This window comes from Pinus tabuliformis, chromosome 2_2, assembly GCF_031772625.1.
Source record: "Pinus tabuliformis cultivar Carrire ecotype Pingquan chromosome 2_2, CPIR1, whole genome shotgun sequence".
Taxonomy (NCBI): domain Eukaryota; kingdom Viridiplantae; phylum Streptophyta; class Pinopsida; order Pinales; family Pinaceae; genus Pinus; species Pinus tabuliformis.
The window spans coordinates 1,285,205,550-1,285,277,638 of NC_142300.1; the positions used below are offsets into that span (position 1 = coordinate 1,285,205,550).

At 38.2% G+C, this 72,089-nt stretch overlaps 1 protein-coding gene across 2 annotated transcripts; it reads right to left on the reverse strand.

Annotated features, from left to right (window-relative positions):
• Positions 1-13,597: 13,597 nt before the first annotated feature.
• On the reverse strand, positions 13,598-59,072 carry LOC149198166 (uncharacterized). 2 transcript variants are annotated; one of them, XM_089406144.1, is made up of 7 exons: positions 58,527-59,072; positions 20,208-20,390; positions 19,964-20,077; positions 19,576-19,638; positions 18,902-19,069; positions 18,605-18,769; positions 13,598-14,264 (listed from the first exon to the last, which is right to left on the reverse strand). In XM_089406144.1, the coding sequence occupies exons 1-7, from the start codon at positions 58,749-58,751 to the stop codon at positions 14,025-14,027; spliced, it is 1,158 nt and encodes a 385-aa protein (XP_089262270.1). In that variant the 5' UTR covers positions 58,752-59,072; the 3' UTR covers positions 13,598-14,024. The 2 variants fall into 2 exon arrangements, with proteins under 2 accessions (XP_089262270.1, XP_089262271.1); XM_089406145.1 differs by lacking the exon at positions 19,576-19,638 and having other exon boundaries at positions 58,527-59,070.
• Positions 59,073-72,089: the final 13,017 nt, after the last annotated feature.

The following is a 72,089-nucleotide window of genomic DNA, read 5'->3' on the forward strand; positions in this document are numbered from 1 at the left end:
CCACCTAGGAATAGTGACTGCCCTCCTTCGTACAAATGACATGAATATACTAAAAAATGATGCATAAGTTATGAAAAATGAAGGGTTGAGCAAGGGTAGTTAGGCCAAATGAGCCCAAAATGTTACCAAATTTGGGGCTCATCAGTTGTCATAGTTCAAATGTCCAAATGTAGCATACCATAAAAGACTTGATGGAAATGTACCTTCATCATAGTGAGAATTGTATGAAAAGTTGTGCGTGAGCAGTGGTTCCTTGTAGCTTCGGAATTCTTTCTTCCTCTCTCCCAGTCACGACAAGTGAGTGATTTGATGTTTTTTTGACCTCGACCTTGCCATCAAATATATGAATAGAGTGTCCTTGTTGGCGAATGTGGACCAAATATAGCAAGTTTCTCCTCAACTTCGGGAGGTATAGAACATCATGTAGAAGAAAGTCTAGAAGACTAGGCAATTTGAGCCTGATGGTGCCAAGTCCTGATGGCTTGAGTTTTGACTTGTCTGCAAAGTATACTACTCCATCAACATTATCAGTGAATTCTTCAAAGAAATCTCTTTTGAAAGTCATGTGGAAAGTTTCTCCTGAATCAAGCAACCAAGCATCTTTCCATGAAGCAAGTGAAGCATTGAATAAGTCTTCAGTTACTCCAATGTTGCAATGTGTCACAAAATAATGAGCGGATTCAGGTGCTTTACCTTTCCCTTTGTCAGGTGTTTTACCTTCATTTATTTCCTACTCGATTTTTTCCCCACGCAATTTACAAGTGGGAGCATCATAACCTTCTCTATTGCATCGTATGCAATGAAGATCAAACCTTTCATGGAAATGTTTGCCCCCCTGCCTCTAAAATTATTCCTTCCTCTTCCTCTTCGACCACCTCTTCCTCTAGAAGAATCTTGTGTATGATTATTCTCCTTCTGTGCAAGCCACACAGCGTCTTCAGTAGACTGAGGAGTTGTCTTCTTCCTAAAATCCTTCTCTCTCTCAGCAAACTTCTTCTCAATGGAGTCAAAGGTAATCTCCTTAAGGTTGTTGCTTGTAATGACTCAAGATAATATGAATAGGTGGGATATAGTTCCTTGACATAAGTTATGAGAGGAATATCTATTTCAACACTAGTGGATTTTATGTCATGCATAATGGATCCTACTTTTGATGTTAAGGCAAGAGGGTCGTCATTTTTTAACTCAAGGTTGAACAACTTCAAGTTCAACCTTGAACATCAATTGAACAACTTCAAGTTCGGAGTGTGAGTCATACAATTCCTTCAATTTCTTTAAGGCTTCAAAAGCATTTGAAAATAGAGAAATATGACAACTTACCTCTTCATTCATATATTTTGCAATCAAGGCATAAGTCGTGTTGTTCTTGTTTTCCCAAATGGCAAGCTCCTTTTCTGAAGTGGGCTTTTCCGGTGCATTGTCTTCTTCTTCTTCAAAAATTCCTTTCCAAAGTTCATTGAAAATGAGGGTGTGTTTTATTTTCATGGACCACTCATGGTAGTTCTCTTTGCCAGAAAGAACTACCCCCACAATAGAGATGTGTGAATGCATCATATAGTCTAATTTGGCCTTAAAATAATTCCAATTGTTGCAACAAAAGGTTCATGAATTGAGTGGTTATGCCTTCAAAAAATCATTAATATATCTCCATCATATATATAATTTTTATGGCATACCAACCATATATAATAATATACCACAACCTCCTTTTAAAAACTCATATATATATACCACAACCTCCAATCTAAATCAATGCATATATGACCTTTTCATAACTATTCATCATACAGTATATATCGGCCCAAAACAAAGGAACACAACCTTTTCAAAGTCTTCAAAAAACTATTCATCGACCTCCCAAAAAAACTTTCAATGCAGCTCATCACCCAAATAAAGAAATAGTGGTACGTACTAAGATTCATTATTGGCTTCAGCACTCACTAGGTTAGGGAATTTCTAAAAGTCCCCTTTCAAAGACACACTGCCAGAACCGAGAGATTTGTACCCTACGGGGGTGTACGGACAAAACAATGGATGGTTACTACCTGCTCCACACTGAACGTTACGGAACCTTAGGTTGTTACTAGCTCGATCGGATTACATCACAATGCATTACTTACGATTTACCTGTGAAGGAAGGGTCATACTCAATAGAAAGCATACCACACAGTCTTCAAAAAATGTTCAATTCAATCTTCAAAAAAAATGTTTAATGCACAGGCATCATATATTGTATACGGGTCCCACCTCTCAACACCATGACGCCAACTCTGAGGACCAACTTATTCAACAACAATACGCCATTGCATTCAACTATGATACCATACACGATCTTCAAAACCAACGAACTATTATGCACCAAATATAATATACATATGACACGACTCTCAATGTACAACGTTCAATTTAACAACTCTCATACTAGGTTTGCATTAAGACCAGGTTTTGAATAGCACACCAACGCACAGCACACAGCAACAATGCAACAATGACCTGTTCCACGCATATATCATGGCTTCAATATATCAAATAGAATGAAGCAAACATACCAACACATTGCAAACACACCAACGCATTCCAACGCACCATATGCAACATATTTCAACTCCCACACAGTGATAAACCAATGAACCATTCCAATGCATAGTCATTTCGGCCTATCCACACATCGCATAGGACTTTAATCGATCAACGATTACACGAGATTTAAGACCGAGAAGTATCACAATGTGATAAAGCATCAAATAATGTCAACTAGCATTCAACCAAACACATCACCAGGAGTGTAATTCAACTTATAAGAAGGATACAATGTGCACATAGATTTGAGATTCAAAATCTGAAACTAAATTTGAGCGAACAGAGAACAGAATACGGAGCAAGGAATATAGCAAGTGTCTCATAGTGGAAAACACTAAATGGGACTTGTAGCTCAGATACCATGTCAGGCTAAGAGGGTAACTCTGAATGAATTTGTTGCATTTGCACTAAGATAGAACATAGATATATACATGGAGAGGGAAACTATTGGGTTTCATCTCCCAATGTCTCTTTGACTTGCAACTCCCTTTATTTTTCTATTTACAATATTTACATGGATTTACCTAATCCCAAAGATTAAGTGTCAACAAGGTATCTTGAAGACACTTTGTGACTTGGCATTGAATGTTTCAGCTCTAATACTTAAAAGTTCAGAGAGCCACAGCAAGAATTTTCTATCATGTGTTATAAATTGTTGCAAGGTTGTTCTTTATGATGTTCGTTACCATATGATTGTTGTACATTTGTGGCAGGTTAATGAACTATTTTATAAACTAAAAACTCTCATCATTCTAAGAATTTTTTGATGATTTTTACATGTGTTTATGTTGGTTGTTGATTATAAACTATTTCATGATTCAATATAACTAATATGTTTTAGCCATCGTGTATCTTAATTAGAAATTGTATCACTCTTTCTATAAAATCCATGCTCATTATAAATCTATTGTAGTATTCTTTGTACAAATTCATTTAAAGTATTCTCATTAAAGCTGATTTTACTTGAATTCCATCAAGGACATTAGTTTGTGTTTCCTTTTCATATATCATCGTCCAAAATCTAACTTTCACAAAACATAAGATCGCAATCCAAGCAACAATCCAAATGGGACTCTCATCTCAAACAATGTGAAGCCTAATTAGGGCCTCATACCGGAGAGATCCCCTTAAGACTATAAGCACTGCTTCAGCCTCGTCAACAGGGCAGTAGCAAACTTTCTTTACAAGCAATTTATACTTCCTCAAATTTCATTTACCATTTGAGACGAGCAATGGTGAATGTTGTTCTAGCTCTTAGGCAGTGGAAGTCAAGCATCACTGGCAACATTTCAATGGAAGGCGCGCTCCCCTCTTGAGTGTTGGTGGACGTTTTAATGCATCATTGTTCTCGGCAATGGTGGTTGATTGATCCCCTTTCCCACTCATATACTTCAATTTTTCATTCATTGAGCCTGACCATAAGTTTGCAGTCTTCTCTTTGTAAATTGACCTGATCCACCATTGAAGCATCATTGACTTCACTTGTACTTCTTTTAAAGTGAATTGAATTTGCGTTGTAAATGGATGCATTTTTTGGGTGAACTTGACAAACTTCATTTACTTTGGTTGTTGAGAAAATGGCCAAAATAAATAAAGTGACAGAGTTACTAAATACTCCTTACAACATGCACATAACAAAATCGGGTTTCTTCGGCTCGAATCACAGCTTCAATGAGATGAAGTAAAACAAAGAAATCAACATTTCAAACTATTTTTTGTTTAGAACAATTCATTGTGTGAGATTGATTCCCATCATAAGTCAGCGCATGTTAGGTCCCTATAATACTAGTGATTCCCCCATTACTATTGTCATTGTAGCCCTTATTGTTATTATTGTGCCCCTATTGTCCCCATATTGTTATTAGTGTGCCCTATAGAAGCCCACTATTGTTATTGTTTTGCCCTTATGTTATTATTGTTATGTCAGCTTTGATTATATTGTCACCCCTTAGACTCCTATATATAGAAAGAAGGTTTGGTCATTTGTATCATCCAAGAATTGTTCATTTGTGTAATGTAAAGGAGGTTCCCCCTTGAAGAGGTTGATTTCTAAGGCATTGATCTATCTTTCCTATCTTTTTGTGAGTTGGTTTCATAATATTTGGTATCAGAGCTTTGGATTCTAGGGTTTCACTGCTCCAAACAGGTCATTGTGGAATTTTCCTATAACTTTTTTTCTGCGACGTTTCAGAAGCTAGAAAAACCCATTTGAGAAAAATCTCAATGATCCTCGGGTCTGAATTTCAGATCTTGTCTCGCTATACTTTTGGAGATATGATCTAAGGAAAGGCTCCCGAATTACATCCCAAATAGGTGACCTTGGGAAAATCATCATAACTTTCTCTCTGAGTATCAGATTGAAATTTCGTAAGACGTTACAGAAAGAGGACGGACTGTAGTTTTTTGTGCATCATTTTCAAATCTGAAGGTTGAAACAGTGACACGTGGCACTTCGTACAAGTTCGCTCTATGGAAAAAGTGTATAATCAAGTCATCTTGGGAGATTGGGCATAACTCTTTCTTGGAGAAGCCAATTTCGATCACACTGGTGGCGTTGGAAAGAAGACTCAGAGAGCTATCCCAATTCGCAATTTCAGACCTTGGAGATCTGAAATTTCATAGATACATTAGATTTAATATCGAGCTCCTACAAAGTGAAAAAAGGTGTGTAGTTTTTTTAAAATTTTGCATAAGTTTGGTTTGAAAAATTAGTTTGAAGGAATTCAAAAGGCATAGTGAAGCATAATTGTCATTAATTCATGCCCCGAAGAAAAGAAAATCGAAACACCTAATAAACAACGTGAAATCTATAGCATGACTCATGAAGAAGAGAAATGCAACATGATATATCAGAATTACGAGACCAAGTACAACAAAATTCACTCTCACAAAAAGTAACAGAAGCTAAGATGGATGGTTTAAAAAAAGACGTGGAAGCTAAGATGGATGACATGGAAGCTAAGATTGATGGTTTAAAGAAAAGTGTAGAAGCTAAGATGGAAGACAAAATGGAATATTTGAAGACAGATTTGACAAAGTTGCTACAAGAAATGTTTATTAATGGTGAAAGGTTAGTATAAGGAAACTCATGATGAGAATAAAATAAATGTTAATCATGATTTCATAGACTCTAACGTTGGATTGAAGACCCACAATGTTCCAAAGATCGATATGAGGAATTTTGATAGCAAAGATCTCGTAACATGGATACTACAGATGGAGCAATATTTCGATCTCCATAATGTGCAAAACACACAAAAGGTACACATTGCAACTTTATATTTGGAACCAAATCAGTTTGTATGGTATCAATGGCTTTGCTCTCATAAACAAATTGTCACTTGGGCACTTTTTACGGAAACAATGATAGCACATTATGAGGATACAAAAAGCAATATTTTTTTTAGTCAATTGATAAATCTCAAACAAAAGGGTTCAATGATCGAGCATATTGAGGACTTCCAAAAATTGAATATAAGAGTAAAAGATATTCCAGAGGATCATAGGATTGATGTGTTCATAGGGACTTTAAAAGATAACATCCAACATTAGGTTCACCTTTGGGAAATTGATTCATTGGAGAAGGCATTCAGGTTGGAAAGCAAAATTATGGCAACCAAAAATCCTACCACTCACAACTATAAAAATGGAAGTGTTGTCGCCCCTAGCCTTCCACAACCTACAAGGTTGACACCACAACAATTGGAAGAGAAAAGAGCAAAAGGGCTTTGTTACAGTTTTGATAGCAAATACACTAAAGGTCATAAGTGTGTTGAGAAGAAATTATTTTACATAGATTGTGAAGAGGAGGAAGAAAATGAACAAGAAACGTCAAAAAACGAGAATATACACCAAGAACAAACCCTAGAGAAAGAAGAAATGAATCCGGCCATATCTTGTAATGCATTGGTTGGAATTACCACTCCTCAAACTATCAAAGATAGAAGGACACAACAAGAAGAAAAAGGTAATAGTGTTGATTGATTCGGGCAGTACCCATAATTTTATTCATTGTAAGATAGACAAGGAATTGAATTGCTTCATATATCCAGCCCCAGAGTGTCAAGTGATGATTGTAAGTGGAGGAACCATAAATTGCTCTGGAAAGTGCCATAATATCAAGCTATCCATGGGAAAATATGTATTGAATAACCCAATGCTTTCCATTCCAATGGGTGGTGTTGATGTTGTACTAAGAGTCCAATGGCTACAATCCTTGGGTACAATAGCTTTTAATTTTCATGAAATTTTGTTCGGAAGAAAAAGGAAGTTGAATTAAGGGGTATCAAAGGGAAACCGGGAAATATAATCAGAGCTAACGAAATGAAAAAGCTTCTAAATAAAGAACAACGAGGCATAATTGCACAAAATGTTCGCTAGAGGTTCCCACATCGAAATCATCTATTTCTCCATATCTCCAAAAATTCTTGGACAATCATTCCAAGGTATTTGAGACTCCCAAAGGCCTACCACCTATTCGTGATCATGATCATGCTATTCATTTGATTCTAGGAAGTGTTCCTCCAAACATCAGGCCTTACGGATATCCCTATGCCCAAAAGAGTGAAATTGAACATATGGTTGCAGAAATGCTAGAGGCTGGTATAATTCAACCTAGTCAAAGTTCTTTCTCTACTCCAGTAGTATTGGTGCACAAGAAGGATGGATCATGGCACGTGTCCGGATTATAGGGAGCTCAACAAGCTCACTATTAAAGATAAATTTCCCATTCATGTCATTAATGAATTATTGGATGAATTGCATGGAACAATTTACTTTACCAAGTTGGATCTTCGTTCAGGATATCATCAAATCAGAATGGAGACTGAAGACATTTCAAAAACAGCGTTTAAAACTCATGAGGGTCATGAATTTTTTGTCATTCCTTTTGGCCTTACCAATGCACCTTCTACATTTCAAGGTTTGATGAATCCCATTTTCAAACCCTTCCCTAGAAAATTTGTGTTAGTATTTTTTGATGATATACTAATCTACAGCAAGTATTGGAATGATCATGTTCAACAGGTTGACAAGGTGCTCAAATTATTGGAGGAGAAACAATTATATGCAAAAAGCTCCAAATGTTTCTTTGCAGTACAAGAGGTGGAATATCTGGGTCATATTGTACCTCATAAAGGTGTTAAAGTAGATCCTAGTAAAATTAAAGTCATTAAGGAATGGAAAATCCCCACATCCATAAAACATCTGCGAGGATTTCTCGGGTTGAGGGTATTATCGCAAGTTTGTTAAGAATTATGGGAGAATAGCAGCACCTCTAACAACATTATTAAAGAAAGATGCATTTTCATGGACTCTAGAAGCAACAAAGGCCTTTGAACATCTTAAAGAGGCAATGTGCCAAGCACTGGTCTTAGCTACGCCGGACTTCACAAAAACCTTTATTGTGGAATGTGATGCCTCAGGAAATGGAATTGGTGTTGTTTTAATGCAAGAATAAAGACCCATTGCTTTTGAAAGTTGTCCAATCAAAGGGAAGTATTTACACAAAGCTATTTATGAGAAGAAAATGTTGGCAATACTACATGCACTTAAGAAATGGCAACCTTACCTAATGGGAAGACACTTCAAGATAAAAACGGATCATGATAGTCTTAAATGCTTTTTAGAGCAAAGATTATCTTCAAAAGAGCAGCAAAAATGGGTCACAAAGATGTTGGGTTATGACTTTGAAATCATCTACAAAAAAAGGAAGTAAAATGTTGTGGCAAATGCACTCTTAAGGATGAGGATGTGGAAGCATTGCTTTGCGCCATTTCCATTATCCAACGAGATTGGATAAACGAAGCAAGAGATGAATGGAAGAATGACGAAGAAGTGTGGACACTCATTCAAAAGATACAACAAGATCCCAGTACATCTGATACATTTAGCTGAAAAAATGATTCATTATGGTACAAAGTGTTGGGTGTGGAGCCTGATTATCTTCTATATTCAAAGGTATCGCCACATTGGACCCCAGTGCGAAATGGGGGCGGCAACGCCGCCCGTAAAATATTCGCTGCAGGGGGGGTCCAGGAGGGGGCGGCTGCGACCTTTGGGAGCCCCCCCCCTGACGGGGGGTTTCGGGGGCAGCTCCCCCGAAGCTAAAAACAACTGTAAAATTGCCTTGTAAAAGTATAGTAATTTCTAGTCAATCTGGGTCGTTCATTAGGCGGATGATCTGACGGTAGAACTTATGTTTAGTTTAGGGTTTTTTGCGCTAGAAGGTAACCCTCTCTTTGTATGAAGGCATTGTATTTGAGGTCGTGTAATAGATGTGTATTCTGTGAGCGGGAAACAGAGAGGTGAGACTGTGAGAGAAAACAGAGGATATTACAGCGGATCTGCTGTAGGTTGTGTCTCTTCATTTTGTTGGATAATAGAAAGGAAGGACTGGCTGTTTGGGGTGGACGTAGCCCAAACTGGGTGAACCACGTATATCTGTGTCTCTCTTGTTTTATGTGCTTTCTGTGTTTATATTTCTGCAATATTTTATGTGTTCCATTGCTCCATAATATATAATTTTCTAACACAAAGATCACTTATACCTATGTAAGAATTCCCAACTCAAACAAAAGATTCTTGTGGAATTCCACACTTCTCCCTTAAGAGGGCACTCAGGGTTTTTAAAAACTTACCACGAAGTTAAGAAGGAATTTTTTTGATATGGCCTTAAATCGGATATTCAAAAGTTTGTGGCGGAATGTTTGGTTTGCCAACAAAATAAAGTTGAAACAATTAAGACCCCAGGTCTATTACGACCTTTCTCCATTCCAAGCCAACTTTGGGAGGAGGCTTTAATGGATTTTATCACAGGTTTACCCAAGTCCGAAGGAAAGAGTGTCATCATGGTGGTAGTTGACAGACTTATCAAGTATGCACATTTTTGTGCATTATCTCATCCATTTAAATCCAGCACAGTTTCTACTGCATTTATGGAAACAATTCAAAAGCTACATGGAAACCCAAATATTATTGTAAGTGAGGAAGATCCCATTTTCACTGGAAATTTTTGGACAGAATTATTTTCTTGTCTCGGTACTCAGTTAGCTCATAGCTCATCTTATCATCCTCAATCTGATGGGCAAACTGAGATAGTAAAAAAATGTTTGGAAAGATATCTTTGTTGCTTTGTCTCTGATAAATAGAGACAATGGATCAAATGGTTGCCTCTCGCTGAATGGTGGTATAACACTTCCTTCCATATTGCAGAAAAAATGACTCCAGTTATGGCACTTTATGCATATCATCCACCATCCATCACATCATATTTAAGAGAAAATTCTAAGGTTCAAGCAATGGAAGATCACATCGAGTATCAACAAGAAGTTCTCCAACTCTTAAAGAATAACCTCACTTTGGCGCAAAATAGAAGGAAACAACAAGCATATCAACTTCGCAGCAAAAGAAGTTTTGATGTAGGTCACTAGATATTCATACGGCTATAACCATATAAACAAATGTCCCTCAAGCAAGCTAAGAAGGATAATAAATTATCACCAAAGTATTATGGTCCATGCAAGGTGTTGCAAAAGATTGGTACTATGACATACAAATTGGAGCTTCCTGCAGCTTTCCGAGTGCACCCAGTTTTCCATGTTTCATGTTTAAAGAAGGTTATAGGTGACAAGCTCACAGTTCAAACAATATTGCCAGAACTTGAAGAGGAAGGAAAAATCATATTGGAACCTGAAGCGGTCACAGAATAAGAACTCGATAGCTACGAAATCGATCAATTTCAGAGTATCTCATCAAGTGGAAAAACTTACCAGCTGAAGATTCCACATGGGAGGATGAGAATTTATACAGAAGCATCCATAACTACTCAAGCGTCGAGGACAACACTTTTTTGAAGGAGAGGGGCATGTTAGGTCCCTATAATATTAGTGATTCTCCCATTACTATTGTCATTGTAACCCTTATTGTTATTATTGTGCCCCTATTGTCTCCATATTGTTATTAGTGTGCCCCATAGAAGCCCACTATTGTTATTGTTGTGCCCTTATGTTATTATTGTTATGTCAGCTTTGATTATATTGTGACCCCTTAGGCTCCTATATATAGAAAGGAAGTTTAGTCATTTATATCGTCCAAAAATTGTTCATTTGTGTAATGTAAAGGAGGTTGCCTCCTCGAAGAGGTTGATTTCTAAGGCGTTGATCTATCTTTTTGTACGATGGTTTGATAACAGCACATGATTAAAATAATTATACCATTTCAAGAGCATTTGCACATGAAAATGTGGAGGTTTTGATTGCACTTCCCAAGTTCATCATCAAATCTTGGGAAGAAGAATTAATAACAAGTATGGAACCAATTTTGGATATGAAAAGGATGTGACCTTTCACCTCCCAAACTACTCCAAACCAATCCAGTTTCGAAGTGTTAGATTTCTTTAAGATGGTCCTTCTCTTGCTCCTCTTTCTCATTCGCTTCGAAGTGTCAAATGCCAACATTGTGATCATGGTTACATGAAAAAACAGTGTTTTGATATTCACCCTTGTGAGCATTATGGAAAAGATACTCATCATTCAGACAAATGTTTTAGACACAGACTTTTACAAAAGGAAAGATTCACCTTGGATGGATTGCTTCTTGGCAACGGTCTTCAATACCCAAAAAAATATATCAGTCATCCCATAGAATTCATTCTCAAATATTGACACATCTTGCAATGGAGAAATTTTCATCTTCTCACCTTGTATTTGACAAGCGGGAATTGATAGTCAATTACTAGTTTCAGAATCATATTGAGCTTGAGCCTAAACCCAAGCCAAAGTCAAAGTTGTAGCCATAGATAGGTTCATGTTCTATGAGCATGATTTGGTTGGTAGTCAACCTTAAACCACCACCGATAGAAGACTTTGGCTTCTACTACCCATTTTGTCAATTTGTATTCATCTTTAAACCATCATCAAGGAACACTTCCATTTCATAAGAGACTTCAACTTCTAGCCATATTCAAAATTGTTCCAGGAACTTCTTCAAACCAAGTTCCAAAGTTAGTTGACAACCATAAACCACCACCAATGAAGAAAATGTCGGTTTCTACTACCTCCTTTGTGGTTTGTGGTCTTCCTTAAACCAGTAGTTCAAATAGCACATTCAACCATAGTCCTCACCCCTCTGCGTGGACTCACATACACTCCTTTGGATTAATAAGGGGAATGTTGACACCTCATTTCTTAGGGTTAGAATATAAAATATGAACCCTAACAAAGAATCTAAAAAACCTTAGAAATTAAATCCATCGATCATATATGTTGTCTTTATATGTTTATAAACTTGATAAAAGTTGAATTCAACATTTATCTCTCTCGTTTTCATTCAGTAAATCACAATCCAAAAAATGGATATTTATCTCTAACTTTATTTTCATTATAAATTTTAATTTTTTATTCACTTAACTTTTGATTTAATTTTCCTTAAATTTCATTATTTTTCCTATTAACCATGATACTAAATCAAAACCTACTATTCATCTCTGTTATTATAACTATGATAACTTTATTCTACGATTCATTTCTGTTATTTTAACCATGGATATTTATCTTTTTACCTTTTAACTTTATTCGACGATTCATTTCTGTTATTTTGGATATTTATCTTTTTACGTTATTCTTATAAATATTTACAAGAGATTTTCATTTTGTTATCAACTAATTTAACGTTTAATTTAATTTTCTTTAAATTTATTTTATTAATTTTGTTGCTTTATTAATTTATATTGTTATTTTAAATATAATTTATCCCTTCTCAAGCCAGTCGGCAAAAAGTCAGTAATAATCAGATCGTTCGCAGTAGCAATTGATTTACGAAGGTTCTTAATCAAAATTCACATAGGAAGCGTAAACATATATCAAATGTGATAGCACAAAGGATAATATTCGTACTCCCAATCACCAATGTTAGACCCAAGTAACTATTTTTGTCAATTTCCCTTTTTTACTTATTTAGATAGTGCTCTACTCCTTTCAAGACTATATCTTAATCCTCTTCCCCTAATGATATCAACTGGAAATGTTAAATGTTGAGAAAGCTATAAACACTGAACAGAATTAAAATTCCAAAAAAATTACACTAATGATGATGAATTTTATTAAAATCTACATCCTCAAACACGCATTAGATACCTCCAACCCATCCTCACCCACCATCAACAAGGTGCACGGGAAAAAACACACCCCCAAAGACACAAGGAAGACTAGTACCACCGAGATGATACACAGCAGAATATAAGGGACTCTGGAACAAGCCTTCATCGCTGCTCAGTGTTTCCTCCATCTAATGGTTGTCTGGAGGCAATGGGAGAACCTCCACAACCTCACCCTTCACGTTATTGAGGCAACTGCTACGAAGTAACAGTTCAAACACAACCGAAGGGCACCGAACCACAATGCATCCACTGACACAGTGGGGGAAAACACATCCGGCCACCAACCACATGGGGAGTGACACAAAAACCCCGCCACATAATAGGCAAGCAGCAGCAGGCAAGAAAGCAGACCTCCACAGACATAATCCAGCACAATACAATCTCTGTGCCTTATCTCAACAAACAAGGGGCACCTCCCGACATGCAGGCTATAAAGGCTATATGCCAGAGGCACTTAGGATCCTTTCTCAACTCTTCAGCAGCCATAACTCACTACGCAGGGGAAACCTTAATAGGGCTCGAGGCAGGGGGTGCCAGGATGAGAGGGAGGCCAGCACCACTCCTCTTCTCATACAGTCAATTCTCAAATACCTAATGTAGTTCAATTTTCAACATCTGTTATTTTGTGATTTTCTAAGCTATCTGAGGCCAGTCAGATTAAAAGAAACTAATTTTATACATAATCCTTTTGTTATCATGTTTGTCAATAGAACCGCGTGTCAATCTCTGAAATGAAGTCCAAGACACCGAATTAAATTAGCAACCGTGATCAGGGTCATCAACAAAATATTTTCCAAATACAATAATAATCAGGTTTTCGTACAAAACTAAAAGAAATACACAAACTAGGACACCAGAAGCAAGCTTGAAATATAACCTTTCTTATTAGAGGCAAACCCAGAACAGTTGCGAATAAATAAATGTAATAATACAGCCCAACAACCTAAAGAATGGTATGCCTGCGAACCACGAACACCCCAAACAGTATTAAGATATTTATACACAAACACCCCAAATTGCAGCGGCGAACAATATCCTAGACACTATACAGAGATCTGCATGGAAGTAGGGAGATAAAGATTTAATGGACATGCATCTACCAATAATCTTTGACAACAAGATCATCAAAATGGAACCATCATAATACATAAGATGAATTTTTCTTTTCTAGATGTAATGCCTCCAGCTGTGTCTCTGTATTAGGATTGAAACCTATCTGTTACTTGCCACGCATTCTCATCCAAAAGAACCATATCTTCCAGAGCTAGCTGCGGATACTTGTGCAGAGTCAACGGGATCTGGATGAAATTGACTTTTCCAGGGGAAGCATTCCTATCTGGGTCTCTGAATCAGGGTCCAAACCAATTTCTGTCACCTCACGCATCTCATCCAAATGAACCACATCTTGCATAGTCATCTGGTGATACTCCACTATTTCACGTAGAAATCGATTTTCACGGGCATAACTGGCATTCTCTTGGGCAAGACGTGACTTTTCAGCCAGCAATGTCTCCAACTGAAGCCTTATCTGAAAAATAAACAGTGAAAACATATAACTGAATATGAATGGCTGGAAGTAATGGCTTCTGAAACAATAGTCTTCAAGGCTGCAATTAATTTAAATATATACTGAAAAAGGAACCTCAGACCCTTAGCATAACATGCCTCAAGTTTTCAATCCAAAATAAATCCATCGATCAATTTATCCTCAATTTATCCCAAACTTGATGAAAGATAATGGTGGACGACTAAATGCTTTTCTCATGCATTCTCAATGCCCTCTTGTTATCAGTAATTGCTATAATATGTTTTGTCCTTCATCTGGGGTTATGGACATAAGTTCTGGTTATCAAATGTTTTACAGATTTCAAGAAAAATACCCGATCGCATGTGCCTAGATACTACTAAAAATATAATGTCACTGTGAGTTGGGTACATCAAAGGCATTTGGATCAAACATAAGTGCAAAAATAAAAGCAACAGGAGTGCTTCCGTCAAAAAGATTAATTAAGCAAGAGATAAAGAACTGGAAGTTCATGAGTAAAAAGCATGATACAGGGATTTCACACTGCAAAAATAATTAAGAATAGGGCTGTGAGATGTGATGGCGGAAAGCCAATACCAAGGAACAAGAACAAAGGGTGAGAAATCATATGAAAAGAAAAATGAAACTAGTTCTGTGTTCACTCCGAGAGATTGGAAGAAGATGGCCTGGACTGGGCCCATAGGCTGTGACTCCAAATTTGTCCTGAAGTTTATTAATGAAGAAATGCAGACCCATCCAGTGTCTCCATTTTTTTTCATTCATCTTCCATACGATCTTTCGCATTGGGATTTAATAATTTATATAACAGAGACATACAATTTTAATGCCAGCATTGCCACGTCAGATTTCTTTGAGATTTCCAACAGTTCCATGTACAACAGCATGGAAGAGGAATCATAAGACTCGGAAAAATTTGAATGACCCCTCTAAAGCATTGCACAATATTTTTTTCCATGGTTACGAAGCCCAGCCTTTTTCCATGCACAGATGACAGCAGTATATGTGAAGAACATCGCGGTCATGGAAAAAGTGACTAGTTGCTGTGAAATTATAAGATGCCGCACTATCTTTGAGAATATGGTGATTATCTTGGAGGTAAAATGATTACCATAACATTAGGCTGTTGGGACATTTTTGAAGATGCCAAATATTCTCTTAGTTTGTCAGTTGTTCAAGGTCAAACACTGTTGATGATGAATGCGGGAAAAGGCCCTAGAATGTTGATACTAATATCATTGGTTGTAATTGTACTGCATTTCAAGCATTATGAATATCAACTTCAAACATGATTCCACCCCATGTGCTCCAAGACACAGTTGTCTCTATTTCTAATAGGAGTTTGTGAGCACAATAAAAACATAAAAAATCAAGGCACATGCTTGCACTAATATTATTGGCCGTGGTTATGAATATCAGCTTGAAGCATGATGCCATCCCCATGTGCTCCTTGACACAGTTGTCTCTATTTTTTCGTAGGAGTTTGCAAGCACAACAGAAAAATAAAGATCAAGGCACATGGACAGCAACAGTGTAGAACAAGTTACAAATACCGATGCACTCCTAGAGAAGGCAAAAACATTAAGCTGTTATGAACAAAGTTCGTAACATAAGCCCAGTAAGTACATTACTACATTCTGAATGATAAGGAATATTACATGGATTTTTCATTTGTTTACTAAGAATATTTGAAGTTCACAAAGGATATTTGAAGTCAAGGCATGAATCTTAGTATATTGGTCATGACTTTCCATCATTAATTAATGGCCATCAACTGGAACAAGGAACCGCCAACAGGAATATTGGCATTATGGATAACTGACATCGGGAGTTTACTCTGGTTGCAGAATGAGAAACGAAGTTATCCAGTTAACCTCCCAGTTGAAACAAGAACTAGGATTATCTTCTCAAAAAATAGGTGTTCTTAAAAGTCAAAGATTCCAAGAAGCACAACACTTTTAATATGTTCTGAATGATTAACTATATAAGCCTCCATGCAAAGATATCCTACTAAGTTTGCTAGTAACTGGAACATTATGTTCCATGGAATCTCAGTTTCCTACCAGCTATTATAATTTATAACTAATGAACTACATAACAAGAACCTGCTATTAAACTATAGATGAATCACAAACTATTAGTACTAAAAAAAGGGTTATAATCAGCTTCGAAATGAACAGCACAATTGATTCTTTTGAAAAATAAGAAGAAAAAAAATCATGCAAAAAAGAAACCACCTCCTGTCTCCCGTTATCTACCATGATTGCAAAAACAAGTTACAGTGCTTCAACCTCCACAAACTAATGACACAGAGAGAGCACAGATTGCAAGTTTCAGATTACTATACTTTTCATCACTGGAGTTAAAATACTAGCCAGGGTTTTCATCATAAGTCTGGCAGTGAAGAATCGACTACAGCATTATGGTTTTACTGATTGGGATTACGTGATTGGCCGTAAAGTGGAAAAGGTTAAGCAAGTTGAGCATGATTTACTTCTGAGTACAGCATTCTTTTTACTTTCCCTATCCATTAGAAAGGGATGCTCTTTGGTGAGAAGGGGTGCTCAAACAGGCAGGAAAGAGAGTATGGAATGTTATCAGACTGATGGACTTCATGTTTTATGCAAAGGAATGTGCTGAGCAACCTTTCATTAGGCAACTCATTCAATCCATTTTGGAGAGTTAACAGCTCATAGTTGGCTATAGAGTTCTTCACCAGGATTAAAAAAAAAAGGAAAGATGTAGATTCTTTCGAGGTTGGAGCCAAAGCAGAAATGCCTTGCTTACTTGCCTATGTAAGGAGGGGGCACTTCTGTGACCATCCTTTGGCTTAATGATATACCATTTTTTATGTACTCTTGTATTGTTTAGTATTGTTTAGTATTAGACTATTAGTAACCAAATATCTGATGAAAAAAAGAATAAAACAAGTTTTGTGTCTAGGATCCCAAGGCATCATTAATAATTATTGAACGCTACTTTTATCCTGGACTTAATAATTGCAATTTTAACATGTGCATTATGTTTCACCCTAAAATCATTTACTTCGAAAATGACATATGGCTACATATTGACCAAAGGGAATCACACCAAAACTTTGATTCTCCATTCGCACAAGTTTCAAATTAAACAAAGTCTTTTGGTAGAAATCACATGAGAGAATTTTTTGGCCGACGCGTTTCGAACCAACAAGTGTGGTTCATCATCAGACTTTATTTAATTCATTATGGATCACAGAAGCTTGAATACAGAAGTTTCAAATTATCAAAACTTCATGTATTCTCTCAATTCAGAAAATGGAATACAGTATGGTAAATTGAACTCAAGCATCTCAGCAACAAATAGGAAACTGGAGTAAACCGGTTTATAAGTGGAGTGCACCCCAATTGATATCTTTTTCTAAGGAGAGACCTTGACTGGTACAATACATCTCGTTCATCACACCAATTGATGATGATTAAGAAGTTTAGGAATCAATGCTTCTTGTTCTTCAGCAAGTCATTTACCTACGCAATACCAAGTCTATTCCTTGTGAAGATAGCCGAACGAAGGGGGAGCTATGATGAGGAGTCTGTTATGTTGAATCTTGGAACTAATCTTTATTTATAGTCATGATCTAAATATCTTCTTGTATTTGTTCTTGACATCTTATATTCTATCAAAGGGGGCTTGCTTGTGAAGATAGCTGAACGAAGGGGGAGCTATGATGAGGAGTCTGTTATGTTGAATCTTGGAACTAATCTTTATTTATAGTCATGATCTAAATATCTTCTTGTATTTGATCTTGACATCTTATATTCTATCAAAGGGAGCTTGCTGGGTTAGTGAAAAAAGGATGTTATCAGTGCAGCCACCAGAGTTCAACTCCCCCGTGTGGTATGGTTGCCCCTCATGGGCTGGTACACCCCTGCACAGGGGCTGTTGTTCAAGCAGAAATTATCATAGCTATTCAATCAAGCCAGAAGTTCACTTGCCAGAACTGCAACAAGGCATCCCACCGCTTGATAGGTGGTGGTTGCTCAGCAGTGAAAGAATTACGAAGCATCTTGCAATACGTCCACCATCTTATATTCAACTCTACAATGAGATCACTGTGAATGCCAAAAGGACCATTATAGCAAGTACTTGTTATTTTGTGATTTGAAAACTGAATCATCCTTGTTTAAGTTATACCATTCACAGTTTTAATGTAGTTACACTGTAAAAATTTAATCAACCTGATAGAACTATAGTTACCAAAGCTTTGCCAAGCTCCAAGAATTTTTCTCCAATTAAAAAGGCTACTGTTCAATATTCCTAGGTAAATTGTAATTAAAACAACTCACCAAGTCATCTTCATCAGGCCTATCACCTTTCTCAAGGCTCTCCCTTAGTACTTTATTTTCCTCCTCTAATTGTGTACAACGCTCTTTGGCAAATGCAAGGTCTGCTTTATATGTCTTCAGCTCACGTAGAAGAAGCTTAACTTTTGCAGCCATTGCCATCGCAACCTGCCACAAATGTAACGAACCTGAGCATCTTGCATGCCTTGAGGAATTGCAAATCTAGAATATTGCAAACAAGAAAAACCACAATAAAAGAAAAACTGATTGTGCTTCCAGTGGTGCATATTGCCACCTTACGTCGCGAGATGCCTTTAGTTGTGTCTCTTGATTTGTTTCCACGTTTGGTGCTTTTTTGCATTGACGTTGCCGATCAGCAGCTTTACCAGGATCAGCTGTCTTTTTCATGGACCTTCGAGTATCAGATATAATGTCTGAAGCTTTATTTTCCACAATGTTCAACCCCTCCTAGAAGGCAACAAAAATTACACCCAATAAACAACTTGGTAATTTAATTCACTTCATAAAACTCGATCACAGGAGATTAAATTAGGAAAAAGAAACTAAGAAAAATAGGGGCTAGGCTTGCAAGAAGAAAGAAAACACCTAAATATTTTAAAAATCATATATTTTGCATCAGTTCATAAAAGATAATTTGCTTTTTACGAAGAAAAAGATAAGTTTATACACACTATTTACAAGCTCCAAGATAGGTCCTAATTTTGAATCTTCACTGTCTTTCACTACATCATTGTGATTCATCACATATTTATCATGCATTGTAGCTGTCATACATGTCATTCACACACCTCAGGCGTGCCTCAATAATTCTTTTGGTGCACAAACATTAGATGCATGCTCAATAAAAAAAGCATAAGACTTGATTCAAGCTCACAACAATGAAGGGCAGATGCATCAAAAAAACTATCAGGCAAGAAGAGATCCTAAGATAACGAGTTTAACTAAAGACACACCAAGGAACTATTATCGATGCCAGACTCCCTTCCAGGTATTCCACAATCCCTGCATTTGGATGACTTTCACCACAAAGAAATAGCCCAAATTCAGCATGCATTAGAACTAAAGGTATCTACAAATAGTTTTCATCATCATTTACTCTGAATATAAAACACTATAAAATAATGCTGAACAATTAATCATAAATAAGATTCTGAACTTCAGATGTGAGCCACATGTCTTCTCATAGAACTATAAGACCAATAAAAATTTAGAGGACCAACGCAGCCAGCATTTTTAAGCTTGGGAATAAGTTCTTAAATAGCAAACCATCCTTTATACATTCAAGACATTACAAATGCTATTTTTTAAATTTGCAGTACATTACTGCCCCCAATTACTTACCTCTAAGGCATTTCCGATGCTGCCACCAATTAATGTAAGGGAAGAAGTAATTGCATCTATCCCTTTCTGAAAAGCAGGAGCATCTGTTTGCCGTTGTCTCTCAGGTATACTAGCCTGCCAAGTTTTAAAAACCTCCAATTAATGATCTTCATCCTTCATACCTTTCATGTCGTCCTAAAAAAGTAAGATCACCTCCATGAAATTAATAAAAAGTACAAACTGCACATCAGTATACAGTACCCACCTGAATATGTGCACGTGCTTGTTCTACATGGGATCCATTTCTTACTTGTGACTCGGGATATTGGATAGGACTGCCATCTTCCAGAAGAGCTGACTTTGCTTTCTTTGCAAGAGCACTCCAAAAGCTCTGTTTGGGTTCAACTGTATCTTTCAAAGATGTCGATCCATTTGGAGTAAAAGATTTCTGCACATATGACACAAAGATAGTTATTCCACAAGAATGTCACACTATTCTTATTCAAGGTTCAAAGCATCAAAATGATATTTCTTTATCGGTACAAAAAGGGTCTATTAATTGGGGATATATATATGGAAAATTACATCTTATGTTTCATTACTGCACATAAAAGCATACTTCAGATGGTCATACATCAGCAGGCCCCAATATTGGATTTGTAAATAGGTTTGGTCTTCATAATTGTCATTGTACTTATGTATTTTCATCTAAAAACAAAAATAAGAAAAATTATTATTTTTATTTTATTGTCAAGCATGTTCTTCATGTTTTATTTTGGTCAAAAGATAAAAATATAGGGGCATGTTTTTCGAGACCCTATGAAAAGAAAGAAGATTTGAATTTTTGTAATTCGTCCCTCGACATACCAATTCAGCCCTCCAGATGACAAGTCGGCCTGCCCAAGAGTCGTGTCTTTTTGTATGAGTAAACAACTATATATTGGCATTATTTGTCCATCATTTGGCAAGCAATTCGATCTTCTTTTGTTGAAGATAATTTGGCTCTGTGACATGGAATCTAAGACACCTTCTGTAATATAAGATCAAGTTGTGGCACCTTCTATCTCTGTGAATGCAAGCTGCAAGACACCAACTTCTGTAATAATGATGATGCGAGTTTTTCTGTGACATGTCTCTCCTTGATGATATGAATTTCTGTAATGATGTTGATGCGAGTTTCGGTAACAAGTCTCTACTTGGTGACACAAAAATCCTATGGAACATTTCTGTGCTGATGCGAGTTCCTGTAGCATCTATCTCTGTGATAAAGCAGGCCTTCTATGAGTCCTGTATCTTAGTGACGTGACAGACATGTATAAACAGATTGGTTGAACATCTTGTGGATGAATCATGGCAGAGTTTGGACTGACTTGGCACTTGGATCACTAGTTGGTTGACATGGATTTCTCTCGTTGATGAAGAATAAGGAAAGGATTGATGAGCTTTCCCCTTGTGGGTTCTACCCTGGCCTCTGGCCTAATTTCTTGTGTCTTTTGTCTTTTGTCTTTTGTGCATTCTAATCATATAATTGCTTGATGACCTAGTAAATGAAGTAAAACACTTAATGGAAAGACACTTATAAACAGTCACAAGTAATTATCATGTCTAGAAATTCAATCTTGCAACTGTATTTCAACATGGTTTCAGAGCTAGAAATAATTGCAGAGCAGTGGCATCCAAAGTTTCTTGTGTGTGAGATCCGAGTTATCTCATATGAAGCCATCTCTGTAGTTCAAAGGCCCTACCTGTGGATGTCTTTATGAAGCTAGATCCGAACTCTCCTCCGATCCAAGAAAGAAGTTTGAAGCTCTGTCGAGATCCAAAATAATATGCTCCCAGTCCGAATCTAAGACTACTGTACCCTAAATTTGCTTCAAGATCGAAGGTATCAAGGCTATCTTTCTGTGTAGTTCTAGGCTGAATCCTAGAGGAGTCTAGGCCAAGACCTAGAAGAGAAGTCTGTGTTTCTTGAAGACTTGTGACATTTAATTACTAGAACTGAGCCTAATCAATGATCCGAAGTTCTCAATAAAAGATATCCCTGTTGACAAGTTCATGGTAAATCTTTGGGACCAGGACAAGGCACATTCTCTATAAGTGATTGTTATGAATAAAAATATATAAAAATAATATAAATATAAATAATAATGATAATTATAATAATGATTAATTAATTAGAGATTAGTATAGAAGAGGCATGTCCCTAAGGACATGACCGTTCATGAAGGGGCACTTGCCTAGGTATATAAGCGGGCCATCATTTGTAATGATTCAATCATCATCTCATATATTTTGAACATTTTTTATATAAATATAATATTGTCCTATCATGGATATTTATATATTTCAGATTTTTTTAGTATTATGTTGCATTTATGAACTTTGTTCATAACATTGGTATCAAAGTTGTTTGATCCTTTGGCCGCTCAATCACTGCATAGAGCCAGTGTGATCCGGACTTTGGCCATCAACCCTTAAGTCAACTTCATTGTCGTCGTGATTCAGGTTTTTCGCTACACAATTTTAGAGATTCTCTATTTTGTCGTTGGGCCCTAGGCCATTAAAAGAAATTTAAAATAAAAAATAAGAAGAAGAAAGGAAAGATTAAAAAATAAAAAATGAAAAGGGGAAAGAAGTGTTTATAAAAGAAAAATTTAAAAACCAAGTGAAAAAAAAGGAATATATAAGAAAAGGATAAAAAAAGTTATATAAAATAAAACTATAAAAAAATAAAGAAAATAAAGAAATTAGAGGAAAAAAAAGAAGTCAATATATATATATATATATATATATATATATATATATATTAAAAAAAACAATTATATTGAAAAAAATAATAGAAAAAGATATATATATCCCCAGAAACTAAGGATCGAATCACAATCTTGTTTCTTGTGTTTTTGCTTGGCGATGAGAAACATGGGAAGGAGCAGAAAATTAAACAGGAGTGAGCCTAAGGCACCTGACTTGCTCGAGATTTATCCAAAAATCCAACAGTGGTTTTGGGAAGCAGGCTAGGAGCAATTTTTCAATCGTTAAGCAGGTTACCATGATGAATTTTCTAGAGCATTTGCTGAAGGTTTCGATGGTCAGCAGGTGACTGTTGGGGGGATTACATTTCAGGTCATAGAGGACTTAATTGTTGAAGTCACTTGTTTGCCTGCAAATGGAGAGAGAGCTTTCAGGAGCCATGTTTTGGCTAGCATTGATGTACCCTTTTTTCTTAAACATGAATTTAAGGATATGAATTGGCGCTCAGAGGTTCATAGGTCCTGGTTAAATGACGAGTGGCACTGTCTCCTACGGATTACTCAATCATATTTCACATGTGAGGGATGCTACAATCATGTCAATCTTTATCATTTTCGGTTTTTGGCTCATATAGCAGGTCAGTTGAGAATCAATACTCCTTATTTTCTGTTGGAAACCCTGAAACATATCTCTGCTAGAGTCAAAGCAAAAACAAATACATCCTCCCACTTTATATATCATAAAGGTCTGATAAAATTGTTAATTGAAAGTCAGTTAAGAAGAGCTAGAAGGACCTAGGAACACTTTTTGTTTTAGAGAGGGTTTGAACTTCAACCTGCAAAACCAAAAAATGATAGGAAGAATGGTAATAAAAAGAAAGCTAAACAACCACAAAAACCTGAATAGAGGACCTCATTTGTACAGACAAGGAGCCAACAAAAGGTGGAAACAGTTCCCCCTTCAGTTCCTGAATTACCCGGGAACTAAACCAGGGGAAGTGATAGGCTAAGAAAAATAGATACTCCCGCTCCCATTGTCCCCATATTTACAGAAAAAGAGGTTAGTAAGCAAACAAAGAAAGCCAAGGGCAAAATGATTGAGCCCGAAGCAGAGCAGACACTAGTAGAGAAGGAACCCACCTTGGCAGAGATGTTTAAGGGTGGAAAAAGACCCCACACCAGGCCATGGAATAAGCTGAAACTGAATGTCAAGTTGAAACAGAATCCTGGGTTAGCAAAGGAGGTCATAGATGTAGATAAAACTCCTCAAAAGGACTTAATCATAAATCAAGAGAAGGCCACAAGCTCAAAGAGACCAAAGAAAACCAAAGATTCAAAGAAAGGGGTCACTATCGAGGTTCAAAGGAGTAAGAGATAGAGGAGGACAAATGTTTGGAGGCAGCTAGCACACTTAGCTAGTTGATTTTTGACCACCTAGTTTTGGTTACCCACTGTCAAAGTGAAATTTTGATCAGCGTTTGACACCGTTAAAAGTGGAAGACGTTGACATTCTCATTGTCAGCGCATTTTTGGCAGTTAGTTCTATAAAAGTGCAAACAGCCAGCCCGTCAGCAATACTGTTTATATTTCGGCTTCAAAAGGATAACAGCGAGACTGTCAGCGCTATCAAATCAGGAAGCCCGAAGGGAGAATTTGCTCAACAGAGGATATTTTTGGAAGGATGACGAGGCAAGAGTTCCAACAAATCAGTCAGAGGATCAATCATTGATTTTTGACCCAGTTTTATAGCCATTTTTATAGCACACTGATATCTTTAGATACAGATAGTTTTGAAAAAATGTGTACAACTTTTTCTACAACTTTGGTCTGCCGAGAACAATCTTCTGCAACTTCGACCGGCCTAGAAAAATCTTCTGCAAAAACCCTAACCCTTGCACGTGTGAGAAATGATGATGTGATTTTGTTCCTTTCTCCTTTGCTTGGGTAGATTCTCTCTTCTAGAGAATTCAGCTTCCAAAATATTTCCTCTTGACAACCTAACTTCACTTCTGCAACTTGGCTTTTTTGCAGCAGCAATAACCCTAATTCCTTCCCACGTGTGGAGAGAAATGGCCCTAGGAAGAATCCAAAAACTCGATTTTCTCTTCCTTCTTCATCCTCTTCTCCTTCGCTCTTCTTCTTGTTCTTATGATCAAACTTGATGTGATTGATGTGATGCCACCAAGTGAAGTCGATGTCTCCTTTATATAGGCTTCGCATTGGATCGAATTGCTTCTTTTAGGCCGACTTGTTCTTGAGTGTAGGCCGACTTGAATATTGCAACATGGCTTGGTCTTGGAGGGTTTTTTGACTTGATTTTGACTCGAATAATTTCTTTTTACAATATATAACATGCCCAAATGGGTCATTCATACATGACAATGACTCACAAGCCCTAGAAGCTCTCAATGGGACCTTGACCTATAAACTAAATTTCCTTGAGCATGAAACACATGCCTCGAGAACAACAATAACAAATTTATTTTTCTCAATACATCAAATACATAAAATCATGATTACATATGTCATTATGAAGACCGAACCTAGTTACATATTTCAACAGTGCAAGACAAATCTTTGTGACGAAATCTTATGTTGAAGGACCGAAACTTTAAGGCATTCTAGAGTTGCAAGACTAGGTTTATGGATGAAAAGGAAGGCTGAAATTTTTCCCTAACAGAGCAAACCAGATCAAGTTTCTAGGGTAGCCTTTTGACATGACTAGGAGGTTGGTGGACCAGGTTTGACCTAGCTATATTGTTGGTTTGATTGACCATGTATTTGACCGATGTATCTCTGTTGAACTTGATGATTTCTCTAAAGAAAAGGTTGTTGGGTTTTTCCCCCATGTGGTTTTTCCCTATTGATTTTCTAGTGCAATAAATACTAGTACAATTTATCAAACTAATAACTACTTCCAATGATACAATTAAACTTCTTAAAGCATTCCAATCATCAAGCAGTCATACATGACAAATTTCGACCATTAACAATAGAGCAGCAGTAGAGATCACAGTAGACAATAAGACGAGACACAAAAATTTAGGGCAGTGGCTAGGGCAAAACCCACAAAGCGAAAACCCAACAAATCTTTCCTTATGACATAGAATTCAGTTCATCAGAATGTACATCAAAATATTCCAAACAAGATTCCAATCTCTAACCTCAATATTTTCTAAGACAAACCAGTGAAAGGAGACAAGAAATAATCAGTGCTGGTCCAAGTCAACGTCTGCAACAGTGGCGTTGAATTTTGGCATGAGGTAGTTGAACAGGAGCTGAAATTCGGTCAAATCTCAATCAATGAATCACAATCATGATCTTGATCAAAGTCCAAATGTTGACCTATGGTCAACCCTCGTTCAATGTGCCAAAACAGGAGCAAAACTTTCGAATCAAACAGAGTCAACAAACCACTTAAAAACTTGGCCTTCGAAACCACTCAAAATCTTGGTCAAACAGAAGCCAATAATCCCAAGTCAATGTTGGTCAAACAAAAGATAAGAGGGCTAGTCAATGCAGAAATATTCTTCCTCTTTTCTCCTTCACACCTGTGGATGAATCTCCTTGTTTCAGATCAAATTGATGAGTTGATGTGTTTTCCAAATGAGGTCAATGAACTTCTCTTTATATGTGAGTTAGAAGGAGGGTTTTGACCTTGGAGCCAAACCCATTCAATGAGTGGGGCCGACTTGACCAAATGAAGCTGACTTGACCAAATGAGGCCGACTTGGTCACCATGAAAAATATAAATTTTTCCCTTTGATTTTCCAACGAAAATACTGACCAAAGCTACCAATATTCAACACTCCCTCTTAGCTAGGGAGGTACTTTTTATTCTCTCTCTCAAGATCAATCTCTCCAACCAAACCATTGGTCTCTTAGTAATAACTTGAGGGAAAGATCAAATGCACAAGTCTCATCATAAGGAAAGATACATAGCATCAAACTCATCCCATAAGCCAAAAACCCAATGGCATCAAGGTTATTTCCCAACTAACCATGGGATCAATTAGTGAGGCCAAAATATCCAACCATATGCAATGGTTTCTCAATCAAGCACAATGACCCAAGGCAGTACACAAGCTCCATCTCCCCAACCATAAACAAGGTCTCTTGGTCCATGAGCCAAGGGAGGAATCCCTATCGCAATCCCCAACTATATAGTCTTTTAGTCAAATACAATGACCCAAGAGAGAGAACTCAAAAATTAGTGTCCCCGACCAAACCCACTAGTCTCTCAGTCAAACACAATGACTTAAGGGATCACTTCAAGCCTCAAAACCAAACTCCCCAACCATATTGGTTTCTTAGTCAATCTCAATGACCCAAGGGAGTAACCAGGACAATCTTCCTGACCATAAATCTTGGTCTCTCAACTAAGCCCAAGGAAGATTGTCAATCACATGATGTTATCCAATCAATGCTCCCTCTCACCTAGAGAGGGATTCTCAACAACTCCAAGTTGTTCTCTGAAATAAGCAAACTTCATCTGGGACAATGGTTTTGTCAAAACATCAACAACTTGTTGATCAGTAGGCACATACTCGAGCCTCACAACTCCTCTCTAGACAATATTCTGGATGTAATGATACTTGATCTCAATGTGCTTTGACTTGTCATGAAAAATTGGGTTCTCAGAAAGCTTTACACAACTTTGATTATCACAATATACAATGGTCAATTCCAAACATTGATCAAACAAATCAGCAAACAGCGTTCGAAGCCACACAGCTTCACAACAAGTTGAATAAGCAGCAATATACCCTGCCTCAACCATACTAAGAGCAATAGAAGAGTGCTTCTTACTGTTGATTTTTGAGTAGCTTAGGAGGTACTCCACACGCTAAGGTTCAAGGTTTGGAGGGTGAAGCGCCAAAAAAGTCATTTGTGGGCTTGAACCAAAGGTTGGGGTTTTGTACCCAAAGGAGTTGAGCCAAAACCATGAGGTATTTCAGCATGAGAAAATATGAGGTGATAAAGGATGGCGTGGAGAATCCAACGCTTCGAAAATCACTCATATTGGAGCTCTAGAACTTGAATTATGAATTTTTTAATGTCACAGTTGGGTTTTGGTCAAGTCGGCCTAATGATTAGAAGGCTAATGAGATTTGTACAAGCCCATATTGACGTCCAATGAATCCCTCCTTTAGTGTATAAATAGGAGGTGAGGATAGTTCAATAGAACACATCCAAAGTGCAAACAACAAGGAATACTAACCTTTGAGGCAGCAGCAGACTTCAAGCCCTAGCGTAGGAGAGAAAGAGGGTTGTTTTGTGCCCTAGATTCTTGTGACAGTAGGCCGAAGTTGTGGAGGCGGCAGCTGAGTGGAAGAGGAGAAATTATGGGAAGTTTTCTTGTGTTTTCCAGGTATGTTCTCTCTTGCACAGGCAGTGGATTTGTTGCAAACCTGAACTGTGGTAATTCTAGGCTAAGCCAAGGTTTTGAAGGCGTTGGAACAGCTCTCTATTGGAGGTCGAATAGCCGCAAGTCAAAGGAATATCAAGGAAGGACCTCAGCGTGGTATTTGGAGGTAGTTTGGTCATGTTTTTGGTGTTGCAACAGTAGTTACAGTCAGCCCAAGGAGGGCCAAAAATCTTAGATTGTAAACACAGGAAGCCTATGTCAAGAAGTGCAGAAAGGTATGTTCAACCTTCTTAGTTTTTTGCTTTGCTAGATGGATGGTAGCGTATAGAAGAAAAAGAGGAGGGGACAGACTTGATGCCCTAACCTGTGGGCAGATTCTACAGTGAAGGATCAGTTTTGGATCAGTTTGATGAGCAGCCTGTGGGAGCCATTTGTTGGGGTTGACTTGGGTTGTTAGATACCCCAACTAGGAGCAGATCTTGTAGTGAAGTATTGGGTGCCATTGGACTGGTGGAGGGCAGCGTGTTTGCTACCCAAAGTAGCCCTTGACAAGCCATCATAAAGTGGCGTTGACAGCTGAAAGTTGGGTGAAGGTTGAAGCCTAATGTGTAGCTCTTTGACGCACTAAAGAGGCCACTAGATTGGCAGAATGGAGCTCAGGTGTTGACCAGCCTAGAAGAGCATATTGGATCAGCTCATGTTCATTGTATCATAAGCGACTTGCAGTAGTGATAGGTGGCAACCCTCCTGGAGACTCTGTGTGTTGTCCTTTGATGGACTAAGGGGCATCTAGAGCGCAAAACGAAAGCGAAGGACTGACAAGACGAGATAGGACATAGAGACCGCAGCGAGATTGTAATTGTATCTTGTATTCCCTAGATTGTTGTATTATTCAAATTGGTTTAATATAACGAAGATTGGGTTGTACATATTTATACAACATTTTGTAAAAAGTTGTTTAAAATTGTGCATGTGTGATTTATTGCTTTATATTTTCCACTGTGCAAAGTAGATTTTGTTGAGATTCTTGGTTTGGTAGCGTCAGAGATTCTAAGATTCTATCCTAGACCCAAGATCGTGGAAATTCAACATGGTATCAGAGCGTGTCTGAGCTACTTTGGAAGACAATGAATCATCAGAGTGCACAACGAAGTACAACTTAAGAGGGAGTTGGTCACATTGTAGGTGAAGGGCTCACTACAATGTCAAAGTTGTAGGCTGGTCTCCGGTATGAGGACAAGTTGGAGGGGTTGTCCAACTATAGTCCATGGAAGGAAAGGATCAAGTTGGTCTTGCAAGTCAACAAGATCTGGGAGTTCGCCGAGAAAGCCATCAAGAAGCCAATTGACCCAAAGGAGCTAGAAGTGTACGAGGATTTGGATACGAGGGCGAGATTGATCATCCTTGATGGTGTGAAGGATCCCCTAATATCTCATTTGTCCAGGAAGAAAATTGCACATGAGATGTGGATGGCTCTTCAGAATTTGTTCCAAAATAAGAACGAGAACTGGGCACTGGTATTGGAGGATAAGTATAAGTCCACCAAGATGATGCAGGGTGAAGGAGTGATTTCGTATCTGATGAGATTGTCTCAGGTCAAAGATGAGCTTATTGTCGTCGATGTGACTATTTCAAAGAATGATATGGTGAGGATTGCTTTGAAAGGGTTCACCGAGGAATGGAAGCCCTTCATCAAAGGGATTGTTGCCAGAGAGAAGTTGCCAGACTAGAATAGACTGTGGGACAACTTCATTCAGGAAGAGTTGCGAGACGAGGATCTTCATCCGAAGAAGAGGGCTTCAGATGATGACATGGCACTTGTAGCACGAATGAAGGGTAAGCAGAAGGACTTGAGTAAAGTCAAGTGTTTCAACTATGGCGAGATGGGTCATTTTTCATCGAGATGTCCGATGAAGAAGAAGATGGGAGATGACGAGAAGAAGAAAGGGAAGCAGGTCGTCAGTGTTGCCACCTCTGCTGAGATAGATGCTCTCACCAGGAGGTTGGAGGAGGAGGACTTTGCTATGATCTCTCATTTCTTGCAAGGTACTATCGATGAGGATGGATGGTACGTGGATAGTGGTGCGTCGAAACATATGACAAGGTCACAGGAGGTTTTTGAGACTCTAGCTGAATGGGACTCGAAGTTGCACATGGTGTTGGGCAACAAGAGTCAAAAGGAGATCCGAGGATCGGGAGTTGTGCCATTCAGGATGGAGACAGGACGAGTGATGCGGGTCCAGGATGTACTGTTTGTACCAAGACTCAGATATAGCGTGATATCTATCTCAATGATCGAGAAGAAGGGGTTTGAGATCTTGTTCGAAGATGGGAAGGCAAGACTTAGGCCCAGAGGCTCTAGCTCTGCGGGTATTGTGCTTGGAGTTAGAGAGCATGGTTTATACAAGTTGACGGGCAAGCCTATGGATCATGGGAAGAAGAAGCAAGTGGACCAAGTGCAGGTTCCAGAGAAGCAGTTGTAGGTGCAGGCTTCAGAGGGGCAAGTACAAGTTCCAGAGAAGAAGGTCCAGGTTCCAGAGGCTCAGAGGGAGTCGAGTTCTAGTGGAAGCTTGCAGATTCAGAGGGAGACTTTGCAGCCCAAGAAGAGTGTATGGTTAGTGGGGAGCAAGGGTGCTTACACATCTGCCAAGAAGGAATCATGGGGGGATTGGAAAGCGATACAAGAGAAGAAGAAGCAAGATGCTTCTAGTGACAGTGACACTTTCGAGAGGGGCGTAGTTCTTGCTACAGGGATTGTTGAAGTGATGAGTGCCAAGAGTTGGGCGAGTGTTGCAAGTAGTGATGATGATGATGAGTTACTTCCTAGTGGAAGTGCCTCCCTTGCTAAGAGGGAGTGTTGATTTTTTAATCGCTTGGACCTACTCCAAGCCCTAGGGTTTAGGGTTTGGAGGGTGAAGCGCCACAAAAGTCATTTGTGGGCTTGGAACCCAAGGTTGGGGTTTTGTACCCAAAGGAGTTGGGCCAAAACCATGAGGTATTTGAGGTGATAGAGGATGGCGTGGAGAATCCAACGCTTCGAAAATCACTCAAATTGGAGCTCTAGAACTTGAGTTATGAATTTTTGAATGTCACTGTTGGGTTTTGGTCAAGCCGGCCTAATGATTAGAAGGCTAATGACAGTTGTACAAGCCCATATTAATGTCCAATGAAGCCCTCCTTTAGTTTATAAATAGGAGGTGAGGAGAGTTCAATAGAACACATCCAAAGTGCAAACAACAAGGAAACTAACCTCTGAGGCAGCCGCAGACTTCAAGCCCTAGCATAGGAGAGAAAGAGGGTTGTTTTGTGCCTTAGATTCTTTTAACAACAATCCGAAGTTGTGGAGGAGGCAGCTGTGTGGAAGAAGAGAAATTCTAGGCAAGTTTCTTGTTTTTTTGGGTATGTTCTCTCTTGCACAGGCAGCGAATTTGTTGCAGACTTGAACTGTGGTAATTCTGGGTTAGGCTGAGGTTTTGAAGGAGCTAGAACAACTCTCTATTGGAGGCCAAGTAGCAACAAGTCAAAGGACTGTCAAGGGAGGACCTCAGCGTGGTATTTGGAGGTAGCTTGGTCATGTTTTTAGGGATGCAACAATAGTTACAGTCGGCCCTAGGAGTGCCAAAAATCTCAGATAGTAAACAAAGGAAGCCTATGGCAAGAAGTGTAGAAAGGTATGTTCAGCCTTCTTAGTTTGTTGCTTTGCTAGATGGATGGTAGTTTGTAGAAGCCAAAGAGGAGGGGACAGACTTGATGCCCTAACGAGTGGGTTGATTCTATAGTGAAGGATCAATTTGACGAGCAGCCTGTGGGAACCATTTGTTGGGGTTGACTTCGGTTGTTAGATACCCCAACTAGGAGCAGATCTTGCAATGAAGTATTGGGTGCCATTGGACTCGAACGGAGTGGGCGGGGATCAGAGTGACAACCCTCGTCCTGAACGTTGTCACGGTGCCTGTACAATCTGGGCGACAACAATACTCTTGCATTGATTGCTATTTGTTGAGCCTTGGTTTTAAAAAGAGCGACATTGATTCAAATTTGTACTTCAAAGTTGTTGAAGGTGAGCCCTTGATTTTGCTGTTGTATGTAGATGATTTGTTTCTGACAGGGTTTGAGGTTCTCATTGTCCAGTGTAATAGGGAGTTGATTTCTGAATTTCAGATGAAGGATCTTCGTCTTATGCATTACTGTTTGGGATTGGAAATTTGGCAAAAGCCTGATAAATCATTGTTGGACAATGCAAATACACTATTAAGATCCTTTAGAAATTTGGCATGACGCTGCAAGTCCATGGACAATCCCATGGTGATAAATTTGAAGAAGATACGAGATTGTGATTTTGATCTGATTGATCCCTCTATGTATTGCAAATTGATTGGCTCATTGAACTATCTGGTGAACGCTAGACCTGATATATGTTACGCTGTGAACACGTTGAGCCAATTTTTGGTTGAGCCTCGACATTTGCATTGGGTTACAACAAAACATATATTGAGATATCTCCGTGGCACCATTGATTATGGTTTGAGATATGTTTCTAATGGAAAATGGCAACTACATGGTTTTACTGATGTTGATTGGGCTAGATGCACTGATGATAAGGAGCACCTTTGATTTTTGTTTTAGCTTGGGCTATGCTATGGTTTCATGGTCTAGTAACTGTTGAATTTCCACGATCTTGGGTCTAGGATAGAATCTTAGAATCTTTGACGCTACCAAACCAAGAATATCAACAAAAGCTACATTGCACAGCGGAAAATATAAAGCAGTAAATCACACATGCACAAGTATAAACAACTTTTTACATAATATTGTACAATATGTACAACCCAATCTTCGTTATATTAAACCAATCTGAATAATACAAAAGTCTAGGGAATACAAGATATAATGACAACCTCGCTGTAGTCTCTATGTCATATCTCGTCCTTTCGGTCCTTCGCTTTCGTTTTGCTCTCTAGCTGCCCCTTAATCTATCAAAGGACAACACATAGAGTCTCCAGTAGGGCTGCCACCTATCACTGCTGCAAGTCACTTATGCTACAATGAACACAGGCTAATCCAATCTGCGCTTCTAGGCTAGCCAACACCTGAGCTCCAATCTGCCAATCTAGTAGACTCTTTCGTCCATCAAAGAGCTACACATTAGGCTTCAACTATCAACGTCACATTATGATGGCTTGTCAAGGGCTACTTTGGGTAGCCAACACACTGCCCTCCACCAGTCCAATGACACCCAATACTTCACTGCAAGATCTGCTCCTAGTTGGGGTATCTAACAACCCAAGTCAACCCCAACAAATGGTTCCCACAGGATGCTCGTCAAATTGATCCTTCACTGTAGAATCAACCCATTGGTTAGGGCATCAAGTATGTCCCCTCCTCTTTAGCTTCTACAGACTACCATCCATCTAGCAAAGCAACAAACTAAGAAGGCTGAACATACCTTTCTACACTTCTTGACATAGGCTTCCTGTGTTTACTATCTAAGATTTTTGGCACTCCTAGGGCTGACTGTAACTACTGTTGCATCCCTAAAAACATGACCAAACTACCTCCAAATACCACGCTGAGGTCCTCCCTTGATAGTCCTTTGACTTGCTACTACTCGGCCTCCAATAGAGAGTTGTTCTAGCTCCTTCAAAACCTCGGCCTAACCCAGAATTACCACAGTTCAAGTCTACAACAAATTCGTTGCCTATGCAAGAGAGAACATACCCAAAAAAAAGAAAATTGCCTAGAATTTCTCCTCTTCCACGCAGCTGCTTCCTCCACAACTTCGGACTGCTGTCAAGAGAATCTAAGACACAAAACAACCCTCTTTCTCTCCTACGCTAGGGCTTGAAGTCTACAGCTGCCTCAGAGGTTAGTATTCCTTGTTGTTTGCACTTTGGATGTGTTCTATTGAACTCTCCTCACCTCCTATTTATAAACTAAAGGAGGGCTTCATTGGACATCAATATGGGCTTGTACAACTATCATTAGGCCGGCTTGACCAAAACCCAACAGTGACTTTCAAAAATTCATAACTCAAGTTCTAGAGCTCCAATTTGAGTGATTTTCGAAGCGTTGGATTCTCCACGCCATCCTCTATCACCTCAAATTTTCACATTCTCAAATACCTCATGGTAAGTTGGGATCCAAGGTAGGTTGTGGGAAGGAGGCCAACAGGATGCAGGTTAGGGCCTGATTAACAATACCTTCTGCTAGGCTCCTATCACCCGATGCCTCTAGCACTGCAAAAACTGTGGCTCTGACGACTGCAAGGTCATCGTGTTAACCACCGAAGAGTTGTCGAGGCCCCTCAAGCTAGATAAGAAGGGTTGTCATATGTCTCTATCAACCTAGCTTATGCTAGGAGGTAAATTTTTAGTGCAAGTCTAGATCTAGTATGCTTATGCAAGAGATTATGAGTGAGATTTATCTTGAGTTAAGATTTTCTTAAGTTTGGTTAAGTACTTCATTAGAATCTTTTGAAGAGTACTTAACAATAGTGAATTGCAATCTTAGACAAGATAAAATGCTTACAGATACAAGTGTAAAATTCAACAATGTTCCACAAGATACTTAGTAACCCAAGATGCCAAATGCTTAAAATAGTCAATCAAGACGTTGACTACATATTTATGACAGTTTATACCAGCAATACTACTTCAGAAAATTCAGATCTTATCAATGTTGTAACAACAGTGAGTTAACCACAGATCAGCAAACTAATCAAGCTTAAGATGATGGCCAATATTTCCGGAAATTGAAAAATTTAGTTTTTTGGCCCTTATTAAGTATTTGATTCAGAAATTTCAGGTCTGCAGAAAATTTCAGTTATGCAGAAAAATCCAACAAGCTTAAATGTTAAATCTAGGCCAAAACTAAAATACCCAAGAGGTCAAAAATTGTGAAAATGAAGATTTTGCAATTTTAAATGACTTTGACCATTTAGTTTGTGATTTTAAGGCTTAGTTATTAGCAATTTGTTTTTGTAATAAAACTGCATAAAACAAAGGTTTACAGGTCAAACCCTAGGGCCAAGGCCTTGAAGATCCCACCGTTGAAAATCATTGAAACTTTGGGTTTACTTTGCCGCTTGAAAAATAAGAATCTTGAGACCTTAATTCTGCAAAACCGCCAAGTATTTAGCTTTAGAACTTCAGCTTGGGTTTTCGAGTCAAATTAGGGTAAAAGAGGCCAAGAAAATAGAGAACAACACTAAGGGAAACGAATTTGTGGGGATAAAAGGGATAGGATGATAAATCGGGGCACAAGGATGAAAAATACGGCCTCAAAGGGCCAACGTTATGCCTAATGAGGCTAGCGTTTGGGAAAAAGAGTGTATGGAGGCCTAGGGCCTAAAGGCCAAGGAAAGGAAGTTGCAAGCCCTTAAGGTTGCGGCCTAGGGAGAGAGGAGAAGAGGGCCAAGGGAGGAATGTCGACATGGAAGGAGGGCCGAGAGGGGAGGTCAAGGAGGACGGAGGGCGAGGGGATGGAGGACCAAGGAGGAGAGGAGAGAGTAGGCCGAGGCCTCAAAACCCCACAAGGAGGCCCAAACAAGGCCCTAAACCAAGACATTGAAGGGAGGAAGGTTGACTCTAAGGCCTAAGAAGGCAAATCCAAGGCTAGAAATCCTGAAAATGTTGAAATCCTTGCTCAAAAAAATTATGCTTCAGCTGCTTTGATTATCCAAAAAATTTCCGTGGGAAACCTACAAAAAAATTCCAAGAGACTAGAATCCTAGATCTTACCCTCGAGAGCCTAGATCTAGCTCTTCTCCCACTTGGTTTCTTGATCTAACTTGCAAAAATGAAAATAGAAACACCCAAACTCCAATATATACAAAAATAAACCTAAAACCCCAACCCAAATTAGAAAAATAATTTACATATTTAAATTTACAAAATATACATGGGTTTTCAAATGGATTTTAAGAAAATATTTGTATGATATTTTTTCCTTGAAAGAATGGCTAAAAGCTTTAGAAAAACTATTGCTCATTATAGCCCTAATGAAGATTTAATCCACCATATAAAAACTAGGAATCCAAGCAAGATGATCCTTGCCCACAATCTGTGAACTTGGAGACCAAGGATTGAGTACCTACAAACACTATGTATTATCTCAAAATATATCAAGTAAAGCACCACATAGGAAGCTCGTAGTCAATACATACCATAGATCAACAAACAAAAACACCTCGACTTGCACCCCAAAGTCTTTTATTATAGTAGAGAAAATAGTTCTCAGCGGGACAATAATTTACAAAATGTTTCAACAACAATTCTAGTCAGAGATCAAGACGACTAGAGACTCAACTGACTCTCTAATTTATATATGAATCCTCCAAATGGAAAAATAGCAGCTAGTTCCTTTGATCATTGTCAAAATAATCTCGACCATTGATAACCATTTCAAGATCTTTTAATCTTGGCCCTTGGATTTTTATTTATGAAGAATTTTCGAATTTATCATTTAATTCCATTTTAATTAGCTCAAAATTAATTATTTTGAGTTAATTTCCTCAAAAAATTGACTTTGACTTAACCACCAAGGTCCAAGGGTCCAAATTTTCTTGAAAAATACAATATTCCCTTGGTGGAGGACCTTTAAAAATTGACTCTTTTAAGACCCACGAATTTTTCCATTTGGAGAATTTATTTTCCTAAGACAATTTAATTTGACTCTAATTAATTAATTTTCTGGCTTAGGATTTAATTTTATTTTGCCAGAAAAATTAATTAATTTACACATGAGGGGATTTAATTATTTTTCCAACCCTCTAATACATATGATTTTTCATTTACAAGACTCAAAGAGGGAATACACATTTGTCTTAGACCCTCAAGACACATAATCCATCTGCGACTCAATATGATCTAGTAAACCAAGTGATTTGTAATAAAATAATTAAGTCAATTAGCTTAAATTATTCCCAAACCACTTTTACATCAGACTCGACTAAAACACTAGGACTCACCTAATAATCCGACAATAAATTTCACCCTAGCTTTGGGGGTTTAAGCTGGAGGGAAAAAACTCTTCTGATTAGCCGTGTCGAAAAACACAGGTAATCAGTGAGGTTAAAAAACCTCCTAGGATGGAATTCATCATCAAATTATAGGCTTACCTAGGTTGTTACATAGACTCAAGGTTTTACTAAGATCATTTACAATATATAACTTGCAAAATGGGATGACCATGACACATGGATTGCTGATATGTGATCCGATCCTTGTTGAAAAAGTTGGTACTTCCGCTTCCCGGAACTTTGACAATTTGAGTGCAACAAGTACCATGCACAAGGAGCCTGCTTAAGCCCATACAAGGCTTTCTTCAATTTGCAAACATGTGTCTCTCTATCATGAATCTCAAAGCCTTGAGGTTGCTCAATATAAACTCCTTCTTCAATGACTCCATTCAGAAAGGCATCCTTGACATCCATTTGATGCAATTTCCAACCTGCATTAGAAGCAAGAGTAATAACAAACCTAATAGAAGCATACCTAGCAACGGGAGCAAATGTGTCTTCATTATCCTCTCCCTCTTTCTAGGAGAATCCTCAGGCCACAAATCTTGCCTTGTACTTCTCAATGCTTCAAAAACTGCATGCTTGATTTTGTAGATCCATTTGGAAGACACAACATATTTCCCTTCAAGTCTTGGCACGATTTCCAAACATTATTCTTTAATATGGATTGGTGTTCTTTAATCATAGCATCTTTCCAAACTTGATGTTCCACAGCTTCTTCATAGGTAGATGGCTTAGACTCAATGATCTTACACAACATTGTTGCATAGCAGTAGCTTGAATACTTATGTGACTTCTTGCTTTCCCTGAAGGTCCCACAAGGTGTTGCATATCCTTCGGCTTCCTTCAAAGTTCTCTCAAGCTAGGCAAGTCTCTTTTTGGTCTCAAGTACAATGACTCTTAGTGAGTCAACAAATTCATGTGGATCATCAAATTCTTCATGAGGATCTTGTTCCATAGGTTCATGTTCTTTAGATTTTGATTCCACATTCTTAGAAACCATCTGCATCTCATCATCAAAGTCCAAGTGTGATCCCTTGGACTTCTAAAAAGCGACATCCCCATCAAAAATAACATCCATGCAAGTTTCAATAGAACATTGTCCTAGTACATAAACCCTGAAAACCTTTGAATTTTCACTGTAGCCAACAAAGTTCCCTTATTCCCAAAAGGTTCCAACTTCGTCCTTTTCTCCTTGGGCACATGAACATAAACAAGACAACCAAAAATTCTCAAATGCTCAACATTGGGTCTCTCACCCATGAAGACTTCTTCAAGAGTCTTGTAGTCCAATACTAGGTGTGGACATCTATTTTGGACATAAATAGCTATCTTTGAAGCTTCTCCCCATAGAAACATCAGCAGCTCTTGATCATGAAGCATGGCCTTCGCAGCTTCCATAATAGTTCTATTCTTCCTTTCAGCAATTCCATTTTGTTGAGGATAGTAGGGAACTATCAGCTCCCTCTTAATTCTAGCATCTCTGCAGAAAGCAATCAGCTCCTTAGATACATACTCTCCTCCATTGTTAGTAGACCTTAAAGTCTTGATCCTTCTTCCTATAGCATTTCCAACTTGTGCCTTGAATTCCCGAAACTTCTCAAATATTTCATCGTTGTATTTCAAGATAAAAATCCCTGTTTCACGCAAGTAATCATCAATGAAAATGACATAGTACAAATGAAGACCCAAGGATTTGTCAAACATAGGCCCACAAACATCAGAATGCACAAGATCTAAGATTCCTTTGGATCCACTATCACTGCTAGTACATCGCCCTTTAACATTTTTTCCAAGAGCACATCCTTGCAAACTCCATCATGCTCAATCTTGATTTCAGGTACACATTTAACAAAATCTTTCATTCTAGACAAGGCTTTATAATGAACATGAGCATACATTTGATGCCAAAGATTAGTGGTGTTGTGTAACGAGGCTTGAATTGAGCATCCAAGGAGAAAATATAGGCCTCCAATTCGCACACCAATGACCTAGGCAAATTCAAAGGAGGAGTGCTTCTTCCATACTAGAACTTGTCATCAATGAAAGCAATTTTATATCATTTGTATTCAAGAGATGAAATAGACAACAATTTCTTCAAACTAGGAACATATAAAATATTATTAATATAGACATTACCTCCTGATTCCAGTTGGAGGGATGATGAACCAATGCCTTTGACTTTGTACTTGCCATTGTCTCCAAGCTCAACCCTTTGTGATGTCCTATTTTCAACCAATTCAGAGAGATGTTCATGACTTACAGTCATGTGCCTAGAGGCACCATTGTCCACCAACCAGATTTCATCATGACCTACAATGGATCGTGTAAAAGCAGAATAAAATGAATATTCATCATCATAATCTCTCTTTCTAGGCCTCCTCTTATGTGAGGGTTCATTAAGGTCAGTTGCAAAAGCATGGGGCTACCCTTTCCTTTTTCAATCATCATCCCTTTGATAATCATTCTTTTGAGGACACCTAATTTGATAGTGACCATATACTTGGCAACGAAAGCATTGAACATTTGTCATGTCTCTTCTTTCTTAAGAGGGAGGAGGAGGTCTTCTTTGTGGAGCAAGTCCTCTTCTTCGAGCAAGTCTTGAATTAGGTCTTCTACCTAAACTTCTTTGAAATCTTCCAAAATTTCTTCTACTTCTGCTATTCTTTGAGTGAGCTGCAAAAGCTTGAGAGCCTTCAACTGGATTTGCAATCTTACCTCTAGAAAGGAGCCTTGATTCTTCTTGAGTGCAAGCAGCCCACATCTTATCAAAGGTTGGAGGATTTTCTCTACCACTAATGCTTGCTATAAAAGAATCGCAAGATTCAGGTAAACCACCCATTGCTACAACTATTGTAACAGCCCTGAGTTAAATTTCCATGTAAATAAAGAATATATGGACATTATAAAAGCAAAAATCAAACCAAGGTCATGGGACACGTATTCCAAGCTGGATGAAGGGAAAAACATTACATTGGGATCCACTTGTGGTTAATTATTTATTGGCTATGGAAATTGGCATTGGCAAGAGGCAAAGGCCATAAATGGAAAATTAATTATTACAAGCTAGCAAAGACATGTGGAAAAATACAAAAGAAATAAAGGAAAATGAAAGAAATTCCACTTCAGCAAGTGGGGAAGAGGAACAGACAAGAAAAGGATAAAAATAGTAAAAGAATATGCATACAAGGAAAAATGAAGAAAAAGAAATTGGAGAAAGAACATTCTAGCATTCTCTTTGGGAAAAAGAGAGAGAACACTACATCACTTGGACGCAAGCAAGGAAAAAACAAGGAGGGCAAGAGGAATTCGAGTGGCAGCCAAGAAGAAGGTTTGAACAGCAGTTAGCAAGGGAGGAAAAGAACATAGAAAAGAGCAGCCAGTAGGAGGATTTTTGGCAGGTAATAGTGTCCATGTTTGATTATCTTGTTGGGATTTGAATGCATGGTGCGTCCATTGTTTTGTTGATCATTTTGATGTCATTGGCATGGGGAATTGCCTAGATTGAAAGTTATGTATAGCCTTGCCTTATGCCATTTCCTGGATAGCCATGATGTAGTGGGTTCCTTGTTTGGTTGAGCTTTGGATGCCAATAGATTTTGGATCCTAGTTGAGGTGGTCTCAAGAAAATCCCAAGGGTTGAGGGTGGAGATGGTTTTCTCCGGGTGAGCCCTTGACAGGTGGGTGGATACAGGAAAAATCTTCTGGGTATGGTGAAGAAATTCTTAGGCATCCAAGATTGTATTGGTTTTGGTGATTTTCGGACCTAGTGTTAAGTGAAATCACTGTGGCTTGAGGGTGGAGGTGGTTTTCCTCCAAAATTCCATGTTTGGTTATGTTTTAGTTTATCTCATGTGATCCCATTCAAGCTTGGAATATGGAACAGGGGTGATTGGGCAAAAAGAAAGAATTGGTTCAGCGCAATCTATGGTGGAGTGGAACGTGGAAGTCCCTAACTTGGTTGGTACTATGCATATGTTAATATGTGTTATTCTTTAATGAAGATCAATGAGCACAAGTTTTGGTTTAATGTGTTGATTATGTGATTGGTTTGTCATGGCTCCATTACTGGTTAAGTGTATGTTACATGCATAGTGTATTTCTTGTTATATGAAGTTCTCTTGTTATTGATTTGTTTCATAGTTTGACAAGCTCTTGGATGATTTATATGGATGCATGAGCTAATCTATGTTTTATTGCAGCTAGTATGAGAGGGCAACAAGCCTTCTTGATGAACATATGATGAAACTAATGAAAACAGTGAACAAATTATGCATTCATGACCTACAGGTACCATAATCACAAAAATTTTGTATAAATGAATAACATGTGTTGGGTAAGCATAAGCCACAACAAAGCCTAAGAACAGAGCATGAAGACTTATACAAACTATTGACCGAGTTCTGGAAAAGTTTGAGCAGTTGGCATGAATGTCGGCCCTAAATTTCTGGAACAAGGACTGTGGCCGCACTATCAGAACTGGGAAATCTCAGCCACAGCCGCACTAAGGATGGCTTATGCGTGCGGCTGGAGGCCTCTGGCCACACTGACAGGCCTGCATGCATGCGACCGAGAAGTAATTTAGGTCAAGGAGTGGTCTAAGCTCAAGGAAAATGAACACCAGGGAAAGATAGTCTAATAGCAGTGTGATCATGAGTCTCTAGGTGTTTGCAATAAAGTTTTGGACAAGTGGACCCCATTTCCATAACTGCATCTTGGAAGTTGGGTCATGCATAGTAACTCTCAACTCATGTTTACCCTAGTAAGTATGTTAAAGTGGGTAAATGTGGGGTGGGGTGTTATAGCTATTAATTCTTTGTCGGATACTTCTCCATCAATAGCTTTGAGTTGATCTCTTATTTGAGATATTCTTACAAAGTATGATGCCATAATATCATTCTTTGTAATCTTGACATCACAAAGTTGACCCCTTAAATTATAGATTGATTGATGTTATTGATGGTGTATAATCTAATAAGGGCGTCATACATCTCCTTGGAAGATTTATGATCAACAATATACGGAATCAAATGATCTCTAATAGATTCCACAAGGATGCTCATGGCCAAGATGTCATCTTCATGAAACTTGTCCTTTCCTACTTGATCAATTGGTTCAGTGACTTTTCCCAAAACAATACCCAAGACCTTATGCCTTGCAAACACTAGATCAATTCTAGTCTTCCATGCCCTGAAATTTATAGCTTCTTCAAGCTTGTTCTCTGTCTTGATGAAGGAATTCATGATGAAGATGACCAATCAAAACAAAAGATGCAGAATCCCAAAGCTCTTCAATGCTCTTCAAGGTGATCTCAATAATCTTTCCCTTCACCAAAGGTCGGATACCATGTTGATTTTCTAGTGCAATCAAGACTAGTACAATTTTTCAAACCGATAACTACTTCCAATGATACAATTAAACTTCTTAGAGCATTTCGATCATCAGGCAGTTATACATGAAAAATTTCAACCATTAACAATTGAGCAGCAGTAGAGATCACAATAGACAATAAGACAAGAGACACCAAAATTTAGGCCAGTGGCTAGCGCAAAACCCACAAGGGGCAAACCCAGCAAATCTTTCCTAGAAAATTCAGTGCATCAGAATGTACATCAGAATATTCCAAACAAGATTCCAATCTCTAACCTCAATATTTTCCAAGTCAAGCCAGTCAAAGGAGAGAGAAAATAGTCAATGCTAGTCCAAGTCAAAATCTACAACAGTAGAGCCAAATTTCGGCCTAAGGTAGTTGAATAGAAGGGACTAAAATTCGGTCAAATCAAAACCAACAAGTCACATTCAAGATCTCGGTCAACGTGCCAAAATAGGAGCAAAACTTTTAGTCAAACAAAGGCAACGAAACACTGAAAAACTCAACCTTAAAAACCAGTCAAAATCTAGGTTAAATAGAAGCCAATAATCCCAAGTCAACATTGACCAAAAAAAAGATAAGAGAGTTGGTCAACACAAAAATGTTCTTCCTGTTTTCTCCTTCGCATGTGTGGATGAATCTCCTTGTTTCAGATCGAATTGATGAGTTGACATGTTTTCCAAATGAGGTCAACGAATTTCTATTTATGTGTGAGTTAGGAGGAGGGTTTTGACCTTGGGGTCAAACGCATTCAATGAGTGGGGCCGACTTGACCAACATGAAAAATACAAATTTTCTCCTTTGATTTGCCAATGAAAATACCGACCGAAGCTACCAATATTGAACATTCCCAAGGTAAACACTTGTGTTAATGTGTGGTTGTCTCTTTATGATCCTTATGGAATTTTTACTTCATTGTTGAGCTCCTCTGTGTAATTGCTTTATGATGGAAAAGATCACAAGAAAAAGATTAACCTGATAAAAATCATAGGAAGTAATTATCAGTTTGGACTCTAGAGGATGCTCTAAAAATCAAAAGATTGAAGGACCTAAGGAAACCATGGGAGGCCACTAGATGCACGATGATTTCTAATGATTGAACGGATGTGAAAGGAAAGAGCTTCCTTAGTTTCTTGGTACACTGTCCCTAGGGTACAATGTTTACATGTTAATGTATCGACACATATTAAATATGTGACATTGTCATGTGAATTGTTGGATGAGTTTATCCAAGAGGTAGTCATGTGGCATGTTTTGCAATTAGTAATAGATCTAAGATGACATAGATAATTATGTGGCTACCGACAAGTCGCTGATAGAGGCACTCCACAGTGTTTTGAACTCCATGTGCTGCCCAGCATCAATTTGATGCTTGCCAATGTAGGAAAATCTCCTCTATCAAATAGGTCATTAGTCAAGCCAAGAGCATAGCAAAATACATATATAACAATGCATTTGTGTTAAAATTGGCAACTAGGGCCAAACTCCATGTGGGTCTTCTTATTCATGACAGCTGATATTTTTCTTGGATTCCTCTCGTCGAGAGGTGTAGGATTGATCTAAAGATCATCCGATTCCGACATGTATTCATGGAGATATGAATTTATTTGTGTTATGCGACAATTCGTCAAGGTCAGCCAGCAACCAAATTGCCCCCATCTATCCTCAACATTTTACTATAAAAAGAGGTGGCTTGCAAGTCATTTGGAACACACCTCTTGTGATCTCTTCCTCTCCACTTGTCTTTGGGTTTTGGTGGGAGGAGAGATCTTAAGATGTTACGCTACCCTAGAGGATGCCCTAGACCCTAACGTTGTCATGGAGGAGACACAGCTTCTTATACGCTGCCAAGGAGAGCCCTAATCATAGTCAAGGAGAAGCCCTAGAAGTGGAGGTGAAAGGGTTTTCTAAAGAGACCTACGCTGCCCTAAATGCAGTCATGGAAACACAGTAAGGAGTGGCTAAAACGCAGGTCTATAACAGACCCTAAGACGTTGTCCTTAAATGCCGTAACGCTGCCCTAAACACAGTCATGGTGAAGAGACCTTAACGTTGTCTATAAAAGACCTATACGCTGCCTTATCTCAGCCCTAAAGGAGATCCCTAATAAAAAAAACAATTACATTTGGAATTTTGCAAGAGTTTACAACCGAACAACCAAACACTCTTGCAATGAGCTATTTATAAGCTCAATGTCCTAACTACCTCTAATTATGGATCACTTATGCAATAACAAGTGTCCACTTACAATAAAAGCTATTCAAACAATCTTACTAACAATTCTCCTAAAATAGAGCCTAAGATACGACACATTTGTAGAGTCATATCTTTTACAATAATATAGTAATTCTAAATGTCTCCATTAAATAATTAAATATTCTAGATTAATAATTATTAATTTAATATCTTAAATTAATAATTATTTTATTCTAACTTAATAACCTATGATAATATATATTTTTGGATCATCTAACATATCTACAGCAAAAGGAGGCATTACGCAGTCCTAAGGAGAGCCCTAGTTGCAGTCCAGATTTGCTCTAACTGTTGGGCTTATTCCGCACTAGAAGTTGCCCTACATCCGCAATTGAAGAAGGCTTCAAGCATGCCCTAGCCGCAGTCATGGAGGAAGCTGAATGATGCCTAATCTGTTTGGACAGGGACAGCGTCAAGCTTCAGGCAGATAAGGAAGGTCTAGAAGTGACTTGAATGACATGGTGAAGAGTGCTGAAGGGTATGCATTAAAGTTTGTCCTGCAAGGCGTGTTTGGACAACATATGTTAGGACAGTGTTGACAATAAATGCAAGAGCATTATTGTTGTACCACTGTGTAGAAGACCCTGGTACAATGACCTTTGAAGCAGCAAAAAGGGGACTGTTAGAGGACAGTTAATATAGGCCCTTTGTTCAGCGACCTTGGTGGAGCTTTGTCATTGATGAGTTGATCATGTAAGAGAATATGAAGGGGCAGACTCACTTGTGAGCAGCAGAGGTTTATGACGCTAATTGAAGACTGTGTGTTAGGCCACAAGCCATAACACCACAGTGAATATTTTGTATGGGTACCACATCTTCAGCCATCCTAGGAGTTGCCTTATGAGACATTCTGTTGTGATCTCAGGCCATCTTGATGACTATTAGAGGGTTGTATGGTGTTGTTCCAATATGAGATGGACAGAGCTATAATCATGGGTTCATTGAGGATTAGACAGCTAGCTAGGTGCAACATGGTGATGAGATGCAGCGTGATGGGTGCAACATGATGAGATGCAGCATGGTGATAGATGCAGCATGATGGATGCAGCTTGGTGATGGAATCACCTTAGAAGAATGTTTGCCTTCACCCAAGATTAGAACTGCAGTCCATGTCCTCAGATCTGCAACCTCTTTATGTCATCTTCATGGTGAAGATCTCTGCTCTTATTTTGACAAGTCAAAGTGTTGACTTCTGATGTATATGTAATATCTCTCTCTGCTGAACTATTGAAGAATATAAGAAGAATTGATGAAGGGTTTCCCCACATTGGGGTTTGTTCCTAGTTGGCGCCACATCTTGTGTCCTCTTGTCTTGGCTTGTTTTCTGCTATTTATGTTTATGTTCTATACGCACTTTACTATCATTCTAATGTGATTGCTAATCTAAATATTGTCATTGGGCTAATATGAAAAATTGAAGTAAATTGATCTAAGCATAGAACATACCTAAAATTAACAATTTGTTCTTAGCCTAATGAGGTGACTCACAAAGAACAAAAAGTTGTCGCAGTCCTATAATCACATGCTTTGCCAGCAACGTTGTTTCTCTTCACTCCTTACACCATTGTCAATTTCAGGTGAAGCAAATGTTCATCTTCAATGAATGGCACAACTATGTATTTAGCACAAGACTGTAGAAAATTTCTGTTTTCCCACCCCGGTTTTCAGTTTCTCCTTATTTCTCCCATATAGTTAAATGCCATTTCCCATAACCATACATTTAACAAGCTGAAAAAAATAAATTTGCTAAAAACACAAATTCTGGAAATTTTACAGAATGCTGGAAATTGTAGAAATAAAAATCAGCAGTAATAAACAGCCATTAAAACACATTTAAACACTGAGATTTTTTGTCAATGTGACCCTGGAAAAACCCCCTACAACTCTTGGGGAAAACCAGTTTGAGAGCTCTTATTTATTTCTGAAAATTGCCTTTTACAGTGAGAAATTTTCAGCAAAAAAATCAGCAAGCAAATTTACAACTTATCTCTTTTCCCATGCTTCACAGCAAACTGGAAATTACAGCAAACAGGACAGCAATAAATGTTGTACGGTCTCCTCGATTTTCGTGCCCACTTTCAGCATTAAATGCTGATGTATGGCCCTCGTTTTGCATGCAGAAAAACCAGCAAACTGCTCCTCGATTTTTGTGCAAACCTCTCCTCGAAAATCGTGCCAAAATCTGCCTTTCACTATGTGATGAATCAGCTGTACAAATCTGCTCAACTGCTGCCTTGGAATGTGTGCCAAGCTGCTGTCTCCTTCTCCTCCCTGCTCAAAAATCTCTCTTGCTCTCTTGCTCTCCTTCTCCCAATCTGCTCATGAAAGAATTGAATCGAATGTGATATTTTCCTCCCTTAATATAACTCCAAATGACTTTTGGGTGACCCAAGTGACTTTTGGGTGATCTCTAAATCCAATGGCTAAAATAGATTTAGATCAATGGCTGAGATTAAATGCTCATTTAAATCTCACTTTTTATTTTTTAATTCACCCCACTTTAATAAAGACCCACTTAGTCATTTATTTCCAAAGTCACTTTTCCTTTCTAATTTTTCATTGACTTTATAAAAGTCATTTTAAAATTAGACTTAGTAACTTTATCACTTAAAGTCACTTTTAAAATAGATTTAACTTTATAAAATTATAAAGTCACTTTAGGAGAAAAATTAAATTCTTTTGGACACTTTTCCCTAGGCCAAAGATCAAAGCCTAAGGGAACCACCTGTCCTCCGGTACCAAATTTCAACACTCCCTCTTACCGAGGAAGGTGTTCCTCACCACACCCATCTTGTCTCTGAAGTAGACATGCTTGCCCCAAGGTAAGGCTTTGGTAAGGATATCTGCAACCTGCTCATCAGTGGAAATATACTCAAGCTTCACAACTCCCTTCTGAACATAGTCTCTGATGAAATGATATCTGATCCCGATATGCTTTGACCTGTCATGAAATACTGGATTCTCCGTGAGTTTAATGCAACTCTGATTATCACAGTAAATCACTGAAGGTCTCAATGGCTGACCAAATAAGCCAAACAACATCTTGCGAAGCCAGATAGCCTCACAACTAGCTAGACTGGCTGCCATATACTCTGCTTCCGCTGAACTCAGTGCTACTGACTGCTGCTTCCGGCTGAACCATGACACTACTGCTGAACCCAACCCAAAACAGCACCCTGAAGTGCTCTTCTTATCAGAAGCACAACCTGCCCAATCAGAATCAGTGTATCCTGCCAATCTCACTCCATCTCCCTCCCTGTAGTCCAGACCATAATCCACTGTCCCCTGCAAGTATCGCAAAATGTGTTTTGCAGCCACCCAGTGAACCTTCCTAGGCTCACACATAAACTGACTCATCGTGTTGACTGCAAAATAGATATCTGGTTTAGTGTTGACCAAATACATCAAGGAACCAATCAGCTGCCTGTACAATGTGGGATCCACCAACTCGGAATCCGAAGCATGAAGCTTCTTCCAGTTGGTGATCATTAGTGTCGACATGGGTCTACAATCCTCCATGTGGAATCTGCTAAGGATGTCCACAATATACTTCCCCTGCCCCAGGAAGAAATGCCCCTCCTCCTGCCACACCTCCAAACCCAAAAAGTAATGCATCAAGCCGATGTCCTTCATCTCAAACTCCGTCGCAAGATCTCTCTTGCAGTGCTCTATGAGTCTCTCTGCACCTGTAATGATCAAGTCATCCACATACAGCACCAGAATGAGAGGCTCCTCACCAATCACAATAAAGTAAAGGTTCGGATCTGCCTCACTCTTTGTGAAACCCATCCCCTGCAAATATGTATCTATCCTGGAGTACCAAGCTCTGGGAGCTTGCTTCAGGCCATAAAGGGCCTTCTTCAGTCTGCACACATGGGACTCCTTCCCATGCACCTCAAAGCCCTGTGGCTGCTCAATGTACACCTCCTCCTGTATGAAGCCATTGAGAAATGCGGTCTTCACATCCATCTGGTGGATCTTCCAACCCATCTTTGCTGCTATCGATATAATGGAGCGGATCGAAGTATATCGAGCCACGGGAGCGAGGGTCTCCTCATAATCAACTCCCTCTACCTGGGAGAACCCTCTAGCCACAAACCTCGCTTTGAATTTCTCAATGCTGCCATCTGCAGCATGCTTTACCTTGTAAAGCCATCTGGAAGTAACCACGGATTTGCCCTTAGGCCTCGGCACCACCTCCCAAACATCATTCTTCATGATAGAAGAATACTCCTCCTGCATGGCCTCTCTCCAGACCTGCTGGCTAGCTGCCTCCTCATAGCTAGAAGGCTCAGAGTCAAGGATGCTGGTAACCATCGCCATATAGCTACAAAACCTCTCAGGTGGTCTACTCTCTCTGATCGGCCTCTTCGGCTCAGCAACAGATGTGGCATCTTTCAAGATGTCCTGAGGCCACTTGGGCTTCCTCTTCCCTGAGCGCACTTCTCCCACCGGAGAATGAAGCTCCTCCTCCTCATCATCATTAGGAGCCTGAAATCCTGACTGTCTGTCTGTTGTCCTCCTGCCTGCACCTGAACCTGTAGAAGCTGAGGTATCGTGTGAACTGTCCATCAATGGACTCCCTAGTGAACTGCTCTGTGAACTGCTCTGCATGCTGCCCGGAGCACCACCCCTCTGGTTCGGCGAGCCACTGCTCACTGACGGACCTGACATCCTCATAGATGTACCTCCGGATCCTCCTGGTCCCTGCCCACTGGATCCCTGCAACTGACTCAACTGCTGCTGAGGGTCTGGCTGATCCAGATACTCTAACTCCCGTGACCTCCTAAAGGCCATGTCCTCCTCGAACTTCACATCCCGTCTGACAACAACTCTCCTCTGTGCAGGAATGTAAATCCGAAAGGCCTTTAAGGTCTCATTGTAGCCCACAAAGATACCCTTCTCTGCGGTGGGCTCTAGTTTGGTCCTCTTCTCCTTGGGTATATAGGAGTATGTAATGCATCCAAAGATATGAAGATGACCAATATCAGGCTTCTTCCCAGAGAAAGCTTCCTTCGGAGTCATGTGCCCCAAGGCACGATGCGAACTCCTGTTCTGCAAGTAAACAGCTGTGTTGCAGAACCCTGCCCACAAGAACAATGGCAACCCCTGATCATGTAACATGGCTTTGGCAGCCCCTATGATGGATCTGTTCTTCCTCTCCGCAACCCCGTTCTGCTGGGGGTTGTAAGGAACAGTGAACTCCCTCCTAATGCCTACCTCCGCACAATAGTCAACAAACTCTCCAAGGGTGTACTCTCCTCCATTGTCCGACCTCAAGGACTTGATCTTTCGACCTGTCTGAGTCTCCACAAGAGCTCTGAACTCCTGAAACCGCTTGAAGACCTCACTCTTGGTCTTCAAAAAATAAATCCAGGTCCTCCTGGAGTGATCATCAATTAATAAAACATAGTACTCATATCCACTCAAGGAAACATGAGACATCCGACCGCTCACATCGGAATGAATCAAATCAAGTATCCCCGTCGCTCTGCTGTCACTGCTGGGAAAAGGGGATTTGGCAAATTTGCCCATCGCACAACCTCTGCAAGTATCAAAGTGATCAGTACTGAAATCTGGCACACCTGTAGTGATCTCCCGCAATGTCCTCAAGGCTCCATGATACATTTGTCCCATCCTGCGGTGCCAAATCTCACACAGCTCAAAACTGCTAGCTCTGCTGTCAGTACTACTGCTCAATGCCAAAAGGGGCTGGAATGCAAACTTGTACACCTTTGCATGGCGTACACTTATCACTCTAGCTAAATCAGCTGGAGTGCCCCTGGGATACATCAACACCTGTCCTCCCCTGAACAGTACCTCATATCCTCTGTCCTCCAAAGCTGAGACGGATATGAGGTTCTTCCTCATCCCTGGCACATAAAGAACCTCTGACACCTTCAAGGGAGGTTTGGACTCCCTCTGAAATGTCACTGTCCCGACTGCTCTAACAACTCTGTCATCACCGAGTACTACCTCAATATCAGTGCCACTCTCTGAAAGCTCTGAGAAGTACTCACGGACTCCTGTCATATGACGTGAAGCCCCACTGTCCACATACCAGATACCTGAAAATGCTCCGCTAATCGAGGGAAAAGCATGCTCCCTCTGAACCTGTGTGGCAGGTGATCCTGCACTAGAGGACTCACACGTAGTGAACGCAAACTCTCGGTCAAAACGACCAGCAAAGTCCTCAATCTCTGCTGAAGCTGCCACGTCCTGGTTCTTCCCCTTCTTCTTCTTCTTCTCCGGACACACAACTGCATAGTGTCCCATCTTTTGACAATTCCAACACTTCACCTTGGAATAGTCCTTCTATGTGTTCCCTTGTTTACCTTTACCTTTGCCTTTGCTCCCACCACTGCTTGTGGAAGCCTGCTTCTTCCCTTTGCCTTTCTTGCCTCCTGCCACCAGTGCTACATCCTCATCTTGCTCAACTAGCTTGGCTGCCCCAAACTGACCTTTCCTGATCTCTGTCTAAATGCAATCATCCCAAAACCTCTCCCATGTGGGAAGGGTCTCACGTGCACAAAACCCATCAACAAAGTTCAACCATGAACGGGGGAGGCCATATACTGCAATCCGCACCAACTCAGTGGGTGGAATGGCCTCTCCAATCGCTGCCAACTCATCTCTCACATTAGTAATCTTTGTGAGATATCCAGCTGCACTATCATTACCCATTTTAATGTTCTTCAGCTTCTCCTTCAGGACCATCTTCCGGTTCTCATTGGTACTCTGGTAGAGATTGGACAATGCTGTCCACATCTCATGGGCATTGCTCTTTCCTCTCACATGAGGAATGCAATGGTCTTTGATTCCATCTAGAATCAGCCTCTTTCCCTTGTTGTTCTTTTTATTATAAGCTGTCAACTGAGTAGCATCAGTAGGCACAACAACAGGGTTCTGTGTGGTATGCACCATGATATCCCAGACTTCTGCCTCCTCAAAGATACTCTGTATTCTCTCCTTCCAAACGCTGTAATTTATATGCCCATCCAGCCTATCCTCCACCCTCAATCCCAATGATATCCTGCTGTCCTAAAACTGAAAAATAGCACTGTTGTAGTAAAGATAAAACTGTTGTTTATGAAAAAATCAGCTTGCTGGAATTTTCTGAGTGAAAAATCAGCAACTGTAATTTTTCCTTTTGCTGTCCCAAACTGCCCTTCAGCACTCAAGCTCTGATACCATGTAGAAAATTTCTGTTTTCCCACCCCGGTTTTCAGTTTCTCCTTATTTCTCCCATATAGTTAAATGCCATTTCCCATAACCATACATTTAACAAGCTGAAAAGAATAAATTTGTTGAAAACACAAATTCTGGAAATTTTACAGAATGCTGGAAATTGCAGAAATGAAAATCAACAGTAATAAACAGCCATTAAAACACATTTAAACACTGAGATTTTTGGTCAATGTGACCCTGGAAAAACCCCCTACAACTCTTGGGGAAAATCAGTTTGAGAGCTCTTCTTTATTTCTGAAAATTGCCTTTTACAGTGAGAAATTTTCAGAAAAAAATCAGCAAGCAAATTTACAACTTATCTCTTTTCCCATGCTTCACAGCAAACTGGAAATTACAGCAAACAGGATAGCAATAAATGTTGTACGGTCTCCTCGATTTTCGTGCCCACTTTCAGCATTAAATGCTGCTGTATGGCCCTTGTTTTGTGTGCCGAAAAACCAGCAAACTGCTCCTCGATTTTTGTGCAAACCTCTCCTCGAAAATCGTGCCAAAATCTACCTTTCACTGTGTGCTGAATCAGCTGTACAAATCTGCTCAACTGCTACCTTGGAATGTGTGCCAAGCTGATGTCTCCTTCTCCTCCCTGCTCAGAAATCTCTCTTGCTCTCTTGCTCTCCTTCTCCCAATCTGCTCATGAAAGAATTGAATCGAATGTGATCTTTTCCTACTTTTCCTCCCTTAATATAACTCCAAATGACTTTTGAGTGACCCAAGTGACTTCTGGGTGATCTCTAAATCCAATGGCTAAAATAGATTTAGATCAATGGCTGAGATTAAATGCTCATTTAAATCTCACTTTTTATTTTTTAATTCACCCCACTTTAATAAAGACCCACTTAGTCATTTATTTCCAAAGTCACTTTTCCTTTCTAATTTTTCATTGACTTTATAAAAGTCACTTTAAAATTAGACTTAGTAACTTTATCACTTAAAGTCACTTTTAAATTAGATTTAACTTTATAAAATTATAAAGTCACTTTAGGAGAAAAATTAAATTCTTTTGGACACTTTTCCCTAGGCCAAAGATCAAAGCCTAAGGGAACCACCTGTCCTCCGGTACCAAATTTCAACAAAGACAAGATGGGAGAACCCTTGTTAATAGTGTACACCAATTCCTTCTTGAAAGAAGCATAGGAAGTTTGCCAAATTAACAAACCTTCGGGAAAGGTTCTTCGTTTAGTTGACAGGGATAAGCCCATAATGGGTTACTTGTATGAAGCCATGGTAGGGCCAAAACAAGCTATCTCATCTTAGAATTTGGGCAAGGGTAGTCTTGGATGTGAAAAATATATGGTTCTCTAGTATTTGATTGATGATCAGTGGAACAAGATGCTCCATCATCTCATTCATGCATTAACTCCTATCCTCAACCCACTTTCTCACTTATGTAATTTTGATTTTGATGGAGAGGTTATGCAAGGCTCCTTATGCTTCTTCAAAGGATAGCCCTTGATCAAGATGCTCGCAAAAGCATTAACAATGAGATGGAGATGTATACAAATGTCAATGGACTATTTGATTTTGACATTGTTATCCAAGAAAAGAAGGTTTTCATGTCAAGTAACCCATTAAAATTTAGAATTCTAATTACGTGTTTGATTTGAAAGTTCAATTATGTTTTCTGTGTTTCCTATTTGCTAATGTCATGAAATGTAGTTTATGACTTTTTTCCTTCTTATTTGTTGTGGGTGTTTGGTGGAGAAATTACGGTGGAAAAGCACCACTTTTACAAAAATTTGTCATTCAAGTGCTCAATTAAACATGTTGTGCTTCAAGTTGTGATTGCAATTGGAGTGTATTTTAAAAAACACACACAAAGAGATGAAATAAGCAAGAACTTAGCAATTACAATTTTTATAATTATGAGACTCTAACATATTTATGATCCTCAAGACTCATTCAGTTTATTATAACCCTTTTAGAAGTTAGAGTTTCAACACCTTAATGATATGGTTTATGTCAACTACAATCTCCCACTATGGGTGAGGCACCTTAGAAAATCCCTAATGTAGACACAATTTCCTTGGAAAATGGTAACACAATGTTTGAGTGGAAGGTGGAGTTTCAAACGCCTGTTATGGGGAAGGCACCTGATGTTGAAAATTGGCAGCTAAGGGATGAATTTCCTTGAATAAAATCTCATTTCTGACTATTCTAGAGTGACTTTCTAAAAATAGAAAGTCATATCTATCATTTTAAGCATGACTTTCCAAAAATAGTAAATCAACTTGTTTCAATTGGTAATCAAGTATAAATGATAAAAAATCACTTAATTTATCCTTAATCAATCTTAATTGTTCAATTTTTACTTAATCATCAATATTATCATTAATATTATTATTATTATCCTTATGATACTATAATATTATTATCAAAATAGAAATACATGTCACCTTTCCTACTTGGCACTCAATCATGCCACTTCGCACCTCTCTCTCTCCTTGATGGCACTCGTACCTCTCTCTCACTCAATGATGTGTTACTCTCTCTCTTAATGGATTCGTTGCACTCCTCTTACACTCTCTTACGCACATTAAAGACTCGTCATAAAAGATTCCTCTTACACACTCTTCAATGCATATGTTACACTCTCCTTCAAGGCATGCATACCTCTCTCTTTATGGCATGAGTTACAAGGCATGTGTACTCCTCTCTCTTTATGGCATGAGTTACAAGGCATTCGTACCTCTCTCCCTAAATTGGCATATGTTACTCTCCCTCAAGGCATGCGAGTTACTCCTCCTTTATGACTCAAACTCCTTGCTCCTATATATATGTGCCTCATATCTTCACTCTTACTTACTTGTGCATTGTGAAAGGAGAATTCGAACTTGTGAAAGAGAGAATTAGAGAGACTAGAGAAGGATTAAGAGAGAGAGAGACTTGGAGAGTAAGAGCAGAACTTGGTGAGCCAAAGTGATTCAGTGTTTGCATCAGTTGCTGCTATCAGAGATCTTCTTGCTACAGCTAGTTCAGATTTGGGTGAACTTATTCATTCTCTTGATCTCTCATTGTATTTTGTTTCTCTGCTAAACAATTGATTTCTAATAGAAGAAGAATCTGGTTGGGTTTTCCCCTTGTGGGTTTTGCCCTGGTCATTGGACCTAAATTCTCTGTCTCATTGTGTTCTTGGTTGTCTTCTATTTTGCATATGGTTTATATGGTGTATGTTCTATCTACAATTGCTTAACTGATATTGCAGCTGGAAGAAGTTTCATTTTAAGTAATTGTTTCAGCATAGAACATCAATTTTCAACACCTAAGTGGTTAGAGGCAGCAGGTGCAGGAGGCAAGGGAGGATAACCCAAAATTGTTATGGGGGGGATGAGGACCTTGACACTAAGGAGGGTAATGTGGCAGCCTCTGCACCACCTTCTACACAGTTTGACACTCATACACCCACCAATTGGTAACAAACGAATGTTGCAAGACCTTCTAGTAGCAAATGAGCCTTTAACTTGTCCCATGAAATAGGGAGAGGAATCAACAGCTAGGTGCTATATTAATCATTGTCAATGACTCATGATGATGGGATACATTTACATACATTTGATGTCATGTTGTATCGGTTATTCACTTTTGAGTCCTTGACGATTCAGTATCAACTTTGATATATCATTTGGCATCCACTACAATATTAGATATCAACGTTTTTTCATATCTGTGTACCAAGTCAATTATTTTATATTGTTGTTGGTTTATGTTTTGAAAAGCAAATGAGCCATTATCTTTTCCTGTAAAAGGGGGTGAAGGAATCAAAAGGTAGCTGCTATATTAATCATTATCTTATACTGTTGTTGGTTTATATTATAAAAAGCAAATGAACCATTCCCTTTCATGTAAAAAGGGAATGAGGGAATCGAAAGCTAGCTGCTATATTAATCATTGTAGATGACATGATGATGGGATACATTTACATATATTTATGTCATGTTGTATTGATTATTCATTTTTTAGTCATTTATGATTCAGCGTGACTTTGATATATCATTTGGCATCCACTGCATCTTAGATATCAAAGTCTTTTAACGTTTTTAAGTACCAATTCAATTATATCATATTGTTGTTAGTTTATATTTTAAAAAATAATAATAATATTAATCCATTCTAGCCAAATGCTGACTTGACATATGAGACCCCTTTGTAGTTTTTAATGCTTGCTGCAGTTTGCAGCTTTTTGTGCCGATGTTTCAGATGTTTGGACCCTCAGCAATTTTGGCAATGTGAATGTTGATGCTTTCATCAATGCAAGTATGAGACCATGCCTAACATACCCATGTACTCACTTCCCCAAGAAAACTTGCTTTTTGGGAGGAAAAAAAAAACAGAATTGAGCTAGTGATTAGTGGATGGTGCTTGTTATAAAACATTCACTTTCAAATGAGCATAAGATTACTGTATCCACACACACCCATGAAATCTCGCTTTTGTGAAAAAAACATTGAGCAAGCAATTAGTGAATAGTGCTTCTTATAAAACATTCACTTTCAAATGAGCATAAGATTCCCAAATGGAAAGCAGTTCAGCCAATATGTTTCAAAACAAGTCTAGTAAACATTGGCCAGATTAAGTATACTTCAATCACGCAGCTTGGACCAGTTAGAATGATAAAACTGTTGTAGTGCTAACTACACTGTCCAAAAAAGCTTCTTTCAAAATTTGATTATTCATCTAGCTCAATTCCATGGAAATACCTTTAAAAAAAGTTGTAACTTCTAGGTAAAACAGAAGTATGAACGGGGTCAATGTGCAGATCAGATCCCACACTGCATTGCAAGATCCTACAAAATCATTATTAGGACTTAAAAAACAACATTTCCCAGTTCTTTCCAGTTTCCACAGCACAAGGAAAAGCTGATTTCACTGTCTGAGAATGGCATTTTGACATGGTTGGAAAACCAACATTGCACATACAGAGATGTTCTGACCATTCTCTTTCATTAATCTAGGGCAAGACTGTTTAATCTTTTTGTTACCAAATCCCATCTTTACCTCAATGTTTGCAATTATAAATGTAATTCCACCACAAAAAACCAAGCTGGGGTCCTATGTGAGGCACTTGCGTTCCATTCAATAGCATGGAGCTCTTGTGGGGAAGTCATTTGCAGTCAAGTCACTCTCCAGAAAAATGCTCAAACAAGTGGGCCTGTAGCTCAGTTGTCAGTGCACCCTGACCGGTATTTGGGAGGTCCTAGGTTCAAATACTAGCAGGCTCATGCTAACTACTAACATGGTATCAGACCCACGTATGCAGCTCAGTGTGCTCAAGCCAGTGTGTAGCGTGAGGGAGGATGTTGGCAGTCAAATCACCCTCCATAAAGATGCTCGAACATGGGATGGTAGCTCAGTTAGAGCATCCTGACCAATATTTGGAAGGTCCTGGGTTTGAATCCCAGCTGGTCCACGTTTGCTCCTGCAAGATGTGTATTCTGATCTCGTTGTTATCAAATCCATACCTTAAACTTTAATCTTTGTATTTGTAAGTCCACATCAAAAGACCAAACTTGGGTTTTCGGTGAGGCACTTGTATTCCACTGAACAAATATGCATCCCTTGTGGGGAAGCAAGATAGCAAAGCATTGAACTGCAAAAGGCCCCTAAGGGAATCAAATGCTAATGATGTTTGTGATCAAATTAATTCAAGGCAAATGTCAGAAAACATTGGGGTAACCACTTTTCAAATCATTGCATACTCTGTATGCCCGAGGCATATACACTAGATAACATCAACTAAGTAAAACATCGTACTGTAGAGTTTTGCCTCGCTCTTGCACGTGACCTGGTCTATGATAATTTGTGTCAATCTCATCAGGTTATTCAACTTTTCTGGAAACACACCATCAAATTCAGAGAAACTTTCTCATGATCCGGTCATTCTTACATCCAGAGAAGCGGGGTTCTCATAAGCCAGTTGGAAGAGGAGATTCCCTCAACACTCTGTGTTTGCGCTGCGTGACTGAAATGGTGCACTGAATCTAGGCAGTGCATTAGGTGTATTATACGAAAATTAACCCAGACCTATGCAAATCTGTGTTGATCTATGCCTCGAGGTTGCAAGGCTCAAGAATATTAATATATCTTGAATTTACACAAATGGCACCCATATCAAATAGTGAAATTTGAGATATGAAACGCTGAGCACTGCAACCTTGAGGTGCATATCAGACCTGGGTTTAGAAATGTATCTTCGAAAACAACAATATATGTCAATACCCTACCGCAATACCCAAATTTCAAACATATCAAGCTTCTCAACCTGAGGTGTACCAAACCTGGCCTTATATGGGTCTGTGTTATTAACCCAAAAAAAAAGAAATTGCAAAATACAATACCCAAATTTGAAATATATATTGAGGTGCATATCAAACCGGGTTTAGATGGGTTTGTGGTATAAATTGTGTTAAGTAATGCCCGAATTTGAAATACATCTCGAAGTGCATATCAGACCGGGTTTAAATGGTCTTGTGGTATGAATGATTTTTAAGTTTACCCTATTTTAAATATACACACACAGTTTGTGGTAAGAAAAGAAAGGCTGACCCTGATGCCGCAAAAGGAAAGTTAAAAGCCACCTGTTGAGTGGAGTTCGAGTTGGAAGAATGATGTCTGTGGATCCTCAAAGATTCTCTGCTGGCCGAAGCCAAAGCCGATTCCCGGTACGCTGAAGACAAAGAAGAATCCATGCGCGCCGATGAATCCCTCATTGCGGCCGCCAGTGACGAAGCTTCTTCCATCGACGAATAATCTTCTTCTGCACGCCGATCATTCTTCCTCGAATAATTATTACTTTCGGCCATGCCAGAACCTGTGAGATTCGAAACTGTGGCCTCTGAGATCCAGATAAAAGGCGGTTTTTTTACATTAAAAGCTGAGAAATCGCAGGCAGAGAAAGCAAAGCAAAGATCTGTAAGATCGATGCTAAGACTTCCCCGATATTAAAATGCCATGGAAGAGAAATTGAGATTTTGTAGTGGTGGGTCACTGGTTAAAATTATTGATATTGGTAAATGAAAGCCTACTTTTGCTCCATTTGGGACGCAATGGTTTTTTTTGTCAATGGTCTCCCGATTAAGCGCAATGGTCGTCCCTGGTTTGCCTGAGAGAGTAAACTTTAAATTCACTTCTTACTTAATGTACATCTCATCACAGCATATATATGTAAATAAATGAAGTGGCAATGCGATTATTATATATTTTTATCACACTTAGCTGAAATACAAACTATGTAGAATAATAAACCAACATAATAATAATCAGATATGTCCGTCTCTGATCTGTTTCTACACCACATGTTTTAAATATATAGATGATGAATATAATATTACTTGAAATGCAGTGTGTGAAAGTTGTATTAGTCACATATAAATTTTAGTGAATAAATTCATACCTCATGAACTGCAATATAAAGGTTGGTTTGGGAAAATACAATGGTTACTAAATTTATGATAATGTAAATATTTTAATTTGACTAAGTTTTGAAGTGTTGAATTATTTTCATTTTAGTGTTTTGTAGTATATTAATATGATTTTATATTTTTGAGTTGATAGGTTTATTTTACATGTGTAAATTGCACGTGAAGAAATTGGATCTCTCTCTGCTCATGTTAGATCAGTATTTAAGATGGATCTATTCTCGTTAACTTCATTTTAAATATATTGTTGGATTATCTTCATGATATTAGGTGGTTTTATGTAATTTTTTTCTTAGTTTTCATGTTTTAGGTGGTTTTATATGACCTTTTCTTAGTTTTCATGTTTTATGAGTCTCTTTAGGTTATTTTTTAGTGTAGATATTGTTAGCTTCTTCTACAACCAAATTATTGCTTGTTATTGGATGTTTTGTAGGTGTGTTTTTATTTATTGGTATTTAGGTTGGTATTGGTCTTTTTTTTCTTGCTCCTTTTGTAATCGTTTTATCTTAAGTGATTTTGTTCATACCATGTTGGTCTTTCGTCTTTACATTAATCGCTCATTTTTCTTGTAGTATAGCAGAATTATTTTCATCTTAATGTGTGTAGATGGATTTACTTCCCTTATCGTTAGGAAGACAACACCCTCAGTTAAACAATTGTTATGCTCTTACAAAGTCCTATACCCTAGATTTATGAATAGTGTTGATGTCACTTCCTAGTAGATATATGTATATAAATAAGTTGCTCTCCTCCTCGTTTGGTCTCCTCAAACCCTCACTCCTTGCTCTCTTTAGCTTACTTTATGCTCTTGTAGATTATTGTATTATCTCTCACACACTTTGTTGGGTCTCCATTAGTTATGTATCTCAATCATCCTCCTTATGTTGGTAGCCAATGTTTGTAACTTTTGTTAGCCTATGAGTCCCTAAACAATCATAAAATCCTAGATCATGTCTTTATGAGTTGTCATCCTTGTCGTTGATGAGGTATGATTCTTATACACTAATGAGTCGTCAGTGTGAGAGCATATCTAGTTCTAGAGGGGGTCACATCCATGCATTATATATTGACATGACTATGATCAATATATTGTTAAGATGGCTAAAGCCCTTTAATCCAGTTCTTGTGTCATGTCTCGATGCATAGTTTAACATGGTATTAAAGCTAAAATAATATGGTACTACCAAAACTTACACAACTTGAATGATTTGACAAGCTAAAACTTAAACCAAATTAATTGATGAAAACCATAAAATAATGATTGTAGGATGGAAGAAAGGAATAAACTTATAGTTGTGACCACCATAAAGCTAAAAAGTTGTCGACTAGTTCCAACTCTTATTAATGAAGCTTCATTGTTTTGCTCTAAGAAAGGAACGAAGAATGGATCAAAAGTGAGGGGAAAAGGGAATCTAGTCCTAGCATGCTATGAAGATTAAGTGCCAAAACTAGACACAACATCAAGCATACAAGATAAAAGTATATGTCATTGTACACAAGTGCAAAGTGTACCTTAAATCCCCTTGTTTTGGTTTTAGGCAAGATCTCGGACTAGGAGTGAAAAAAATCAAGTTTTTTATGGGTATCCTTCTTGCAATTACAAAAGTTGCCTAGATCATTATAAAGCCATCAATATTCTTCATGTCCCAACATGGATCATGTTTTGTCATAATTGTCATGTTCCACTCCAACATTTGAGAAATTGAGAAAAAAAAAATCAATAAATGCAAATTACATCCACTATCAATATCCTCTTGAGCCATAAATTTCCCCCCTTTTTAAAAGTATCACCTTTAGAAAAAAGTGGTTTTGAGGCCCCAATAGCCCCATAGTCTACTGACAAGGGGGATCCCTTTCAAATTTTGAAACCTTTTTAAAATTATGCTTCATCTTTTTAAGACCTTATTCTTTTAAGCTTGATGATTGGTTGTTGGATGATGACTAGATTTTTTTTAATTGAATGCATGATCAATCTTTTTGCCTCATATTAATCTTTGACAATTGCTTTATCAAGTTAATTTGTAGCTCATATTCGTTGATTTTGAATCCATCGCATTCCATGTATCATAAATCTTTTGCTCTTACATCCATTGGATTTGAAAGGATATAACCTATGTTGATGCAATAATAACTTCATCCAGGGTTGTTCAGTTATTGTGCACCATTAGCTAGTTCATAACTATTTTTATAAATCAATCAATGTTTTCACCAAGTAATAGGTGCTAAGCATTTCAAACGATAATTGGTAATTTTCATGGATTGGACTATTTGAGTGGGCTAAGGATCACACCAGTTTTAGATGACATCTTCAAACTTGGACAACAAAGATGTATGAAGAACTTACAGAATCCCATTTGGGTAGAACCTCATTTGACACGAGACATAAACTTTTATTTAAAAAATGTTCTTACACATAATTTTGGTACTAGCCATGTTGACATTTGGACTCTTGTAAGAGGATGTTAATAACCTTATGGAGATTTAAATGCAATCATTAGACATTAATTCCATGGTCCACAAGGATGAAAACACTCAATGAAACTCCCCCTTTATCTACATGGCATAATACCAAAATTTGACTTGGCTCCCATTAGATAACAAGATGGACCATCTCCAAGTCCAGGAATTAAAGATGCTTGTCTATTGAAGATGGGAATGAATCTTGATTGAAGAGTTTTGATTTTAAGATTTCTCAAAGCAACGAGTCAATGAGTGGGCTTCTATATTACACGAACAAGTAAAGCCCAAAACCAAAGTTAAAGCCATAGCCATAAGCCAAAGCCACAACCGAAGCCAAAGTCATAGTTATAGCCAAGAGCCAAAGTTGAGAGCCATGTTCTAAAGAAACAAATGAAAGGAACATTGATCTAAAGATTGGTTTTCTTTAAGCTTTTAGAGACCAAAAAGCCTCTAAAAAGGGGAGTGTGATCCAAAATGGAGTCAAACAAAGAAGAATGATTTGTTAACATCAATATACAAAAGGTAATTCAACAATTGATAGGGGTTGAAATAATAAGAAATAATAAAATATGATACAAGAAAAAAAAGAAAAAAAAAATTGTCCTCAACCAAAGTAAAGGGAGTTTAGCCTTTAGTGTTGGCACAAACATTATGGCACAAAGTATAGCCAATTGAAATCAATAAATTATAGAGATGAGTATTACAATGGTTGAGTGTGCACATACATTCTTGTATTTTACTTGAACAATAGCCACAACTACACATTGATTGGAAAAAATTGAAATATTAATGTAATGTGTGCAAAAGCCATAGTACAGCCTATGTATTGAAAATTCATCTAAAGGAGTCATTAGTGTTTGGATTCATTAGTGATTTGTCGATTGTTTCTTTTTCAAGAAGGTGTTATATTTGCACCAGTACGAAATCATAATGTTATATAATTATCGGCATACAAAAAGTAGGTTGTGCTCTACGCAATGCCCATCGTTCCTTGCTCACTAATATACATGATAAATGTACAAGAATAGTTGATAAACATAAGCCATCTGTGATCTGCTAAGACCGCAAGAGGAGCCAAATCAACTTTGTCATGTATACACTCTTCCAGGTCTGCTAGTGTATTCCTTTATAGTGTTAGAGAATGAACAACGACTGAAAACACTTCCAATTAAAGATTGATCGCATACAGGATAGTGACAAGGTATAATTTCATGCCTATGAGCTCCATTTGATGAACGATATTAAGGGCCTGAAGGCACTTTCCATTCGATAAAAGCATGCAATCATACATCTTTATATAACCAATCCAAAGATTAGAGAGTTATAGACATAAAGATTATCCATTTGCAATAGTCAAATTGTTGAAATAGTTGACAATAGTCCTGGACATCCAAGAGTTGCTTCCTTTACTTCGTTATGACATGCCGTTTTTTTTTGCTTTGGTTGTCAAAAAAATTTGGTTGATTGTTGTAGCTACCTGTGTCAAGCATAAATATTTGTATCATGAACAACCACCATCTAGTTAAGCACGTGAGTCATAAAAGATCTCTCATTTTGAGCTCTTCACAATATGCAATTGTTTTCAAATCCTTAACACTAGATAACATGCAATAAGTCCCATTACACATTCGTAAAAGAACATACGGCCCCCAATGTGGTTGCCATTAAATATGCAACAATGCAATTACTATAGCAGCACTTTGCCCTTGTACATAGATATTTGCCAGAACTAAACACATTTGGGGCTATTTCTACTATCATTTTGCATTTTCCTGTGCCCCTATTGATGCTATTATACAAGGACTTATCATCTACAAACTAATCCATGGTATAATAATTTTCGCATGAATTTAAAGTCTCCAAAATAAAGCATAACCTAATGACCCAATAAAAATTGAAATTCAATCCAAAAAGGTCAAGCTTGCTCAATCTCATGTGAATGACATGATAGGAAAGGCAACATTGTTACATGAATAATCAGTCTTCTTTAGTGCAAGATTTGTCACATACTTTATATTGACCATGATCTAAGCCCTTTTTCAGGACTAGAGGCAGGAAAGAGAAATTCTTCAGTCACCTTCGGGCACGGATGACCATGGAGATAATCTAATACTTCTTTTCTTCTTCTTGTATGATCTAGGTGGATATTGGTGGTCACCCACCTATTCTAATTGGACCCCCAACACTGCCTCTTTCAGCTTTTTTGGTTTCCTTATTTGTAGCACAATTTACTATTTTTGGCAGTTTTTTCGGGTCCTCAACTTCCATAGCCGTTTTGAGGCCCTAAACAACGTTTTTAGAGAAAATAGAGTGACTTACAAGGGCTCAAATTTTTTCGCCTCCTCTTTGAGATCTTCAAAATGAGGTATTATAATAGCCAAACGGAGATCGTATGTCAAAGTTACGACCTCGAGAAGCTGATGTACCAATTTACCCAAACGGGGCCCACAGTTTTGGCGCTTCATCTCCTAGGGTTAGGTTTTTCTATGTTTAGGGTTTTCCATTGTTTCTCAATAATAAATAGGCCTTTGAGCCCCATTGTAACATAGTTAAGAGGCATATAGTGTTGCATCTCTTCTTAGAGATAAGTTACCATCGCTCGAGCTAGTTTATTTCCATTCTATTTGTAAGCATATTTCAGTATTCTTATATTAATGAAATGAAGTGTTATTTTTGTTACATTTTGTATTTATGGTTATATGTGTAATTTGTTGTGTTCCTGTTTAAGTTTGGATCAGTGGTATCAGAGCGGTTTGTTCTTTCTCTGTTTTTCTTTGCATGTCGCCAACGAGATCAAGGTATAAGGAGTTAGGGCTCGATCTGGTTGAACCTTTGCAAGAACAGCCTCGCAAACCCCAACAGCCTCCCATGGTGGAAGAAAAGAAAGAGGAGGGCGCAGGAGATCCTTTCCAAATATTGCTCGAGGAATCCCTTGAGCGACAAGGGAACGCAATGATGGATAGCTTTGCCCAGATCCTTCGACGGCTACCCATAGGCGACACATCTTCATCCAACAACCACTATGGAGGCGCCACTCCTTTTAAGGTACAAGTTAACTTCATTATTCCTGTATTTCAGGACTAAATAGATGCAGATGTCATAGATAAATGGTTGAATCTATTGGAAGGATATATATATATATATATATATATATATATATATATATATATATATATATATATATATATATATATATTTTAGTTCATGACTTTTCCAATCGGGAAAATATTACTTTTGCACTACTCAAAGCTGCCCCACACATCAAGGACTAGTGGGAAACCTACTGTGAACAAAAGTACGAGAGCAAATCCTCACTTATTTCAGTCGCACCCACTTGGGATTCTTTCTGAGACGCCATCAAGGAACAATATTACCTTGTTGTGAGCTATGAAGATAAATACATAAAGTGGACCACGCTACGGCAGAGAAGGGACCAAGATGTGCTAGAGTTCACAAATGTTTTCCATACCCTCTACACAAAGTTGGGTATCAAGGATTCCGAGTGGCATTTGGTACTCAAGTACCATGGTTGTCTACACAAGTACATCCAGGATGAGATGGAGTTCCTGGACATCTCCTCACTCGGCACGACATACCGATACACTATCAAGATTGAGTAGAAGTTTAAATAGAAGAAGCGAGACTTTGGATCTACGAATCCGAAGCAAGGAAAAAGTGCCCCAAAACCATAGAGCAAAGGTCAAAGCCAAGGTAGGCCGACCTAGGACAACCCGTCGAAGACGCAAGCAAAGAACAACACCACGAAGACAAAGAAGGACACATGAAAATGGTGTGAGTTCCATAAGAGCTCCACTCACAACACAAGTTAGTGTCAGTCCAAGTAGTCACTGGTGGTCGAGCTGAAGGCTTCCAAATCAGACAAATGTTTTGACTCCGAGTCAAAATCCGATAAGGGGAATGACAAGGGGCAGCAAATCATTGAAGCAGAGCCTAGTGCCATCGTGGCCACCACCAAGATCCAGAAGAATAAGCCTAAAAATCCAGAGGAGGGGGAACACCTCTTCCACTCACACATGTGGGTGAAAGGTTCTCCGCCGCAATTCATTGTCGACAGCAGGAGCCAAAAGAACCTCATTTCAGCAGAGGTCATGAAGCAGTTGGTCCTACCGACGACAACACATCTTCAGTCGTACACAATCGGGTGGCTTCACCAAGGACAAGATATTCACGTCAGCCAGCAGTGTCGCCTTCCCTACAACATCAAGCCCTTCACAGATGAGGTATTGTGTCATGTTTCTTGTCTTGAAGTTTGTGATGTATTATTAGGACAACCATACTTGTGGAAGCGACATGTTGTATATGAGTTTAGACCTCGCTATGTGATTATTAATTTGGGAAATAAGTTGTACAGGAGACCAGAAGTAGCCCTGCCTACTGTCATCTCTTTAATCACTCCAAAGCAATGCAGTAAGATCATTTCCTAGACCAGGAAATTTGTTTTCTTTATGATTCACCCTAAGGGCAAGAAGAAGGTTTTGGCCACGACTTCCAAACAGGGCTCCTCCGCACAACAACAACAGATGGACAAGGTCATGGAGGAGTACAAGGACATTTTTGCCTCACCTACAGGGGTACCTCTGCACTGTCAAGTCAAACACTCCATCAATATGACCGCGGGCATGCCGCTACCCAATGGACCGATCTATTGACGCTTTATTCTGGAGAACAATGAGATCAAGAGGCAGATTCAGGAGTTGTTGCAGAAAGGGCACATCAGGCCAAGCTCATCACTCTGTGGGAGCCTGATTGTATTGGTACAGAAGAAGGATGGGACCTGGAGACTCTGTATTGACTATCAGGCGTTGAAAAAGACGACTGTCCGGAATAGGTACCCAATCCCACAAATTGATGACCTACTAGACGAGTTCAAGGGGGGCAAATATTTCAGCAAGATTGACTTGAAGTCTGATTATCACTAGGTTCCTATGGAACCCTGTGATGTGTGGAAGATTGCCTTCAAATCCAAGGAGGGCCTTTCGAATGGTTGGTCATGCTTTTTGGGTTGATGAATTCCCCCGCAACCTTCATGAGATTGATGGACGACATTTTGCGACCATTCTGTTGTAACATGATTAGTTTTGATAATTTAAATTTGTTCATATAATAGGTTTTAGTAGTTTAGAAATAATAAATGGGTTTGCAAGAGTAAATGCACCCTCAAAATGTAAATTTAAGTCTCATTAGCTGGTTGATTTAGTTAATCATTCATTTAAACATGATTAAATGATGTAATAAAGTAAATTCAAACATGGTTTACAAACAGCCGAGAATGAATTTTCAAAAACGGAAAGAGGTTTCTGTTGATAACATCCTCATGTACAAAAACCTCTCTCATTTTTCTAACATCTATTATGATTTGGGAGATGCTAATGATTCTTTTAAAGGCATATTTTCTAGAAATTTCTTGTTTCAGTCACCTTTTTGCAGAGAATATTGTGGATAATCATAAATGAATTGTGGTAAACTGGAGGAGGTTTTTGTTCCTCATATTCTAATATACAAAAACCTCTCTCATTTTTGTAACAGAGGTTATGGTTTGGGAGATTCAGATGAATATTTGCAGGCATGTTTTCCCAAATTTTCTTGTTTTTAGCCAGTGTTTTCAAATGCGGTTTCCGAGCAGGTGGAAATTAATTTTCAAAATATGAAAGAGGTTTTTGTTGCCAGCACCATCATTTACAAAACCTCTCTCAGGTTTCTAACAATTATTATGGTTTGGGAGAAACAAAGGTATTACAGGACCCTATTTTTCAGAATTTTGGGAGGAAAAAGCTCAAAGACAGTTAGTGACTTGGAGGCCACCTCATCAAATATGAGTTGCAATCAAATTCAAATTGCTTTTCTTTATCAACATAAATCCTCAAGAATAGTACCAGAACTCTTCAAATAATTTTAGTTACCTTTATTTGTGTTCTATTTTTGTAATCTAGTTTTCAAATATTTAAAATAGCTCTTGATATTTTTATCAAGATATTTTGTGAGGAAAATGTATAAATACTTCATCAATTGAAGTAATATGTGTGGGCTTTTGATGCCAAGGCTCTTCACTTTGTAATAGCTTCTATTATAGGATTTCTAATGAAAGCCTTCCGGCTCTAGTTTATGACAAAAAAATTTGTTTTCTAGTATTTCATTTCTTATTTCTACACATGTTCAAAGCATTTATATGAAGGTATCGGTAAGTGTAGATCAAGTCTTAATCTTTCTAAAATCCCTTGTAAAATGATAACCTTTAAAAAGATATTAGCTTATTAGACTATCTGTTTGAAATAACTCCTCTTAGAATTGGTTTCATTTGGCCTTTAGTTGCCTTTGAATATATTTTGTTGGGTTGTAGAAATCTTCTACATGCATCCAAATTTCCCTAGTTGTTAAGAAGCTTGTCTAATTGCTTAATTATTAGGAATCTCCTTACATTCCTCTATCAGAATCCTTGAAAAGCTAAGTCATTGTGTCAGGCTAGAAGCTGACACATTCTGAAGAGACTCTGTGAGAGAGGCCTTTAATCATGAATAGGGATTGTCATTGATCGCCAACCACCCCCAATTAAAACCATAAATCTGGCCATTGTGCTTCAAAGGCTGATGTTCAGTGACAGGTAAACAACGTTAAACAAAGCCTCGTAACATCTTAGGGAGCCCCCTCTGGTTCATGGGCCAGCTTGAACCTAAAGGCTGGTTGAGTTGGTTTCCCGGTGTAGTTTTTGCAGCCAAGGACTACCTACGGGAAACAAGTACAACATCTGGCACCGTTGTCGGGGAGCAAAGTAACGAAGATATCTTTCTTCGGGGAATGATAAAGATTAGATCTATTCCTTTCTAGTGAACAAGGAGTAGGCATTTAGTATTGGTTGCATTTATTTCACTTGGCAACTCCACTTTGTCATATGGCGATTCCACTGGGTAACCGATCCCACTGTTTCGAAATTTTAGCTACCTTTACTACTATGCAAGGTTCATTGATACTTGTAATCAGCAGTATATGTCTCTCCCTCTTAGCCATGGTCAGAAATCTAAAATGTCTACAGAGGATGCAGCTTTTAAAGTACACCTGTGAGTATAAGTTTCCCATGGGATTTCATGTTCATATTGTATATATTCTTCATATTTTTAGTTGCTGGCAATGTGGTTTATCAATAAATCCACTCTGCACTTGGTTACATTGGAAAGCAGATTACACCTAACAGTGTAAAGTTTTTCAGTTCAGTTAGATAGAGGTGTGGGGATTGAATAGATATTCTGAGTTTCAGTATGCAGTAGATCAGCGTGTTTGTTGTTTATGAGTGGTGTGATTTGAAGAGTATATGATAGATCAACTTATATTTTCAGTCTCTAGAAATTTTCAGTTTTCAGATTTTAGTATGAAAGAGTATCCGAATTAGTGCAGGCATATGGTTGCATTTTACAGTTGTAGGTTGCAGTGTGTAATAGCAGAGTATTCAAATGACAACACTGATCCATGGGGATTGGTTATATTTCTACATAAGATGGCAAATCATTGGTTGATGATTTTATGGTATGACTCCATGCCCAACACTAAAGGCAACTGGTCTACTAGTTCTCTGCATCCCACAGGGGGAAGCAGTCCCCATTGGAGCTGATGTTGTAACATGATTAGTTTTGATAATTTAAATTTGTTGATATAATAGGTTTTAATAGTTTAGAAATAATAAATGGGTTTGCAAAAGTAAATGCGCCCTCAAAATGTAAATTTAAGTCTCATTAGCTGGTTAATTTAGTTAATCATGCATTTAAACATGATTAAATGATGTAATAGAGTAAATTCGAACATGGTTTACAAATAGAAGAGGATGAATTTAAAAAAACGGAAAGATGTTTTTGTTGATAACATCTTCATGTACAAAAACCTCTCTCAGTTTTCTAACAACTGTTATGATTTGGGAGATGCTAATGATTTTTTTAAAGGCATATTTTCCAGAAATTTCCTGTTTCAATCACCTTTGTGCAAAGAATATTGTGGATAATAAAAAATGAATTGTAGTAAACTTGAGGAGGTTTTTGTTTCCCATAATATAATATACAAAAACCTCTCTCAGTTTTGTAACAGAGGTTATGGTTTGGGAGATTCAGATGAATCTTTGCAAGCATGTTTTCTCAAATTTTCCTGTTTTTAGTCAGTGTTTTCAAATGCGGTTTCTGAGCAGGTGGAAATGAATTTTCAAAATATGAAAGAGGTTTTTGTTGCCAACATCATCATTTACAAAAACCTCTCTTAGTTTTCTAACAGCTATTATGGTTTGGGAGAAACAAAGGTATTACAGGACCCTATTTTTCAGAATTTCGGGAGGAAAAAGCTCAAAGACAGTTAGTGACTTGGAGGCCACCTCATCAAATATGAGTTGCAATCAAATTCAAATTTCTCTTCTTTATCAACAGAAATCCTCAAGGATAGTACCAGAACTCTTCAAATAGTTTTAGTTACCTTTATTTGTGTTCTATTTTTGTAATACAATTTTCAGATATTTGTAATAGCTCTTGATATTTTTATCAAGATATTTTGTGAGGAAATTGTATAAATACTTCATCAATTGAAGTAATATGTGTGGCTTTTGATGCCAAGGCTCTTCACTTTGTAATAGATTCTATTATAGGATTTCTAATGAAAGTCTTCCGGCTCTAGTTTATGAGAGAATTTTGTGTTTTCTAGTATGTCTTTCTAGTGTTTCATTTCTTATTTCTACACATATTCAAAGCATTTATATGAAGGTCTGGGTAAGTGTAGATTAAGTCTTGATCTCTCTAAAATACCTTGTAAAATGATAACCTTTAAAAACATATTAGCTTATTGGACTATCTGTCTGAAATAACTCCTCTTAGAATTGGTTTCAGTTTGGCCTTCAATTGCCTTTGAATATATTTTGTTGGGTTGTAGAAATCTTTTACACGCATCCAAATTTCTCTAGTTGTCAAGAAGTTTGTTTGACTACTTAATTATTAGGAATCTCCTTACATTCTTCTATCATAATCCTTGAAAAGCTAAGTCATTATGTCAGGTTGGAACCTGACATGTTCTAAAGGGACCCTGTGAGAGAGGCCTTTAATCATGGATAGGTATTGTCATTGATCGCCAACTACCTCCTATTAAAACCATAAATCTGGCCATTGTGCTTCAAAGGCTGTTATTTGGTGACAGGTGAACAACGTTAAACAAAGCCTCGTAACCACTGAGGGAGCCCTCTCTGGTTCAAGGGCCAGCTTGAACCTAAGGCTCATTGAGTTGGTTTCCTGGCGTAGTTTTTGCAGCCAAGGACTGCCTACGGGAAACGAGTATAACATCTGGCGTCGTTGTTGGGGAGCAAAGTAACGAAGATATCTTTCTTCGGGGAATGATAAATATTAGATCTATTCCTTGCTAGTGAACAAGGAGTAGGCATTTAGTATTGGTTGCATTTATTTCACCTGGCAACTCCACTTTGTCATATGGTGATTCCACTGGGTAACCGATCCCACTGTTTCGAAATTTCAACTGCCTTTACTGCTATGCAAGGTTCATTGATACTTGTAATCAACAGTATATGTCTCTCCCTCTCAGCCATGGTCAGAAATCTAAAATGTCTACAGAGGATGCAGCTTTTAAAGTACACCTGTGAGTATAAGTTTCCCATGGGATTTCATGTTCATATTGTATATATTCTTCATATTTTTAGCTGCTGGCAACGTGGTTTATCAATAAATCCACTATGCACTTGGTTACATTAGAAAGCAGATTACACTTAACAGTGTAATTTTTATTTATTTATTTATTTATTATTATTATTATTATTATTATTATTTATTTATTTATATATATATATATATATATATATATATATATATATATATATATATATATATATATATATATATATATATATATATATATATATATATATATATATTTATTTATTTTTTTCAGTTCAGTTAGATAGAGGTGTGGGGATTGAATAGGTATTATTAGTTTCAATATGCAGTAGATCAGCGTGTTCGTTGTTTATGAGTGGCGTGATTTGAAGAGTATATGATAGATCAACAAATTTTCAGTTTTCATATTTCAGTATGAAAGAGTATCCGAATTAGTGCAGGCATATGGTTGCATTTTACAGTTGTAGGTTGCAGTGTGCAATAGCAGAGTATTCAAATGAAAACACTAATCCATGGGGATTGGTTATATTTCTACATAAGATGGAAAATCAGTGGTTGATGGTTTTATGGTATGACTCCATGCCCAACACTAAAGGCAACT

Coding starts and splice junctions, on each gene's coding strand:
- LOC149198166 (XM_089406144.1), bottom strand. CDS start 58,751: ATGGCCGAAAGTAATAATTATTCGAGGAAGAATGATCGGCGTGCAGAA. Junction 19,639..19,963: donor GCATCGGAAATGCCTTAGAG/GTAAGTAATTGG, acceptor TTGTGGTGAAAG/TCATCCAAATGCAGGGATTG. Junction 14,265..18,604: donor GGCCTGATGAAGATGACTTG/GTGAGTTGTTTT, acceptor TTTATTTTTCAG/ATAAGGCTTCAGTTGGAGAC.